Source organism: Podarcis vaucheri (assembly GCF_965113315.1).
Source record: "Podarcis vaucheri genome assembly, chromosome: 7".
In the NCBI taxonomy this organism is placed as follows: Eukaryota; Metazoa; Chordata; class Lepidosauria; order Squamata; family Lacertidae; genus Podarcis; species Podarcis vaucheri.
The window spans coordinates 71,524,690-71,595,852 of NC_138765.1; the positions used below are offsets into that span (position 1 = coordinate 71,524,690).

Here is a 71,163-nt window from a genome sequence, read left to right on the forward strand (position 1 = left end):
GCTAGTCGAGCAACTGCTAATAGCCTAAGACCTCAAAATCACCTCTGCTCTTCACTGGCAGTCTATTCCAAGTCTTCCCTTGGAAATAGTAGTCTGCTACATCTCAGCTATCGAACATGGATTTCTTAGGGGTCAGTATGTAAAAGGCACTGGACTTTGACCAGACAGCTAAGGGGGAAATGTGGGTGTGTGGATCACATGTGTGGATTCTTTCCTTAGCTCCAAAGCGAAATTAACAGGAATAAGTTGTCTAGGTCAATTAATTTCAATGGATCTACTCCAAAAAGGACTGCTGTTGGATACAACCCACTGCCTCCTAATCTCACCTACTCTACAGGGTTGTTGTGAGGGTGAAATGTGAGGACTCCACATAAACCATAACTGCTGGCTCGTTGGAGGAAGAAGAAGATTTTTTTAAGCCCAGGTGATGATAATAATAATAACAACAATAACAATAATATTGCTGATTGGGAGGGGTGCCCACCTGCCCATGTTTGGCCTTCCAGGGAGGAGGGGAGCAGCAAAAGCCACTACAAAAGCAGCAGCATAAGAAGTCACACACACATACCAAGGAAAACAGGGTTGGTAGGGTGGAAGACAGGGAGCCTGACAGTAGGTGGCGCCAGAGCCAATGGCTGTTTTAGCAGCCGGGCTCTTTTTATTGATGAGAGAGAGAGAGAGAGACTTATGCTTTTGCTGCCTAATAACAACAGCATCAGGAAAAATATACAACATGCCCACATCACACCATCATTTCAAGGAAACCACCTGCGCATTTCGGCCCATAACATTGTTTCTAAGAAAGAGCTACTTGAGATGATAATGGGCTCCCTAGGAAGGTGGTGGCCTCTTCTTCACTGGGAAGTTTTGAAGCAGAGTTTGGGGAGGGGGGGCATGTATTCTTTAGCTGTGATTCCTGCATTGAAGGGGGTTGGACTTGATGGCTCTTAGGGTCCCTTCCAGCTCTACCATTCTATGCTTCTAAGTGCCCTGTGGACCTTTTAAGAAGAAGAAAAAAAGAAAAAGGAGGAGGAGGAGTAGGAGAAGCAGCTCAGCATCTGGGGGACCTGCCCAGGGAGACCAATGAAAGTCTTTATGGGTGGCATTGTGCCCACGGGCACCACATTGATGATTCCTGGTGCAGACGATGCTGAGCTAGATAGACGAATGTTCTCACTCAGCACAAAGCAGCTTATATGGTACATCTTTTCCAATGACCCTTCTTCTACCAAAATAACACCGCGGGGGGGGGGGGAGCCTGTGTCCCTGCAGGTGTTGCCGGACTACAGCTCCCATCAGCCCCAGCCAGCATGGCCAAGGATCAGGCAAGATGGTAGCTGGAGTCCGTGGACATCCAGCGGTTTCCCATCCTATTACTAGTGCAAGCCCATGCTAAAGCATTTGGGGAAAGCCAACGGGCTTTAAAACAAGTATTGGAAGCTTCTCTCTCTCTCTCTCTTACACTCTCTCTCTCTCTCTCTCTCTCTCTCTCTTACTGATCTACTGCAGCTACTCTCTCTGGGCAAGGAGACAATGGAAGGAATGCAGGCCTTCTCTGCATGGATTTTTAAAAGTCTGAAAAGCAGAAAGAACCACCACTGTAGGACAGGTCAAGGCCTGCCCGTCGTTTCAGCCCATGCCAGTTTTCCTTGTTCTACCTTCGGCTATATACCCAGTTTAGCGGAATTCTGCTTGTTTTGTATAAATTGCTGGTTCTGCTAATCCAGGGGAAGGGGAGAGCTGCAGCTGTCCCTGAACTCTCACCTGCTCAGCCCCACCCCTGTGCAGCTGAGGTTTCCCCTGGCAATAGGGCCTGCAGACTTTCAACCTCTCTCTCTGTGGCCTTGAGGGCTGGAAACTTGACCTTTAAAAGGAAGGAGGGGGTTGTGTGGGCGGAGCTCTACACCAAACACATTTCACAGCTGAGAAGGTAGTACAGTACAGTTTATGTCCCAATCCCTTAAGAAACAGTTAGGTAAAGGTAAAGGGACCCCGACCATTAGGTCCAGTCGTGACCGACTCTGGAGTTGCAGCGCTCATCTCGCTTTATTGGCCAAGGGAGCCGGTGTACAGCTTCCGGGTCACATGGCCAGCATGACTAAGCCGCTTCTGGTGAACCAGAGTAGCGCATGGAAACGCCATTTACCTTCCCGCCGGAGCAGTACCTATTTATCTACTTGCACTTTTGGGCGTGCTTTCGAACTGCTAGGTTGGCAGGAGCAGGGAGCTCACCCCGTCATGGGGATTCGAACCGCCGACCTTCTGATCGGCAAGTCCTAGGCTCTGTGGTTTAACCCACAGCATTTCATAAATGAGCTCACATAGCAAGCAGACCATTGCTCTTTAGCCATCCCCCTAGCTCATCCTTTAAAGCTGTGTTCCCTGCCAGAGCTGTCAGCTCTATAACCGTAGGAAGCAAACAAAAGCAAGAACACCCAGGCACCTCTGATCATGCACAGAGTGCCCTATTCCCCAGGCTAAGAAGTCCCTGCATCCACATCCAGGAAGTTTGGACTTCCAAGGCAGATTGATGGGAGAGGCTTCAGGCAAGCACTTCCCCTTTGAGAAAACACACGCGGTGAAATAAAAGGAAGAGGGCTTCTCCGAGCTAGTGCAGAATGCTTAGTGCATTTCCAGAATAACCCAGAAGAGCTCCGGTTGCAGGGAAAGAGAACGAGAAAGAAGAGAAATGTGCTTTGGAAAAAGACATAATTCAGACTTGCTCGGGGAAGATCGCCTCCCCGGACGCCCGCTCTCTTACTCGGGAGTAGCCCGCGCGTGGGCTCCGCGCCGCTTTACTCCCGAGTAAGCCCCCTCGGGCCGCGCTGGGCCGGCCCGGGACGCGGACGGCAGCAGGCGAGGCGGCTCCCGGGCGCCGCGCGCTCCGCCTCAGGGGTGTCCCGGTCCCGCCCCGAGAGCCGCCTCCTGGGGCCGCGCCCCGCCCGCCCGCCGCTCCATCCCGGGAGCTCCCGACCGAGCTGACAGTCCGGCTCCGCAGCTGCCGCCGGCGCATCAGCCCCGGCTGCGCCCTGCTGCTCGAGCCGTCGGGTCGGAGCGCCGGGCGGCCGCGGCAGCAGCAGCACCTGAGCCCGGGCGGCCGCGGGTCCGGCTGCGCTGCGGCCCGACGCCGCCGGCCCCACGCCGGCCCTGCCTCCCGCTGCCCCGCCGTCCGCGCTCGCTCGCCCGCCCGGCCGCGCCGTCCAGGATGAGCCCGCGCTACTTCCTGCGCTCGCTGCTGCTGCTGATCCTCGCCGCCTTCTCGGCCAACGCCAGCAACTGGCTGTGAGTGCGGGCGCCGCGACGGGGTGGGAGGGAAGGCGGAGGAGAAGCCGAGCCCGACTCGCCGGCCGAGGAGAGCTAGGGGCCGCCGGGAGCTGCCGACGCCGCCCTCGCTTGCAGCAGGTGCCGGCAGCCGGAGCAAGCGCCAGCCTCGCTGAGCCAGCCAGTCTGCGGGCAGCGGCGGAGACGGAGCTGTCGGGGTTCCCTCTTCCTCCCTGGTCGTGTTGCCTGGCTTCGTCCTGCTCGGGAAGGGGGATTGGGACCCCGAGCAGGTCCCATTTGCCTACCTCATCAGACCCTGCTGCCTGGACGGGGTCTCTTTCTGGGAATTATCTGGTGCGCGCTCCGTCCCTTCGAGGAGCCAGGGTTGGCGAGCGAGGCGAGCGAGGCGCGCTGCTCTTAGTTGCAAACGCACGTTTAGTTTAAAAAGTCGTCCTTTTGTAGGCAATAGTATTTCGGGACTCGAAGCAGCCTAGAGATCCAATCCTAGACCTCCACCGGGAGGCTGCGTGGGCGCCTTCTGCACACGCTCAAGGGCAGTCTTGCTGTGGTTGTTTCCCCCCCCCCTCTCTGTGACGTTCCCTATCCCAACATCGGGGTTCTTGCCCGTCAGAACCCCTTCACTGAAGCTCCAAGGCGTGTCAAGGCTGTAGGTCTCCCAGGCTAGAATCCTCTGGTCACTTTCCTGGGAGTAAGCCCCATTGAATTCAGTGCGACAGAAGAATTCCCACTGAATTCTATAGGGCTTACGGTGCTGTGAGCACATTAGCCCCAGAAGCTGATTTGTGTTATTTTATTTAATTGATGGTCTTTGACTCCTGGAACATGGGCAGCAGACAGAGGGCCTGACTTGAAATGCTGGTGTGATTTTTTTCAGGTTGGCCTACCTTGAGGGATCATTGTGGCATGAAATAACCTGATGTATGTTAGCCAGAGTGCAACAAAATGAGAACTTATTGTAGAGCAGTTTTCGGAACAGAGGGTGTGGTTTCATGGGAAAATCTGACACACACACACACCCTTTAAAATTAAGTTAATATTATTAGCCTTGATAAAACAGTGATTGCTCTGCAATCTCTCTGAGTGAACTTTATAATCTCTAAATGCAATAAAATCCATTGTAACTTTTATTTTTTAAGTAAAAATGAGCAAGGACTAGAAGTGAAGACCTCTGCTTTTAAAGCCAATTCAGTTAAAAACTTTTGCAAAATAAGGTTTTATTTTGTTTTCAGTTGGTTTAATAGCTGGGCACCAGGGCTGATAAGATTGTGAATTTGATGGCCACCTGTTGTACTTCCAATTTTTGCTTAACCCAAACGTGAATTCTGCTACCCATTCTGTCCTCTGAGTCTTTCTAAATGTTGTTCAGAGTGTGTTAACTCTTGTTCACTTTATTGTGGACAATACCACTTCTTGTGGAAGGGGGAAGGACCTTGATGTGGTTCCAGGCTTGCAGAAAATTGGGTGCCGGGGAGAGGAATAGCAGACAGTTCCTGGGGCTTGTGTATACTGCAAGGGTTGTGCTGTTTGTTCGCACAAATGTACATCTCTCAAGCTTTCGGAGTCTGTGCAGTTAACTCCTCACTTAGCCTGTTAGTATTTTGCCGCCGAACACCCACGATGCTCAAGTTTTGCTAAAGTCGCTCCCTGTCGATAGAAGCAAATCCCACTTGGAAGCCAGTGCTGATGCAACACTGAAGAATTCGGAGGTTCTGCGCAGCTTGATTCATACGTCTGGGTTCCAGAAGGGTGCCTTGTTGTGCTTGCTCATCCGGCAAAATGTAATCTAAGAAAAATATTCTGTTGCCACTGCCAGAAGCAGTGTTGCCTAGGAGTCGCAGGTGAGGAGAGTGCTGTTGTGGTTGGGTCGTGCTCGCTGGCTTCCCATGGGCTTCTGATTGGCTTCTGTGATAGCACATTGAGGGACTAGATGAGCCACCAGCTTGTTCTTTTTATGTGCTGACACACTCTGTAGCGTTCAAGAGAAGCCAAGCAAGAAGCTAGGGTGTCTGGTAGTTTGCAAGGGCCATGTCTAAGGGCCCTGTTGTATGTCCTTTGAGGGAGACCCCTTTTTGGCCCTTTGAGTCAACTTGGCTCAGTTCATTGGATTGAGCTTTTCTGTTCTTGGGCTGCTTGCAACAGCATCTGCTACCCCATCCAAAAGTAGCTGGACTCGTAGTGTGTGTCTTTGCAACAGATCTAAAGAGAGGGAGCTGTGAAATTCTCCTATCTCCCAATGCCACTCTTTGCTAACCTCCTTGTGGCATTGCAGTAGATAACTGAAGAATGGGATTGTCGCCTGTCACTACCAATCTCTGGTGTTCTCCAGATGGAAGGGTTTTCCTACCTAGTTAAAAACTCTTGGCTACCTGCGACATTCAAAGCTGCTTTAGCAATGGTCCGATTTAAAGCTGTGAACAAGTCTGATTTCTTTGGGGGTTGGTGCCTGTTTTGAGGCAAGCAATTGCGGGACTTTAAACTGCACCGTAGGCCTATCTGTTTTGTAGAGCTGTAGGAATGTGATGGTTCTGCACCCCATTCACCGTGTGCACATGGCTCAAATATTACATTTCGTTTAAAATGCATCAGTCAAGTTTCTAGACCTCATGCTTTAAGAGTGGGTGGGCACAGAAGAAGGGTGAAATCCCAGAAGCCACAGAAATGGACAAAAGACATTTATCAGGATGGGGGTTCTATTTGGGGAGGGGCACCTGTTAAGGCTTCTGGTTTTCTCCCTGATCTGGGCAGAGGCAGGGTGAATCTATTTGCAGTGAGAGAAATAGCATCAAAAATGTTTGGCTTGCATGCTTTATCCAGCTTGTGGTTTACCATGCATAATTAACCATAGATTGCTGATTTGGGTTGATGATTAACTTGAAGAATCCAAGATGGCAAATAACTTGGGTGGCTTTCAAAGACAAATGTGCGGAGGATAAAGCTATTGATGGCTCCTAGCCACAATGGGTAGGCTGTACCTCCACAGCCAGAGGCAGTATTCTTCTGAATACCATTTTTTGGGAATTGCAAGTGGGGTGAGTTGCTGTCCTGCTCAGGTGGGCCACTGGGAGAACAGAATGCTGGACTTAGATAGCCATTGGCCTGATCCAGCAGCCATGCTTGTTCTAAACTTGGTTGTGACCTACACAAGTGGAAGCAGTGGCGTAGCGTGGGGGGTGCCAGGGGTGCCGGCCGCACCGGGCGCAACATTTTGGGGGGGGCGCGTTTGGCCGGCCCTCCTCGAGGAAGCAGGAACCCCACTGTCCTCGGACCTCCTCCGAAGCCTGGCGGTGGGGTGGAGAGACCTTCTCCTCACGCCAGCCTTCGGATGGCTGTCCTGAAGACTTGTGGTGGGAGCAGTGGCGTAGCGTGGGGGGTGGAGGGGGGGCCTGCCGCACCTGGCGCAACATCTGGGGGGGCGCGGAAGAGACTCGAGTGCTAAAATCCACGGGTTAGGGGGCGCAAATTACTTGCCTTGCCCCGGGTGCTGAGAACCCACGCTACGCCACTGAGTGGAAGAAATAATCTTTTCCTCTTTCTAAAGTTGTAAGTGGGATCTTGTTATTTTTGCTTATTTGATTCTGAGGCATAATATACAGGACATAGAATGGTAGAGTTGGAAGGGACCATTAGGGTCATATGTAGTCCAACCCCATGCAATGCCCAATCTTTTGCCCAATGTGGGGCTCAAACCCACAACCCTGAGGTTAAGAGTCTAATGCTCTACCAGGTGAGCTATCTCAGCTATGCAGTACACAGCAGAAGAGCCCTTCGCCAACCCAGGAGAGGTATGTCTCACCAAATGCTTGTTAAAGCTTTACATTCTTTTAATTTGAGCCTTAGTGATGACATTTTTAGGCTGCTGTGGGGTTGGGGGGTGGAGAAATGCTGTGTATTTTGTCTTACTGTATTTTGTCTTACAGTGGTACCTCGGGTTAAGTACTTAATTCGTTCCGGAGGTCCGTTCTTAACCTGAAACTGTTCTTAACCTGAAGCACCACTTTAGCTAATGGGGCCTCCCACTGCCACTGCGCTGCCAGTGTGTGATTTCTGTTCTCATCCTGAAGCAAAGTTCTTAACCCGAGGTACTATTTCTGGGTTAGTGGAGTCTGTAACCTGAAGCGCCTGTAACCTGAAGCGTCTGTAACCCGAGGTACCACTGTTTTTATTTTCAAGACGCCTTATGTTTGATTTTCAGTGCAGGGAAAAGGTGGAGTAGAGATGTCAAATCTCCTTCATAATGGAAACGTAGGGAGCTGTTTTAGGCAGAGTCAGACTGTTGGTCCATCTAGCCAATGTTGTTGACACTGACTGGCAGCAGCTCTCCGGAGTTTCAGGCAGGGGACATCCCCAGCCCTACTTGAAGATGCCGGGAATTGAACTGGGATCTTCTGTATGCAAGGCAGGTGCTCTACCACCCTTCCCTTCCAACATAGAAACCTTGGGATCTGCCTTATCTTGAGTCAGATCCATTGGTCCATCTAGCCAGTGTTGTCCACACTGACTGGCAGCAGCTCTCCAGGGTTTCAGGCAGGGGACAGCCCCAGCCCTACCTGGAGATATTAGGGAGTGGACTGTGCATGCCAAGCAGATGCACTGTCTTCCACTGAGGCATGGTCCTTCTCCAAATAGTGATGATAATGCATGGCTTCTTTGACTTGTAGATTTGTGACCAGCTTAGGGTGGAGCTACACTTGTAAGAGATGCCTGGAGGCTGCTTTTTCTAAGAAAAAAACGGGTGTGTGAATTTAGAATGCAAAGGCAGCCTATGTGTGTGCAGTTAACCCTTTTCCTCACTTGCTGCCTGCTTCATGTCTTTTCCAAACTGCCTCCCCGGTGCTCTTGCCTCCCTACAGAGCCCCCCCCCCAAAAAAAAACATGCCTTTGCCATCTTCGTAGAGGACTGTGTGTGAGCAATTCAGAGCAAATGAAGAAGCGGGTGAGAAAGGGTTAAAGCACCCCTCTCCCCACCACAGCTTCTCAACAAGCCATTTCCTTGCAATACATTTTGCACAAGGGGCCTTGGCTGAATTTCCCTGTGGTGCTAAATAAGGCACCTGCAGGAAGGTGGCTCTTTGTGCAACTGCTGCAAGTTCGCAAGTGCCATTTTTGCATTTGTTGCAGGAGTTTTTTTGGTGTTACAACTAGTCCTAGATACCTCCTCCTTCCTCCCCAAGCCCTAACCCCCTGCAGCTGTTTTTTCTTACCAGCACCAACCCATGGCTTTTAAAGCAAACAATCCAATCTGCATTTGTTGTTGTGCGCATGCCTGCTGCAAGGCTGCATGGGGATGGGGTTGGCCCTGAGAGTTGAAGCGCTGTGATTTCACACGACTCTGCCTGCCTGCCATCTGACCTACAAGCAGTCCAAGAGGTGGACCTGACTGTCAGCTTCCCTCTCCTCCTTAATCTCAGTGTTGCCCTTGCAGAACTCAGCAGGGGGAAAGGATGGGGACAAAACTAGAATGAATTCATTTTGCCTGCTGTTGGCTCTGGCGCCACCTACTGTTGGGCTCCCTCCTTTCCATCCTATCAGTCCCAACATGCGCCAGCCAGGTGTGTTAACTGTGAATGTTTAACATGTGCATTCTGTGTGACATGTGTGCTTTCTGAGTGTACTTCCCTCATGCTAGCCCCTTAGAGTCTCAAATAGCAGTGATTACACCTCTATGTTTGAGAGCAAGGCATGAGAAGTCAAGTTCAAGGACTCTTCAGTATCCTTTGAAGCAGAGCTACAAACAGTTTGAGTGGATATGTGTTTAGGACAGTGGTGTTCTGAAATTTTCTGAGCAGGGATTAACCAAGGCCCCCTATTTCTCCCCATCACCCTTCCACAGCAGTGGCGTAGCGTGGGGGTGAAGGGGGGCCGGGTGCACCAGGCGCAACATCTGGGGGGGGCGCTCGCACTCGCAACTCTCTGCCCCCTGCTAAAATCCACAGATTAGGGGGCACAAATTACTTGCCTTGCCCCGGGTGCTGACAACCCACGCTACGCCACTGTTCCACAGTCACAATTGGTGTGATCCATACAAGCACAGGGCTGTAGCTCAGCGATTAGAGCATCTGTTTGCATGCAGAAGGTCCCAGGTTTGATCCCCAGCATCTCCTGCTAGGACTGGAACTCTCCTTCATCTGAAACTCTGGAAAACTGCTGGTGACCAATGGAGAGAATATTGGACCAGGGTCCAACTGGGTATAAGGCAGCTTCCTGTTCCCATGTATGGGCAAAGTTGGCTTTCTCCATGGTAGCACTCGTGGCAGGGATTTGACCTCACTTTGGATGAACTAAATGCAATTTGACTGGTGTATCGAAGCTGCTAGGAGGTGGAGGAATGAACAGAGCATCTCCTATTCAGTAAAAAAAGATAAGAAGAACCAGAACCATCCCGCTGTATGAGACCAAAGGCCTGTCTGTGCCAGTTTCTCAGAACATAAAGTTGCTCCCACAAAAGGTAACTATCCTCCTTAAAAGAGGATTTGACAAGTTCACAGAGGAGACGGCTATCACTAGCTACTAGCTATGAAGTCTACGGTCTTCCTCCACTGTCAGAGGCAGAACACATCTGTACCTGAATTCTGTTGCAGTAGGATCTGCTTGTGGGGGGGGTTTCCCATAGGTATATGGCTGGCTCCTGTGAGAACTCTGGGCTATGGCAGGCCTCTGGCCTGATCCAGCTTGGCTCATCTTCTCTTCCCACAGTTGCCAACCAGGTGATTCTGGGCAGGACATGATGGCCCTTGTTCTCTTCTGCTGTTGCTCCCCCGCAAATGGTATTCAGAAACAGCTGAAGCCGCTGATGGTCTTGAATTTGTCTGATCCACTCTTAAAGCTGAGCTGGTGGCCGTATAGTCACTTTGACATGAATCTACTATTTCTAGAGGGGCACCTGTGGTAGTCTGTTGCAGGCAAAAGATCAAGGAGCCCTGTGTCACTTTAAAAAGGTAAAGGACCCCTGACAGTTAAGTCCAGTTGCGAACAACTCTGGGGTTGCGGCACTCATCTCGCTTTATTGGCTGAGGGAGCCGACGTTTGTCCGCAGACAGACTTTCCGGGTCATGTGGCCAGCATGAGTAAGCCGCTTGTTGGGAAACCAGAGCAGCGCACAGAAATGCCGTTTACCTTCCCACTGGAGCAGTACCTATTTATCTACTTGCACTTTAACGTGCTTTTGAACTGCTAGGTTGGCAGGAGCAGGGACTGAGCAACGGGAGCTCACCCCATCACAGGGATTCGAACCACCTACCTTCTGATTGGCAAGCCCTAGGCTCAGTGGTTTAGACCACAGCACCACTTTACAGACTAAGAAATTTACAGGGGTGCCGACTTGAATAAAATATTGGAAGAGGCAGGTAAGCACATAATCGATCACAAGACATGGTGCACACTCACCATTTGAATGGCAACGCCCATCACCTTTGGGGGAGCCCAGCCCTCTCAAATATTTTTTTGGGGGGGTTGGAGGGACCTCAGTCCCTAGGAGTTTGCGCCTATGCAATGTATGTATTGTGGCAGAAGCTTTTGTGGACTTTAAGAAGTCCATGCTGTCAGGTGGATGAAGTGAAATCTCAGCTGGCAGCTGGAGGTAGGGCAGGCCACAAAGAAAGGAGTGGAATGTAAGGTGGGAGATGATTGGCAATGAGATCCAGACAAGTACAGTTGGTGATAATTGAATTAGGTGATAGCTGAAAGGCAATGAGATGCAAAACCAACAAACAAAAAAGTGCAGTTGGTGATAATTGAGCTGGTGCTTAAATGTATGTGAAATATGCGCAGTTACCCCTTGCAGCAGCAAACCAGTGATGATTCACTCAGCACGGCTAAGATAATTGCGTTAAGATCTTCAGTGATACAGGGAAACATTATCTTTATTCAGACCCAAATGAATAGTGCTGAGCTTCTTGGTGAGTTATAATTCAGCAGTTTCATGCGAGAATCTACCTTTCAAATTCTGCTGTCCAAATATGGCTCCTTTGGATCCTGAATTACATTGGAATTTTCTACCAGATTCTGAATACTGCCACTTTTATTTATATCAGATTGTGTGATTTCTTCCCGCCTCCCCCCCCCCCACTCCCGCATCCACAAAGGGTTTTGCCTATTGGTGAATTCACTAGTGTTGGGGGAAGCTTCTAAGGAAAGCCACCCTCTCAGTCTCATTCTTTTGTCTATAATATAGGTATAAAAATATCAACCTTTCCAAACAGGCTTGTTGTTCAGGGATTTCTAAGAAAATGTGTGTGATTCACTTCTAATCTTATCTATAGGTACTGCCTTTATCAATGGGGCTGCCTTCTAATGAAAGGCAGCCTAAGCTGTAGGACCCACTCCAAGCTTACTTGGGAGTAAGTCCTATCGAGCACAGTGTTTATTTCTGAGGAAGCACATACAGTGGTACCTCAGGTTACAGATGTTTCAGGTTACAGACTCTTCTAATCCAAAAACAGTACCTTGGGTTAAGAACTTTGCTTCAGGATGAGAACAGAAATCACACGGCAGCAACAGTTTCAGGTTAAGAACGGACCTCCAGAACAAATTAAGTTCTTAGCCCGAGGTACCACTGTATAGGCTTGAGCAATTAGTCAAGCAGAAAGACAGCTGATAAGTACTGGGTTGGACCCAGCCTTGGTCAGTAGATGTTCCCTTCGCCAACCTGGTGCCCATCATCCCCAGCCAGTGTGCTGAGTATGCCCCACAGAACTGTGTGGGGCTTGCTTTGTACAGGCCTGCACCATAAACTATACAGATCTCCTTGTGGTCATTTTATCTGCCCTGGGACTGTGGAATCAAAGAGTCAGGGTGCCCCAGAGGCCATCTAGCCTGACCCCCTGCCAGTGCAGGAAATCCGCAGCTACAGCATCAGCTGGGTGGTCAGCCACTGTCGGCTCTGAAACCTTGCTCACCTGCTTCAGGTCATATTCCAGGTTCCCTCTATGCGAGGGGATGAGTGGGTGCCTGTCTGTGGCCTCTCTGCCACCTTCCAGATGTCTAAGGGAGAGGAATTTTAATTATTTGTTTTTCACTTCAAGGGCTGCAGTCCCTTTGGGGCAACCTTCCTGGGGGGGGGGCAGATGCAAACGTGGGCAGAGCGATCAATGCAAACGTGACCTTTGTGCAAAAGGCTAGTTTCTCCACACGCTGACACACCCCTCTCTATGCACCATCCAGGCCAGTGAGAGATGTTATCAGAGCTCAGGGACACATTCCAGCCAGGCAAAAACACTCTGGGAGGAGATGAAGAATGACTAGTGAGGGGTGTGGCCTGGAGAGAGCCCCCAGGCAGTGGCGTAGCGTGAGTTGTCAGCACCCGGGGCAAGGCAAGTAATTTGCGCCCCCTAACCTGTGGATTTTAGCACTGATTTTAGCACTGCGAGTGCGAGCGCCCCCCCCCCCGATGTTGTGGCCGGTGCGGCCGACCCCCCTGCACCCCCCACGCTACGCCACTGCCCCCAGGGCCAGATAGAGAGGCCTGGAGGGCCTCATTTAACTTCTGGACTGAGGTTCTCCACTCCTGTTCTAATGTACAAGTCTTTGAGATCTTGTACATGAGGTTAAACATTAATTCTGTGCAACTTCTATACAGGACAACCACAGCTTGGGTCCAGCAGGATGTAAAGACCATTTTACTGGTCACCACTGTATTCTGGGATCCCGACGATTTCTCTTTCCCTCCCTTATTTTTATTTTATTGTTTTAAATGGTCTGCTTTGGGGGGGGGACAGCTTTTGGGGCCCTCCAGACATCCTTTTCATCATGCAGTCACGAGAATTTGTAATGATGGTGTCAGGGCTGTTTTACACGATCCTGCTGTCAATACTGTTTTTGCACCTGCAAGAGGTTTGCGGGGCAGATGTGTTGCTTCATTTTCCAGCATGTGTGTGCCCTGCTGAGATCCTGTCCTTTTTCATGCCATAAAACTTTCCAGTTCATTTGATTTTTGTTTTTGGCCCGCTTTTGTTGTGTTGTGCTCCAGACAGCACGGGGGCAGAGGGAGTAACACAGAGCAGTTAACAAAGGGAAAGGGTGTGTGGACAGTCCATCGTGAATCCCTTAGTAATGCACTATTGTTGCATCAATGGCGTGCTCCAGAATGTACCTGCAGCTCCTGCCCCACCAGTCTGGAAGAGCCTTTCATCTGTGGGGGAAAGTGGGGTATAAAATATAATATAATATAATCATAGAACTGTAGTGTTGGAAAGGGACCCCAAGAGCCTTCTGGCGGTTCCCTCACTGCGAGAATCAAAGCTACAGGGAACCAGGCAGAGGGCCTTCTCAGTAGTGGCACCCGCCCTGTGGAACGCCCTCCCACCAGATGTCAACCTGACATTTAGAAGACATCTGAAGGCAGCCCTGTTCAGGGAAGTTTTTAATGTGTGACATTTTAATGTATTTTTAATCTTTGTTAGAAGCCACCCAGAGTGGCTGGGGAAACCCAGCCAGATGGGTGAGGTACAAATAAATTGTTGTTGTTGCTGCTGTTGTTATTATTATGGTCTAGCCAGGAATTGCAAAGTCGAAGCAATGATTTAAATGGCTCAGGACCGAAGGACCACCTCTCCGCATATAAACCATCCTGGACTCTGTGTTCATCCTCTGAGGCCCTTCTTTGTGCGCCTTCTCTACGTGAGGTCCAGAGGGTGGCAACACGAGAACGAGCCTTTTCTGTAGTGGCTCCCCATTTGTGGCATGGTCTTCCTGGGGAGGTTCACCGGCAGCCTTCATTTTATATTTTTAGGTGCCAGGGAAAAACATTTCCTCTTCAGCAAGGCCTTTAGCAGGCAATTGATAGATAGATAGATAGATAGATAGATAGATAGATAGATAGATAGATAGATAGATGATAGAGAGATAGATACAGTGCTTTTTCTGGAGAGACGCAGGGGTACGCATACCCCTAAACATTTTGTGAATCTTTGTACTTTTATCCATTTACTGTATTTATTTTTCCCGATTTGAACTGTAAAATGGTGGTTTTTCTTGAGTCAAAATGGGAGTACCCCTAAACATTTTTTGGAAAAAAACGGAGCTGGATAGATAGATAGATTTTATTATATGTACCCTGCCTATCTGACCGGCTTGCCCCAGCCACTCTGGGCAGCTTCTAACACATATAAAAACATAATAAAACAGTACACATTAAAAGGCTTCCCTAGCCAGGCCTGTTGGAAGGGGAGGTTTTGCTTTTGTGCCTTTAGTTATTTACTTGTTTTTATCCTGTGTTATTTTATTCCGTGAGCTGCCCTGAGATCTTATGATGGGGAGGGGGGCAGTACCTAAAGCTAATAAATAAGTAAATAAAATGAAATGAATAAAGCAGGACAAACTATCCTACGAGCCCTCATTGAAAGGTGTCTCCGGGGCCGGTTTTTGGAGGCAAGGACGGCCTCTCTTAAGTCTGGGCATCCCAGCACAGCTGTCCTTTTGATGTCCTTCTGACGGTGACCCTCAACTGGGAGTCCCCAAAGTGTGTGTGTGTGTGTGTGTGTGTGTGTGAGAGAGAGAGAGAGAGAGAGAGAGAGAGAGAGAGAGAGAGAGAGAGAGAGACTCACCAGGCGCAGTTCTTTGAGCTTGTCCTTCAGAAGGGGTGGGAATGGACGGGGGGGGAACCTTGCTTATTTATCAGCATCCAGAGTTCCTGCCGAGCCTGTTCCTTTTAAATCCAGCTGGCCGCGTGGGGGCTACAGCTGTGCGTGGAGGGAGCTGAGCAGTGCTGCCTGCCAGGAAGAGGCAAGATAGGAGCTCGCTCCATGGAGATGGCACATCTGCTGCGACACCTCCAGCACCCCTTCCCGAAATCCCGGGGAACCCCTGCCAGGAAGTACAGACAGTACCGAGCTTAGAACTGACGCAGTGGAAGACAGCCTCTGAGATCCCTGAGATTATTATTATTATAATAATAATTACAATATAATAATAATTTATTATTTGTACCCCGCCCATCTGGCTGGGTTTCCCCAGCCACTCTGGGCGGCTTGATTAAAAATACATCAAAAGTCACACATTAAAAACTTCCCTGAACAGGGCTGCCTTCAGATGTCTTCTAAATGTCAGGTATTTGTTTATCTCTTTGACATCTAATGGAAGGGTGTTCCATAGGAAGGGTGCCACTACCAAGAAGGCCCTCTGCCTGGTTCCGTGTAGCTTTGCTTCTCGCAGTGAGGGAGCCGCCAGAAGTCCCTCGGCACTGGACCTCAGTGTCCAGGCAGAATGATGGGGGTGGAGATGCTCCTTCAGGTATACTGGGCCGAGACTGTTTAGGGATTGGCATCCCTACATATTTACAGCAGGCTGTGGATGAGATGCCAGGGCTGTGGCAAGCAGGAGGTTTGTGTAACTTTTGGAGAAGGGCCATAGCTCCATGGTAGAGCATCTTCCTTGGAATGCAGAACTGTAGAGCTGGAAGAGGGACTACAAGGCTCATCTAGTCCAATGCAAGAATCTTTTGCCCAAACTGGGACTCAAACCCACAGCCCTGAGATTAAGAGTCTCGTGCTTTACTGACTGAGCTACAAGGAAGGTCCCAGGTTTGGTGGCTGACATCTCCAGGCGGGGCTGGCAGGGTCCCCTGTCTGAGACTCTGGAGAAGCACTGCCGGTCACAGCAGACAATACTGAACTAGGCAGCCCAATAATCTGACTCTGTATGAGAAAGCTTCCTGTCCTCACATGAATACTAGTGGCTGGGAATCGCAAGTGGAGAGGGTGTGCTGTTGCTTGTGAGCTTCCCATAGACCTCTGGTTGGCCAATGAAATCTTTCTTCTTTGGCGATCACTCGTAGCCGAGTAAGATTGTCTTCCATAAACACGGTTTTAACAATGAGTCCGTAAGTGGCTGTGGAGGCCAATTCTGGATCCACACATCCTTCCACAGTGGGGACATTGGTTTCCAGGTGGGAGCTGATCACGGTGTGGATTTGCCAAGCGTTCCTTCCTCCTAGCACGTTTCTCCCTTGCATTCTGAGTTTGAGTGTCTTTAAAGCCCATGACACCTTTGGTAAAGGCTGTTCTCCAACTGGAGTGCTCGCAGGCCAGTGCTTCCCAGTTGTCAGTGTTTATACTACACCAATGAAATAGGAGGAAGTTGGAATAGAATCCAGATCTAGCAGGGCTCTTCTTGTTCTCTTACTGCACTCCTATAAGATGATGGTGATGAATTTACTTTTACCACACACAACTGCTGTGTTGCCCCAGTAGTAGTGATGGTGGCAAAATTGGATGGGCTTAAAAGGAGATCACGCAAAGTCACAGAGGATAGGGCTAACGGTGGCTACCAGCCAGTCATTTTCAAAAACCAAATTCCACTTGCTGGGAGTTGCAAGTGGTGAGAGTTCAGTTGTCCTTGGGACCTCCTTGCAGGGAGTTCCATAGTTGCATTACATGAAGGACATTATTTTACCTGTCTGGAATTGTCCACCATTCAGTTTCGTTGGAGGGCCACAAGTTCTAACGTTGCCTGTGTGGAAGAAGGACCTTTTCTCTATCCACTTTCTCCATGCCACATGTATAATTTTATAAACTTCTATCCGTCACCTCTTTGAATCATAGAATTGTAAAGCTAGAAGGGACTCTGCAGATTATCCTAGTCCAGGGTTTCCCAAACTTGGGTCTCCAGCTGTTTTTGGACTACAATTCCCATCATCCCTGACCGCTGCTGCTGTTACCTTAGGACGGTAGGAGTTATAGTCCAAAAACAGCTGGAGACCTAAGTTTGGGAAACCCAGATCTAGTCCAAGGAATCTGCAGCTGTCCCATAAGGGGACTGAACCTTCAGCCTTGGCATTATCAGCACCATACTCTTACTCCCCCTTTCTCCAACCTAAAAAGTCACAAAAGCTGCAACCTTTCTTCTTGATGGGGGTGTCACTCCCCACACCCTTGGTCATCTTGCTTGCCCTTTTCCAAACGTCTTCCAACTCTACAATATCCTTTTCGATAGGATTCCCAGAGGCGCCTGATTGGTCTTTCTGAGAACAGAGTGTTGGAATAGATGGGCCATTGGTCTGATCCAACAGCCTAGGTCTTCTTACCTTTTTATCCTTGGAATATAAGCAGAGAGAGAGTTTAGCCAACTGGGTGGGATGCGATTAAATGGACTGCCTTCTCCTTGCCATTAGACTTCCACTGCCTAACCTGGAGATAAACTCTAGCCTCAGGGCAAAGGGAGATGGGGGGGGGACCACATACCATATGCATTACTGGAGACAAGCGTGAAACTGTTGCGACTCGTTCTGGGTGCGAGCTGGAGGAAAATGCGCCAGAGGGCTTCTGTCTCTTGCTCCTGAGTGTGGCAGATCTGTGTCGGCAGGTAGTGACGGAGGGTGTTAAGCCTGCGTTGGGTTTTTCTTCTCGTGGCCTGCCGTCTGCACTCCAGGGATGGGCATTTCTGTCTGTTTAATTTTCTCATTTCTTCCCCACCCCCAACCCCCATCTTAAGCAGAGTTTTCCACATCGGTTTGGAACTGACAAACAAGGCCTCGTGAAAATTTGTCAGCATTAGAGTACGAATTTTTCCTAACGTGCATTTTGGGGTGAGCAATTTTGCCTAATATACAGTGGAACCTTGGTTCTTGAACTTAATCCATTCTGGAAGTCTATTCGACTCCTGAAACCGTTTGAAAACCAAGGTGCAGCTTCCGATTGGCTGCAGGAGCTTCCTGCACTCAAGCGGACGCTGCGTCGGACGTTCAGCTTCTGAAAAACGTTCAAAAACTGGAACACTTACTTTTTTGGCATTTGGGAGCCAATTTGTTTGCAAACTAAGCCATCTGAGAACCAAGGTTGCACTGTACTCATGTTTACAAAGAAATCCCGCCCTAATAGGGAATGCATTTTTGGTATGTCCTTTTCAGAAAGATATTCTTGCATTGCAGGGGGTTAGACTAGATGATCCTAGGGGTCCCTTCCAACCCTACAGTTCTAATATTCTATTATGTGTGCCTTTGTGCACACGTTACACTGTTACATGCTTTTTTTTGGTACTCATTGATGGGCTGGAGAATTGCCTTGCAAAATTCGAAGAAGCGGGAATTTCAAAGGATGGCTATGTTTCCGAACACGCAAATAGGTTTGTCTTGAAATTGAAGGGAATGAGATTTCCTCTGAATGGCCTCCTTGGAAAGGAGGCACCTCTCTCCATAGCTGTCAACTTTTCCCTTTTCTTGCGAGGAATCCTATTCGGAATAAAGTAATTTCCCTTTAAAAAAGGGAAACGTTAACAGTTATGCTTCTGTCTGAAACTAAATGGCACACCCTTTAATACTAAAAAGGAACCCTCTCTCATTTCAGCTGGGAGCCTCTTGCTCTGTTCTTCCACATGGTATTAAGGTGCTAGTCCCTGTGAGGCACTCCTGACAGGCCTCCCTTCAACTTTGCTAGGAATGGTTCATCTAAAAATGAGCTGAAATTCAGACCTGTCTCCTCCAAGCTGGAAGGCATCTTGACCGCTCAATGGCAGCTGGTGCCCATTGGGGCTGGTGCGGCAGAGGGCAAGGAGGCCAACAGTAGGTGGCGCCAGAGTCAGGGACAGACAACTAATTCCGGTTTTCTCCCCACCCTCTTCTCTGATTGACACAGAGACTCTCCAATCCAGTCCCTGGAACTTGTCCCCCAATGTCCGTCCTACCTATAGTCCTTTCACCTCGAGAGGCAAGGGATGGAAACATCAGACCTTTCTGGTCAAGTAGAGGTCTTGAAGGCTACAAGATGAGAAGACCACAGGTGGCAGCTTTTATTACATTTTTGGCTTATGAGATGGAGAGCTTTCCCCCAACCCACCCTTCTAATCCATATCTAGGAGGACTTGAGAGACTGCCAGAGGGGCAGCGAACATAGAGTTAGACGACTTTCAGGAGATATCAAATGCTTGGATGGCTTCCGTGCTGGAATGAATCTGGTCTTGCAGCATTTTTCCCCTCTCTCTTCCCCCACTTTTGCTTCGCTGCTGTCCCATTCTGAGCTGCGATAGGCCTGTGTGGGTCACCTGGGGTCCCCTCAACGGTGGGGTGGGGCCTTCGCTTGGCCCAGATCCTGCCTGCTGCATGCCCAGGTGTGTGTGGCATTCTCTGTTGCTTTAGCATGGCGGGGGAGGTGTTTGCTGTCTCCCCAGGCAGCTTGGTGGAGTCTCCCTTTTTCAGAAAACCTGCCGGATTAGTGGTTAAGCTCGGAAAGCGTTTCATAAGACAAGAGGGTGTTTCTTTGGTTTTTCTTTCTTTACCTCCCCCCTCCCACCTTCCTGCTCCCCATGTCCCACAAGCCCTTAAAAAAAAGTAAAGTAAAAATAAAGCCTGTAGGAACTCGCACTCCGTGGCATTTTGGAGAAATCAAATATAGAAGGGAACGTTCTGTCAGATTCTCGGTGCCAATGGCACGTTATGCGCAGCCATGCGTTTCGCTTTTCCTCAGTGCTAGAGACATAAGAAGGGACACAGGTGGCACTGTGGGTTAAACTGCAGAGCCTAGGACTTCCCCGATCAGAAGATCAGCGGTTCGAATCCCCGCAACGGCATGAGCTCCTGTTGTTCGGTCCTACCTCCTGCCAACCTAGCAGTTTGAAAGCACGTCAAAGTGCAAGTAGATAAATAGGTACCACTCCGGCGGGAAGGTAAACGGCATTTCTGTGCGCTGCTCTGGTTCGCCAGAAGTGGCTTAGTCATGCTGGCCACATGACCCGGATGCTGTACGCCGGCTCCCTCGGCCAATAAAGCGGGATGAGCGCTGCAACCCCAGAGTCATCCGTGACTGGACCTAATGGTCAGGGGTCGCTTTACCTTTACCCTAGAGACATAAGAAGAGGCCCACTGGATCAGGCCAGTGGATCCCATTCTTCCAGGTGGGCCCTAAGTCCAGCAGGACTCTGCCCACTTCTGATTGCCAGCAACTGGTCACCAGAGGAATAATACCTCTGAAAGCGGAGGTAGAACTTGGCCATCATGGCTAATAGCCACTGCAAGCCTTTGTCTCCATGAATTCCATAGTAATCATAGAATTGTAGGGTTGGAGGTGACTCCAGGGGTCATCTAGACCAACCCCTACAACACGATCTCGGCTAAAACGTCCATGACTACCGAACCTTTGCTTAAAAAGGAGTCCATTCCACTGTCAAGCAGGTCTTTGTGTCATAAGGTTGTTCCTGATGATTAGTAGGAATAATGATAACAACAACAACAATAGTAATACATTATTATTATTATTATTATTATTATTATTATTATTATTATTATTTGTACTTGACCCATCTGACTGTGTTGCCCCAGCCACTCTGGGTGGCTTCCAGCACATACAAAAACATAATAAAGCATTAAACCTTAAGAAGCTTGCCTAAAAAATAATAATTTCCTTTCCTGTAACTGGAAGCCATTGATTTGCGCCCGACCCTCCAAAGCAGGACAAAACAAGCTTCCTCCATCCCCCATGTGACAGCCCATCTTGTGGCAGTGAGTTCCATAGTTCAGCTTATGGGAGAATGGGAAGAGCCTTGAGGCCGCTTATCCATAGTTAGTGCCTGGAGAGCAGACCCAATAAACACACAAGACGCAACCAGCTGTACTTTTGAATAAATAAGGTATACTATTCATTGTATCAAATTGTAGATTTCAATGGAAGTCTCATAGAGTTCAATGAAAAAAGCAGAAAACCCAGTGGATCAGTTCATTCTCTAGTCAGTTCATGCATAAGGTCCATGCATGTAAAAGTATCTATTCCATCTGTCCAATAATCCACATGAAGCGTTGTTATAGTTCTACAGAATCCTTTCACAGAGACTAAGACAAGGATTTCCGGAATATTAGCCTTGTTTTGCCATCCTAGGCTTCATCAGTAGAACAGGCTCATATGTAATATTACAGGATAGTGGATCTTATAGCATAGTAGCGGTTGCAGTCAGACATGCCAGACACACCGTCCCAGTCTTCCTCAGTGTGGGAAGGTGTGTTGCATTTCTATTTTAATGGTAGCAATTGTTTCTAAATTGCACACCTAACATCAGCACATGCACATTTTGTGCAAATCTCTTTCCTTGGGAGGGAGAGAGCAATGCATAAGCGGCTGCCTTGATTACTATCAACCAGAGTCATTTTGGACTCACAGCTGTCCATGGAGACGCAGGTCAATTTTGTGTCCAGCGCAGCTGTCTATCAGCTCCATCTGGTACACAGGCTGAGACCCTACCTGCCTGCAGACTGTCTCACCAGAGTGGTGCATGCTCTGGTTATCGCTCACTTGGACTACTGCAATGCACTCAACGTGGGCCAACCTTTGAAGGTGACCCGGAAACTACAACTAATCCAGAATGCGGCAGCTAGACTGGTGACTGGGAGTGGCCGCCGAGACCACATAACACCGGTCCTGAAAGACCTACATTGGCTCCCAGTACGTTTCCAGGCACAATTCAGAGTGCTGGTGCTGACCTTTAAAGCCCTAAACGACCTCGGTCCAGTATAGCTGAAGGAGTGCCTCCACCCCCATCATCCAGCCCGGACACTGAGGTCCAGCGCCGAGGGCCTTCTGGCGGTTCCCTCACTGTGAGAAGTGAAGTTACAGGGAACCAGGAAGAGGGCCTTCTTGGTGGTGGCACCCACCCTCTGGAACTCCCTCCCATCAGATGTCAAGGAAATAAACAACTCTCAGACTTTTAGAAGGCATCTGAAGGCAGCCCTGTTTAGGGAAGCTTTTAATATTTGATGAATTATTGTATTTTAGTATTTTGTTGGCAGCTGCCCAGAGTGGCTGGGGAAACCCAGCTAGATGGGTGGGGGTATAAATAAAATTTTTATTATTATTATTACTTGGAAACTGCTTTCAGCAAGTCTAGGAACTCAATGATAGCCAAGGATAGGCTCTCTACCTGATCAATACTTACTTTTTTTAAAAAAGCAAATATATATATATATGTGTGTGTGTGTGTGTGTGTGTGTGTGTGTGTGTGTGTGCATGTTATATGTAACATCCTGGAAATATTAAGAGTACAAGAAAAGAAGTGCAAAAAAGGTAATTCTACCAGTATTACAAAAGCGGATACAGTTATGAAAAATTCACAAAGCTATTCATACAATGGTCTGGATTAATATCCAATGTGCTGTTGAAAAAAATAAATAGTTCCAGGTGACAATCGTATATCAATATGGTATTTCAATATATGTCATTGTATTATCCAAGCACCCCAATTAATTTTAATACATCATGCATATCCTGAACTGATCTAATTGAACATTGCAAACCCATGTTGTACGTTTGGCAGTAACTGTTATGTACTGAAGTTCTCACCCTGGGCCAGCAGGGGGATACTGTAGATAGTTCAGGTCCACATATGCAAATAAGGGATCAAAAGTAACGTTCAGTGATTGGATAGTTACAGAAAGTTGTTACAATTACGTTGTTCTGGAGCTCTATATAAGCAGGCTGGCTGAACCCTTCAGTTCAGTTCTGTTCTAGCCTGTGAATAAACAAGAGCTGTTTGAAGAATCGCTGTGTCGTCTGATAAGTTCACCCACAACTTAACAGTAACCAACATTTATTGTGATATTTAAGAAATATAATTCATTTAGCCATGAAATTATCCTGGTTTTGGGCTGTGTCTGACTGAGTCCTGCTCAGAAACAAACCATTGGAATGAATGGACCTAAGTTAGTCATGCCCCTTAATTATTAGTATTAGAAGTATTAGTAGTAGTAATAGTATTTAGGGTGTGGGGCAGGCAGATGTGGTTGGAGCTTCACAGGCCATATTTGAACCCCTATCAGATCACATTCCCTGTTTGTTTGTTTGTTTGTTTGTTTGTTTGTTTGTTTGTTTGCTGTCCATCTGACTGGGTTGCCCCAGCCACTCTGGGCAGCTCCTAACAATAAGTACTGGGAGTAAGTATAGCACTGCATTTAGGGCTATTTCTCATCTTAAAATTTTTAGGGTTGTATCCCACTATAGTCCTGCTTGGAGGAGAGCCGCTGAAAATGACAACTTTAGTCATGTTCATGTACTTTAATGGATCTACTCTGAGTAGGACTAGGGTGGGACACAACGCAGCAATTGATATGGGTCTACTCTGAGTACAGCTTAGTTGGCCACAATCTGCAAATATATTATTTTTCTCCTTTTAAAAAAAAAAAAACCCTCATACTCCAACCACACATAGAAAAATACATATATCCCCCCCTTTCCTATTTTTGTGGGGGGAGTAATTCTTAATGATTTTATGCATTGTTATTGTTGTTTAGTCGTTTAGTCGTGTCCGACTCTTCGTGCCCCCATGGACCAGAGCACGCCAGGCACTCCTGTCTTCCACTGCCTCCCGCAGTTTGGTCAAACTCATGCTGGTAGCTTCGAGAACACTGTCCAACCATCTCTTTCTCTGTCGTTCCCTTCTCCTTATGCCTTCCGCACACACACCCCCCCAAAAAAAACCTTAGTGGGAACCCTAAGCCCAGTTCACCCTATATTTCCTAATTCGTTCTGGCTCTGTATCATGTTTGACAAGCAGCCGATAACGTCTTTGCAAATCCATGTTTGTTGTTTTTCATTATTAACTTCTCAAATTCTCTTGCTTCTCTTAATTGCTCATGTATGCTGAGATATTCCTGAACACAATAGAGAACATAGATGTGTTCACACCAAAGAGATGGAATCCCTTTCAATTTCTGAGTAAGAGATTATATTCCTCTGAAATATTACATGCTGAAACATACATATATATATATATCCATATTTTAAAGTTTTTACTTGTATCCATCCTTTCTATTGGTAAATCCTGACTCAGGTGTAGAGGGGCTTGTACTCAGCACCTGTTTATATCAAACTCATTTTCTAAACAGATCTGACTTTAAGAAATTCTCCTCAACAATCATTATCCCCCACCTAATATCTTCTGAAAGAGTGCCTTCATTATATGCTGCTCAAACCTTGAAATAAGAGAATTTGGTTCTGTTACCAAATTTACACAGTCTGCAATGTACACTAAACTCTAATTTGGGATGAAGCTAAAGCAGAATAATTAGGCAAACTGAATACTCTGAAACCGCATCCTCTGCTAGTTCATAAATGCAACACAGGGACTTGGCGATACCTTAAACCCAACAAATCTATGATGCTCAGAAGCTTTTGTGAGCTACAGTCCAATAATGAGAAAGATGTCATGCTTGCCTCAGTTTTCAGGTGTAGAGAATGGGCACATAAGGAGGAAATGGTAAGCTGTGGAACCGGATGGAAATGAGGTGCATACCACCTTCTTCTTCGTAGAATAATAATAATAATAATAATAATAATAATAATAATAATAATAATAAAGAAGAAGAAGAATGCTTTCAGCTCAATTTTTATCTCTTTACCTGTATGCATATATGCATGCCAGCTGGGGATAGCATTGCATATGAGGACATATGCTCCAGATAGCTGCCATCATAAATCTTAGTTTTTAATGTAGGTACAGCCCTCTCTTGTGTCCTCACCAAATGTGCCTTTGAGGGTGGTGGGAATGAGAGAAAAGGCCTCCCCAGACAAGTTCAGCGTTAGCGAAACCTTTACAGAATTAATATTCACCCTTCTCTAATTATAACCAAATTCTTTACTATGGTCTTTGGTAGTTAAGTTACTGTTACGAGACTCGGCTGCTTCCATTTTGGCTAATTCTATACTATGCTGCTGTTGCATGGAATTGTTGTTAAAACATTTTTCTGTAATTGTATATAAGCTGTGTTTTGCTCTTTCAGAAAATGTTTTTAATTGTACGATTGTGTTGCTGAAACCCACCCCTGGGACCTTACGGTGAAGGGGGCTGCAGAGAAATCTGACAACTGAATACATAAATGGACCCCACCTTTTTGTTTGCTTGCTTGCTTGCTTGTTTTGCAAAATTGCTTTGAGGCAGCTTTGCCGCTGGAATTGCAAAAATACAATAAGCCATGGAAAATGAAAGCAAGGGGTACGTGCGCACACGTGCACACACACACACACACACACATCCATATGCACACACAACATCAGATAAAATCGCCAGTAAATATGAAGACGGTAGGAGCCAAGCAAAGTTAAAGAGAAACCCTGATAAGAGCAGCAGAGAGGTCAAGCATCATTAAAAACCAGTGAGGTTGAACTGAATATTTCTTCTGTGCCTTTATTAATCCTTTGCACCAGAATGTCCTTGGAGGTATATATATGTATGAATGTAATAGCACACCCACACACCCCTTCCCACCTCCTGGGTTATTGCTAATAATTTTTTAATGCATAGCATTCTGAAGAGCAGTTTCGAAAGCTTACAGCACTTTGTGTCTGTTTTCTTGCTCCAGTTCCAACGACGACTTTGTAAGGTGGACCAGTTTTGTCCTTGCCCTGTTACAAATAGGCAGCAGAGGGTGGGCAGAGAGACTGGCTTGCTTTAAGACAGGAGTAGCCAACGTGGCACCCTCCAGATGTTGCTCCCGTCAGCCCCAACCGGCACAGGCAGAGGTGAGAGGTGATGAGGTTTGTGTCTCAGCAAAATCTGGAGGAACTGCCGTGACGGCTCCTGCTTTGAGGCCACCTGATGATGTCATAGCTGAGGCAAAATTTGAACTCAAGCTCAGTTCTACAGTGATTTCAAGGAATGGCTTTTGGGGGACAGAGGTGGAAAAGCCAAAGACGTCTTGAGCCTTCCCCCACCAATATAGAGGGTTTTGTTGTTGTTTTTTCGGGGGGAGAGCAGCCTTGTAAGTTAAACAGACTGCTTGATGGCAGAAATCCAGAGCTACAGCAGGAACCCTGTGCACTAGAGTTTGACCAGGTTGGGGCAGGACATGTCAATAAGGACATATGATTGACAGGTGGGTTGTCCCATCTGTCGCAGTTGGCTTGCTCGGCGGAGCAAAAAGGATTCCCCGCCCCCTTGTTCTGGGCAATTGATTTGTACAGTCGAGAAGATGCACAGCCAAAAATCTCGGCTCCCACAAGTGGCAGGGATGGCCACCAAATTGGATCCTGAAGGGTAAGATTATCAATGGCTACTACCCACAAGGCAGGGTACTACCCAGAGACAGGGTAGGGTGCTTCTGAATATGAGCTTCTGGGAATTGCAGGTGGAGAGAGTTGCTGCTGCTGCCCTTGGGTCTGGCTTGAGGTATCTGGTTGGCCACTGTGAGAGAAGTATGCTGGACTTAGATGGGCCACTGGCTCAATCCTGCAGGGCCGTTACTGTCTTATTCCGGAGAGGTGCTTGCCACCCATTCTGGTTCCTCCCTGGCCTTGGAAAGGGCACCGCAGGACAGGGGTTTGTGGCACCTCGGGCTGGGTCGAGGGTGTGGTGCCACCACCTCGCCTCTTATTTTTTACGAGAGTGCGTGTGTGGCGAAGCAACCCTGGGGGCAAAGACTTGACTTTAGAGAAGAGCCCAGGCAGCAGCTCTTCGGTTGCTAAGCGGATTGGATGTTTTTGTGTAAATGTTTTTCTTACACAGATGGCCCGAGGACTGTCTGTATGGGAGATACAGTGTCTGCAGAGGAGGGACAGCAGGTTTGTGCAATGTTTTTCTGGCCTGGGCATGCTCGGAAAACATTGTTACCTGGGCAGCCAGCTCCCCTCGTTGTACTGCAAGGGGAATAGAATGGGCTTCTGGCTCCCCGTCGTGGCACCTGATAGGCTGCAGTGAGATAGGTCAATGGGATGATCCAGAACCCAGGCTGTTCTTATGGTTCCATTTCTGTTTTAATTTTCATCCATCTATTGTCCAGATCAAGGGAAGCAACAGTCCCACTCTGTTCTGCCTTGGTCAGACCACACCTGGAATACTATGTCCAGTTCTGGGTGCCAAAATTTAAGAAGGGTATTGAGAAGCTGGAACTTGTACAGAGGAGAGCGATCAAGGTGACTCAGTTGAGGGAGTTGGGTATGTTTAGCCTGGAAAAGAGGGAGATGTGATAGCCATCTTCAAATATCTGAAGGGCTGTCTCATAGAAGATGGAGCAAGCTTGTTTTCTCCTGCTCTGGAGGGTAGGCTTGAACCAATGGCTTCAAGTAACAAAAAAAGGAAATTTTGACTAAACATCAGGAAGAACTTTCTGAAAGTAAGAGCTGTTCAACAGTGGGATGTTCTCCCCCAGGTGGTTGTGGACTCTCCTTCCTCAGAGGTTTTTAAGCAGAGGTTGGATGGCCATCTCTCATGTGTGATCTAGTTGAGATTCCTGCATTGCAGGGGGCTGGACTTGATGCCCATCGGTGGCCCATCCAACTCTACGATTTATGAATCGCTTCCTATGAAATGCAAGAATTGCATATATAAAAACAGTCCTAAAAATGCATATACATTGGGATATATTTTTAAAACCTCCCCTTCAGAAGGCTTGTTGAAAGAACAAGCCTGTCTTCAACAGGTGCCCAAGAGACTACAGAGGCAGTGCCTGTCTGAAACAACAGAGAGCTTGCTTCCCAGCTGAGTAGGGGTTTGGACCCAGTTTGAAGCATATAGTTGGAAGGGACCACAAGTGTCATATAGTCCAGCCCCCAGCAATCTTTGGCCCAATGTGGGGCTCGAACCCACAACCCTGAGATTAAGAGTCTCATGCTCTACCAACTTTAAGAAGAGTGTCGCAATTCAGCTTCTCTTGGTGTGGGATTGCAATTTTATTTAAGCGTAGAGCCATGCGGTTCTGCTTAGAACTGGGGTTAAGACATAAGAACAAAGTAAGCTGCCTTGGACTGCATCAAACAAACATCCAGCTAGTTTAGCACTGTCTACACTGACTCTAGGGACACGGGTGGCACTGTGGGTTAAACCACAGAGCCTAGGGCTTGCCAATCAGAAGGTCAGCGGTTCAAATCTCCGCAATGGGGTGAGCTCCCGTTGCTTGGTCCCTGCTCTTGCCAACCTAGCAGTTTGAAAACACGTCAAAGTGCAAGTAGATACATAGGTACCACTCCAGCGGGAAGGTAAACGGCATTTCCGTGCGCTGCTCTGGTTCACCAGAAGCGGCTTCGTCATGCTGGCCACGACCCGGAAGCTGTACGCCGGCTCCCTCGGCCAATAAAGCGAGATGAGTGCTGCAACCCTAGAGTCGTCCGAGACTGAACCTAATGGTCAGGGGCCCCTTTACCTTTACCATTTACACTGACTCTATCTCAGCTCTCAGGCATGGGGCAATCCTTACCTGTAGATGCTAGGAATTGAATGTAGGACCTTCGGCATGCAAAGCAGATGCCCTAACACTGAACTGTGGGCTGTTGTTGTTTGAATAGCACGGGCTTGCAACATATTTGTAGCTGTTCTCTGATGCACTGTCTTTTCAGCACCCATAGGTGACGAAGAGGCTTTTTTTGAAAAAAATGATTCCCCCTCCCCTATGTAGACAATAGTCTGGTTATACTGGTAGGGCAAATGACCTGGGAAGCAGGGAGCAGGGGGAGGCAGGCTCCAGCAGGGTAAAGCCGGAGAAAAGCTACCACTTAACTCTACAGGAATTTTCCCCCTCTGTTGAGTCCTGCAAGCAGCTAATTTTAGTGTTGCAAGAAAAACAAGAGTGGGTTTAAGGGATCCTTTTCTCCTCCCAGCAGAAGCTCTTGGGCTTAGCTGGGAGTAGGCAGGGCTCCTCTTCGGAGTTGGCAGCAACTTCTCTGCAGCCCTGGCTTGGCGGGAACTCCAAGCGGAGAAGAGGTCTCGCTCGATGATCAGAGGTTAGCTGGCAGGCAGCACCCCCCGCCGCCGACTCACCTAGCAAACCAGCAACCTGGATTTTGGCGGCGTTCCAGGAACACACAGCTTGGCGGGTGCAATTGAGTCAAAGGAAACACCCCTGATATTTTTTGTTTTTTCCCTTGATATTTTGAGGTTTACAGATTGCCTCTCTGCGCTAAGGGCTGCTAGGCAATCATTTTTAAAAGTGCAGTTCCGAAAGCTGCATTTGATGCCATTTAATTCTAATGGGTTTAGTGCTCTCTCTGTCAAGCCCCAGATCTATATGTAAGCACCTCAGGGCTTAGACCTGTCTCGTGACCGAGTCAGTCCTTTAAGCAGAGGTGGGTAGATTTCAGAGTTGTGGGAAATGGTTTGGTTTGAATTTTTTTATTTTACCAGAACCACCTGGAGCCACGTGCAAAAGACATGTAGTTAGAATTAAAGAGCTGAGTGCTTCGTTGGAGCACATTTTGAGCCTCAGAAGTTGTTTCAGTACCTGAACTGACCTGAACTCCCAGCCCTTTTACACCCATTTCATTTCAAGAGACCAATTTCATATTTGTCATTCTTTTTATCACCTTGAGCAAATAGTTGGAATTCAAAAGGGGTTTTTATGTCCTTTATAAATTTTTAGACTTTTGTCATCCCTGCATTTCACGAAACCTGTACTGAAAGGCTGCACTTTCTTTCTTGTTTGCAAAATAACGCAGTCCTGTGCATTATGACGCAAACCTCCACTGATGACATGTTTACGTAATGTTTGTCTGATATGAAGGTTTAGGAAGAAGAAATCACCATTCTGTGGCAAGTCACGAAGCAGTAGCTCCCAATCTGTCTTCTGCCCCAGAGTATATTTCATTTAGGTTTGTCCCACTCCTCGATTGATTCCCACAACGACCCTGTAAGGTGGGTTAGGTTGAGAGGCCAGCGACTGACCCAACACCACCCAGTGAGATTCATGGCTGAGTGGGGAGTCTAACCCAGGTCCTAGTCCACACTTGCATGTGGAAGCTCCTACTGAAGCAGCTTAATAGCAACTGCTTGCCAATATTTTGGATTTATAATTATGATTATGAACTGCCTGTGGTCACCCAACCACCCTTGATTTTGAGAGCGCTTTAGAGTTTGTTTGCTTCTTCATTAAATTTATATCTCTCCCTTCCTCCCAAAGGAGCCCAGGGTGGCATACACATCACTAATAAAACAATACAATCAAACAACTAAAAGAAAGAAAGAAAGAAAGAGAAAGAAAGAAAGAGTCCCACATAAAAATACAATTAAAAACAGTTCCAGTACAGATGTGGATTAGGATCAAAATATCTTCTTGAAAGTCTTCTTGAATGAGGAAGGTCTTTAGCAGGTGCCGAAAAGAGAATAGAGACATCATCCATCTAATATTTAACAGGTGTCCCAAGAGATGGGGGCCACCACACTGAAGGCCCCGTTCCTATATCGTATGGAACGGTCTTCCTGATAAAAATGTATCTGCAGAAGTTGTCTCCTAGAATGCAGTGACTAATATATATGGGACTGAGATTACCTTTTAGGTATTAAATTACGATGGTTGCAAAGAGAAGCTCGGAGTTGTGAATGTAAATGGGACTCTGGGTTTCTGTTTAAACTGATGAGATGTTTCTGTCTGTGGGGGAGCCTCTTGGCGTTTTTCTGGTCTGATAATGAGTAACCCAAGCATGTCGGAGTCGCTCTTTGGAATAGCAGTGGCTGAGCAGTGTCTTAAGATGCTTTGGGCAGAGTAAATCTTTCGTGGTGGATGAGGGCCTCATTCACCATCCAAGCTTCTTGATTCAAAAGCATGCCCATGGAGTCTTGTGCCACATAATAATATTTTTAAAATTTATATCCCACTCTTCTGGCTGGGTTTCCCCAACCACTCCAGGTGGCTCCCAAGAGAATATGAAAAACACGATAGAACATCAAACATTAAAAACTTCCCTAAACAGGGCTGCCTTCAGATGTCTTCTAAAAGTCAGATAGTTGTTTATTTCCTTGACATCTGATGGGAGGGCGTTCCACAGGGCGGGCGCCACTACTGAGACGGCCCTCTGCCTGGTTCCCTGTAACAAGCACAAGCAACAAGCAAACCAATAAATCAATAGATTTATTGTGCCACGTGACCAGATCCTGTGTTGAGGATTCGTACAGCTGTGCCCCCCACTGTGCTGTGCAAAGTTGCAAATGGTGGTGGCAGAATCAGGTCACGTCCACGAACCACATACTCCATATCCAGTGTGCTCAATTTGCTAGCTTTTGAAGCCTCGTCCACACCATGTTAGCCACAATCCATATCGATCCCATAGTTTCTTGACCAGGCATAGGCAGATGTTTTGGGACTACAACTCCCATCATCCCTAGCCAGTGGTCAGGGACGATGGGAGTTGTAGTCTCAAAACATCTGGAGGGCCGAGTTTGCCTATGCCTGTTCTTGACAAACAGAATCGTGGAATTGTTGGGTTGGAAGGGAACCCAAGGGCCATCTTAGTCCAACCCTCTGCAATGCAGGAATCACGGCTAAAGAGTCCCTGGCAGATGGTCAACCAACCTCTGCTTTAAAAACTCCATGGAAGGAGAGTCTACCACCTTCCGAGAAAGTCTATTCCACTGTCAAGCAGCTCTTATGGTCAGAAGGTTCTTCCTAATGTTTAGCCAGAATCTCCTTTCTTGTCATTTGAATCCATTGGTTTCTGGGTCCTGCCCTCTGATGATCTCATAGACCTTACAATAACCCTGAACAAGGCATTACCACATAGTGCAACTTTCTCTGGCTTGATGTCCTTCAGATGTTTTGAGCTGCAACTTCCATCAGCCAGTATGGCCCACGGTCAGAGATGCTGGGAGCTGCAGTCCAAAGCATCTGAAGGAGGGCACCAGACTGGGTGGAAAGATTGGCAGAGTGGTTAAGAGTGTGGGGCTATAACTGGAGAGAACTGGGTTCAAATCCCCACTCCTCCACATAGCTCATTGGCAGAACGTGAGCCAGTTGCTTGGGCTTGGGGGTTGATGCGAGGATCAAAGCAGGGAGAGCCATGCACACCATTTCCTTGAAGGAAAGTTGGGATAGAAGGAATGAGTGAGATAACCAGCTTCGAGTCAAGAGAGGGTGACTCAGGAGATTAGTGTTAAAGGCAGTGGAATCTAGAGGAGACTTGGGCATTTGCTAGGGCTGGCCCCAGGTTTGAGGGAGCCCTTGGCCCCTGAAGGCCACCATTTAAATTTCCCACAATGCCCTGGTGTGCCTGATCCATTGTTGTTGCTCTAGGTCATGTGGGGAAATTAAATAGCTGCTAGGGCTTGCCCCAGGTTTGAGGGAGCCCTTGGCCCCCGAGGGCCGCCATTTTAATTTCCCACAATGCCCTGGTGTGCCTGATGCATTGTTGTTGCTCTAGGCCATTGTGGGGAAATTAAATGGCTGGCTGCCGCCGTTACCACTGCCAAGCAAGATGCCTAGAATAGGCGTCGGTGCTGGCGATTCCTGCTGAGGGACTGGCTTGGGGTCCCCTCAAGTGCTGCTGGGTGCTGGTGCCAGGCCTGCCCTGCACAGATGGAAACCTGCGCGAGACGGAAACCTGAGTGAGAACGCTCCCGTTCAGTTCTGTGCCAAGACACGTGCCCCAGCAGTTGGCTTCCAACGGCGAAAGGGATGCTTTCTCTCTCTCCCTCCCTCTCTCTGTTTGGACTCTCCTAAACCTGAGAAGCCGCAGAACATTTATTTTGTTTGTTGTCCGTAAAGAAAGGGAGGAGAACCTGTCAAGCTGTCAGACAGCGAAAAGCTCACAGGACGTGTCGCTGCTCGCATTCTTTCCCCCCCCCCCCATTGGCGTGAGCGAATTCGGCCTAGAGGGAACTAACCGACTTTGCTCTCAAAACAATGTTCCCCTGAAAATCTCTCTTCTTTTCTCTGCAATTTATTTCTCCTCTCTTCTCCCTCCCCACCACACAATCCTACTTTAACTGCTCCTACCTGCATAAGCACCAGATCTTAACTGACCTGCAAAAGCTATTCTCCACCCCCTTACATTACTTTTGCCACATGGCTGAAAGCTCACTGCAGGTTACGCTTGTTTCTAGAACATGCAAGGAACTCAGAGTTGCATCTGGTGCTAGGGTTACCCAGAGTAAAGGTAAAGGGACCCCTGACCGTTAGGTCCAGTCGCAGACAACTCTGGGGTTGCAGCGCTCATCTTGCTTTATTGGTCGAGGGAGCCGGCGTACAGCTTCCGGGTCATGTGGCCAGCATGACTAAGCCACTTCTGGTGAACCAGAGCAGCGCATGGAAACACTGTTTACCTTCCTGCCAGAGTGGTACCTATTTAGCTACTTGCACTTTGACGTGCTTTCAAACTGCTAAGTTGGCAGGAGCTGGGGCTGAGCAACGGGAGCTCACCCCATCACGGGGATTCAAACCGCTGACCTTCTGATGGGCAAGTCCTAGGCCCGGTGGTTTAGATCACAGCGCCACCCACGCCCCTCTTTCTTTTTTTTTAACTCAGAGTAGACCCACTGAAATCAGTGGTCATAACTAACCTGCATTGCATGGACCCAACTTTACAGTTCTGTGGTTCTAACTTAGGTTCACCAATTGCAATGGGTCTACCCTAAGACTTAAGTCCGCTGTAATTCTCGCTGCACTGCTTGTTTTTCATTCAAAGGGGAAATACTTCAGGGGGGATTGATTTGTGAGTCTCTTCATACTGGGCTTTGTTTTTGCGGGTGCATTCTGCAACATGTCATCAAAACAGTAAAAATTATACTGGACCATTCACACAACAGTTGCTTTATATTTATACGGGAATAGCTGCAAAAAACAATGGCACTCATTTAAATTATATAAATAAGTACTTGCAGTGTGAAGTCTTGTGTTGTAAGAACTGTAACTTTAAGAACTTGGGCCAACGCTTCCTTGCTTCCTCCTCCCTTCCATTCCTTTTTCCTTGTGTGCTGTGTCTTTTTAAATTGTCAGCCTGAGAGAACTGATTTCTGCAAGCTGCTCTGAGAGCCCTTTTGGCTAAGATGAGGGCATATAAATGTCATAAAACTCGTAGATCATGTCAACAGCATGGATATTTATATTTAAAAGTTTGTGCAATGGGTTTTAAGGGTTGCGGGAAATGCTAGTCTTACTCAGAGTAGTCCCGCTGAAGCTAATGAATATGGCTTAGATGTCCAGCTCTTCTAAGCCTATACAGAACCTTCTCTAACTACATAGAAACTTTATTCTCAATAATAATGGATAATACTTTTATTTTTTATATTTGTAAAGGGAAGTTTTGTATGAGTTTATTCTCCCATAGGAGCTGTGCTGGATCTTTGTACTTTCATCCTTCCAGGCGATGGCGCTTTGTAGTTTAAATTTTGGGTTCTTTGTTATTTTTGCACTTGTTAATAAATCAATAAAAGGGGTGGGTGGGTTATGGGCTAGTAACTTTTGCAGGTTAAATTTACAAGGCTGGTTTCCATGCTCAATATACACTATGCCTTCAGAGAATCCTTGGTCATCTATGGTGACCAGATGAGTTAAACGTAAGGCTATTTAGGTCCGCGACTGGGATATCATTAGAGTCTCTGGGGCACCTATTTAAGACATTTTTGCGGAGTCCAGGAGAGGCCCTGGGACTGGTGTGAGAGCTGCAAGGAGCAACATCTGGCAGCAGTATTTCTAGAGCCGATGCCATGACGCTCCACTCTATCGCTGAAACCACACGCCTTATCTTCATTTTCATCCTCTGGAGCCGCAATAAGTGTTTGTTTGGGAAGGTTCTTATCGGGAGAATCTGTTTTGGAAACGTTTGAAAGGGCTCCTCCTCCGCTTGAGTTTCGGATGCTCCCATCATCTGGAAAGATCTGGGAAATATCTTGAGCCTTTGAACGGGCGCTCTCGTCCTTTGCCAACTGGAATTCTCTCATGCTTCCCTGGCAGCTCTTACTGCTGCCACTGGGAATATCTTATGCTGCTTGCAACATGGTCTTGGGAAAGGGACTGCAGAGGGTGTAGGACATCTAGTGGGGGGTGGGGATCCATGGCACACTAGGTGTCATTTGGCCTACAATTTCCAGCATCTTTGGTCATACATTGGCCATGCTGGCTAGTCCAACTATGTCTAGAAGGCTGCAGTTCCCCATCTGGGCAATAGGGGGCATCTGGGATTTCCAACAGGTTGGTCATGGGCAGAAAAGGACTGCCGAAAGAGCCGTGAGCCAGGTTTTGGCATTCCAAAGGTCCAGTCTTGTGACTGCTTGCTGATGGTGCATATATAGTATGGATGGGCAAAACTGTCCACTTTGACTTCTTTCTCTTTCTCATTTCCCCCACTCTTAAGGTCAGTTTTCCACATTTCCATCTCTGTTTGCATTTTTTTAAAACTGTGAGAAAACACCGGCATTACAGTGCGAATTTCTGCTGAGAGACGCAATTTTTTTGTGCGCAATTTTGCCTAATTGCAAAGCAATTTCTCCTAATGCAATGTGTTTCCCCCCATGAATATAGGCCTCTATAGGCACACATTACCATAGTAGGTGTTTTTGTGTACACACTGCTTGGGACTGGGGAGCTGCCTTGCAAAATCCCGAGAAGTGTGGGTTTCAAGGGACACTTTGCGTGTTATTTCAGAAAGTGCAAATTAGAGATGTTTGCCTTTAAATGCAAACTGAATTCCCTCCCTATGTCATCTAGAGAAATACAGTTGTCATGATTTTAGATGGGGTGTTATTATTTGATACGTTTTTGTTTCCCATGCCTGCCTTTAGTTGGGCATATTATTGAATTTTTGCTATTGCTTATTAATCTATGTGGATCCATAATGCAGTCGTACCTTGGTTTTTGAACAGCTTGGCTCCCGAAACCTGGAAGTGACTGTTCCAGTTTGCGAACTATTTTTGGAAGCCGAATGTCCGACAGGGCTTTCCTCGGCTTCCGATTGGCTGCAGGAGCTTCTTGCAGCCAATCAGAAGCCGCACTTTGGTTTTCGAATGTTTTGGAAGTCAAACAGACTTCCGTAATAGATTCTGTTCGACTTCCAAGGTATGACTGTAATTCAAAAGTATATATATATCAAACTGAATTGAATTTCTCCTTCATCCCTAATATCCAGCAAAAAAAGAAAGAAACCCCTTTGCAAGAAAAAAATGAGTTATATCACTGAAAAGCATGCCTGCCCCCATCAAAGCTGCTCCATCTGGAGACGCTGTAACTTGGAGAAGGAAGGTCTTTCAGGCTCAGTTTTTTAAAAGGACCAAGCAGCAGGTGACCTGAGACCATGGAGAACTGTTGCCAGTTGGAGTAAGTAATGATGAACTCGAGAGTGCGCAACGGGCTCAGCATGGCTGGTCCGTATGTTCACCTTAAAAGAGGCCACCAGATTCTTATGTGAAATTGACAAATTTCTGATGCCTCCGACAGCCAGGAAGATTGATATGGACCCTATGGAAAGGGAAGTCAGAAGTGCATGGAATGCTGCTGCCCCTTCAGCTTCTGGTGGGCATTACGGCTACGGAACAGTCAACAAAGCTGTCACCAAGAGCGAGGAATGGAGATATTTCTAGGGTGGGCCATGCACAGTTCAGAGTATAGTTGGAGCCAGCAGAGAACAGCTACTGTTTGGTGGTGGGCTTTGGAATGGGGAGAATCCATAGCATGTTTGAGGAAGAGCTGTGGATGCAGCATCTGAATGGCTCGGCTGGTTAGAGTGTGGTGCTGATAATGCCAAGGTTGCAGGTTCGATCCCCGTAAGGGACACCTGCATTGCAGGGGATTGGACCTCAGGATCCCTTCCAACTCTACGAGTCTAGAAGGTCCCAACTTCAACCCCCAACATCTGCAGGTAGGACTGGGAGAAATCCCAGTCTGGAATTCTGGAGAGACACCAACCAGTGAGTGATACTGAGAGCTAGATGGACCAGTGGTCTGGGCTCAATATAAGGCAGATTCCTCTGTTCCATGTTTGGCTGCAAGAGGAAGAGCAACGGTTCCCAAGAGTTACTTTTATTTTTATTTTTAAAGCAAACAGGTCAGGCAGACAGAAGGCGCAGGAGGTGTCGATGGGTGGATGGACTGAGCTCTCTGCCAATTGAAGGCTTCTTCTGGCTTAGTCCCATTCCATCCCAAGTTGCTTCTTCTCACAACCAAACATGGAAGAGGCCTTTCCTTAGGCTGCTTCCCCCACCACCCAGCTTGGCTTGGAAGAGAGGAGAGAGAGATTTGTAGGTGGTTGGGGCCTCAGGGACCCCACAGGATGTGCCCAGTCCCCAGTGGGTTAGTCTGCAAAAGGCTTCAATTGGGGCTGGGACCCTGTGGTAAAGGGCATCTGCTTTGCAGGAATAAGGAGCTTGGGTCAATCCCCAATGGCCATCTCTAGGCAGGGCTGGGAATGTCCTTTGCTTGAAATACCAGAGGACCACTGCCAGTCTGTGCCAACCTCACGGTGCCAGATGGACGCAAGCATTGTTGACAATCAGCTTTCTTCTCATTAATAAACTAGCTTAAGGAGTCTTCTACATGAGGCTCAAAGCAACTTCCACACAAACACCATGAAATCATCTACAAATCCTTAAGGAAACATTGCCCCCCCCCCAAAAAAAAAACCAAATTGAAAGGCTGGTTAAAAAATCAGCACAAACCACAGAAAATACCTTTCCACCCACCTGGAAAAGCCTGCTGAAAAGAACAAACAAATATGTCTTGAAATGCTTCTGCATGTCGTATCTCATCAGAGATACGGGGGCAACCACAATGAAAGCCCTGCTTTGGGCGGGCTTCCAGTCTTGGGTGGGGGGGTGGCAGAGGGGACGAAGGAGGGACTCTCCCCTGTCACCTCCTGGGTCTGTAAGGAGCAAGGCAGCCTCTCGAGTAACTTGGGCCTCACACTATATGGGGCCTTCTATTTTTCTGCCCAAATCTTGAGCTGCTCCTGGCTTGCCCAGTGGTTGAAAGGCCTGACTCTGTGAAGAGAACAGGGAGCCAGGAAAAGCTCAGCCTGGCCTTCAGGAGGGAAGTGGTTTTGAGGGAGCCTCTGGTGATCAGAACGCTGCCCGTGCTGAGGGAGGGTTGTGGCAGCCAGCGCTGGCAGCCAGTGTCCTTTGCTCTGCTGACTTTGGCCGGCTCTCCACCACTTTGGCTTCTCCTAATAGCCCTTGGATACACTGTGACTCCTCAGCCCTGACAGGGCAAGTCCTATCCCTCTCCATTCTGGAGAGACAAAGGACAGCTGTTGAGCTCGGGAGCAGCAGGCTCCCAGGCTGAGGGGGTGGGGGGTGGGAGGCAGGGAGAGGAGGGAATACCTCCAAGCCCATGTGTACATCTTGTGTACAGTAGCAGCTAGGGAATAAGTGAAATCTCTCTGTTTCAGGTCCCATTCTCCGCTGCTAAGTTCCATTCTTTATGTTTCCACGCTGGATTGCGATTAAAAGACCGGGGGGGGGGGGAGGTCCTCACAAAAAAATTGTCAACAGCTCAGTTCGGATTCCTCCTAACGGACACATGTTTGCATGCAAGCTTGAGTAATTATACACGTGTTTTGCAAAGCAATTTCCCCTAATGTAATGGGAGGAATTGAGTGTCATAGTCCTCTGGTTGTTCCATTAGCACAAGTATTTGTGCTTGCCAGGCAGAACAATCCCTTGTGTGCGGTTCTGGGGCTTCTCCTAACTCTCCAGAGCAGATCTGGGGGGATATGTGGGGGGAGGAGAGGGGAGGGGGGAAGTCCCCACCGCACTAGCAAGAACCCTTGCTGTGGCTTCTACTAGTGCACCAGTTTAGCTGAATGCGGCCCAATGCATTTTCCAATGCCGTTTTCACTAACATATGCATTTTTACGCACACTTAACTGTTGCCTATATATATTTTGCATTCATTACCTGGCTGGAGAACTGCACTGCAAAGTCTGGAGGTGTGTGCATTTATAAGTGTGCATTTCTTTGTGTGTTGTTTCAGAAAGTGTAAATTCAGTAGCTTCGCTTTTAAATGTGGAAGGAATTGAATTTCTTCCTAACCAGCAGAGTGCTGAAAGCGGCACAGTTTGGAATAGTGTGCGATGCTAAGGAATGGCATTCTAGGACAGGAGTGTGTCGTGCAGATACAATTTCTTTTGCATGCTTTGGGGTAGAACATAAACGCTACACCTCTTGACTTCTGGGGCCTGCAGGATGTCGGGGAAGGGATCCTTGCGCCCTCTAGCACCCAAAGAGGTGAAGTACAAGGGGAGCTGGCAAGACCAGCAAAAGAAGCTCTTGAATAGTGATGGGCCAGTGCTCAAAGCTGGGTGATGTGTTTGCAAAAGCATCCAGCTCTTGCAACAGCTTTTTGAACTCGAGTTGAGTCAGGCCACTATCCCGTGGCAAGAGGAAGTAGGAAGCTTGGGTCTATTTCTGCTTTGTAAAACGAAGCCCGTGAACTGGGTTGACTAGCCAACGGCTGAGGTGCCTTTCTCAGCCCGGGGGCCACAACCCTTTCTGCACAACCTTTCAAGGGCCACAAGTCAGTGGTGGGCAGGAGCAGAGGCCCAAAGTGGGTGGAGCCATGGATGCAAATATTATTCTGTACACTAAGCTAGTTTCTAAGGGACGCGGTGGCGCTGTGGGTTAAACCTCAGAGCCTAGGACTTGCTGATCAGAAGGTTCAAATCCCTGCAACGGGGTGAGCTCCCGTTGTTCGGTCCCAGCTCCTGCCAACCTAGCAGTTCAAAAGCACGTCAAAGTGCAAGTAGATAAATAGCTACCACTCCTGCAGGAAGGTAAACGGCATTTCTGTGCACTGCTCTGGTTCGCCAGAAGCAGCTTAGCCATGCTGGCCACATGACCCGGAAGCTGTACGCTAGCTCCCTCAGCCTATAGAGCGAGATGAGCGCCACAACCCCAGAGTCGTCCGTGACTGGACCTAATGGTCCCTTTACCTTTACCTAAGCTAGTTTCTACACACACTCCTCCTCTCGATCCAGGGAAGCAATAAGCATTATTTTTTTATTAAAGATTTGTGGTACCAAACAAACAAATAAACAAGAGAAAGTACATACAGTGGTACCTCGGGTTACATACGCTTCAGGTTACAGACTCTGCTAACCCAGAAATATTACCTCGGGTTAAGAACTTTGCTTCAGGATAAGAACAGAAATCGTGCTCCGGCGGCACGACGGCAGCGGGAGGCCCCATTAGCTAAAGGGGCGCTTCAGGTTAAAAACAGTTTCAGATTAAGAACGGACCTCCGGAACGAATTAAGTACTTAACCCGAGGTACCACTGTATTGCGTCTCCACTTTCAAACCATAGTGTCTTTCTTTCAGTTTGTATACATTCAGTATGAGACACTATTGTCATAGACATTGGGAGCAAAGAGAGGGGGGAGAAAGAGGGACGGAGAAGATTGGTGGGGGGGGATGATATTTTCATTATGAGAGTTGAAGGACACTTTCCAACTAGGCAGAAAACACTCCAAAAGAGTGTAATGCAAGGTTGCAAGAGGGTGTGGCCTGCGGAGACTCTCAAGGGCCAGACAGAGGTTTGTAGGGCCACATTTGGATCCTAGATGTGAGGTTCCCCATCCCTAGATTAAAAGAACGCCATGGTGTTGGTGCCAGTCTTCCTTTTTTATTTCATGACAGAGTCATTTATTAGGAAGCAGAGCAGCGAGGGCAATTTGCTGGGGAGATTCCTGACATCCACAAAGTGCATCACTTCCTGGCTCATGGTGCAATCCTGTTCACAGCTCTTCAGAAGTAAGTCCCATTGAGTTCAGTGGGGTTTACTTCCACGCAAGCAGGGTGCAGGATTGTGGCAGGCCTCTCCAGGCAGTACCGCGAAACAGTTACCCAGGGGGGAGAGGCAAGGGTGACCTAATCAGCAAAAGGTCATCCTAGCATCAGGGAGATCCGGGTTCAAGTGCTTGCCCAGCCAAGGTGACGCTGGGCCAGTCATACATTCAGGGCTTCGCCTACCTCTCAGAATTGTTGTGAGGACGAAATGGGAGGAACTGTGTATTTCAGCTTGAGCTTTTTCAGTGGCATGCGGAGGAATGGCAGAATGAAAATGCAATAAAACAATTTGCAACTTTTTATTTGTCAAAAAGAAATTGTCATGGTTTCACAGGGATCTGCTTCCTTGGTGGGTAGTTATCGTAATCTTTGCTTTTAGAACTTCTCTTTCGTTCTTGTGACAGTAATGGTTTAAGTGGGGAGCTGATGAAATCCTTTTGGGGTGACTGGTCAGGTGCCCATCCCCATGGAGAGCCGGCCCTGCTGTTAGGCAAATGCAAGCACTGGGTGTTGGCAGGGAGTGGACAGGCAATAGCATCTTGGTGTCTGAAGTCAGAGGTGTGTGGCCTTTATTCCCTGTTAGCCTGCTGGCCTGGGTGCAGTGGAGCAGGCTACCTCACTGCAAGTCCTGGGGGCAGCATTTAGCTGCCGGTTGAGTCAACTTCTATACAGTGGTAATCTGTTCCAGACTTTTAAAAACAACCCTGAAAACAGCAATTTGACATCAGTTTTACTATCTAACGAGACCATTGATCCATAAAATGAAAGCAATCAATGTACTGTACTATAAAATAGATAAGACAGTATTGCAGATGAAAAAATGAAAATTAAAAAAATTTCTTACCTGTACTGATGATAGTCATTGTTTGAATGGGGGGGGGGGGCTTTTATCCATTTCCGCAGTCACACAATCAATCAATCAGTAGCTAAACTGGGTTCCACACAGTCACAAAAACAAATTAACCGAAAAAGCCTCAAAAACAAAAATGCAAAATAAATAGCAAAAGCAAAAGAGCAAAACTTAATCGGTTCTGGAAGTCTATTTGACTTTTGAAATATTCGAAAACCGAGGCGCAGCTTCTGATTGGTGCAGGCGCTCCAGAAACAATAGCCGACAGCCGCATCGGACGTTTGGCTTCTGAAAAACATTTGAAAATTGGAACACTTACTTCCGGGTTTTCAGCATTTGGGAGCCAAGGCGTTTGAGAACCAAGGTACCACCGTGCATGTATTTGCAGTGTGGAAAGTCTGTTTCTCAGTGGCACGGCCCTGCTTTGCAGGCCAAAGAAGCCCAGGTTCAATCCCCGGCATCTCTAGCTGAGCTGGGTGAGGCCCCTGCCCAAAACCTTGGCATGCCACTGCCAGTCAGTGTAGGCATTACTGGGCTAGATGGACTAACAGGATGACTCCGTCTAAGGCAGCTTCCTATGTTCTTTCACACTAAGCAGCAAAAAGTGAGCCGGCTGCATGGCTGCACACACCCCATATATTTCAAGCACACTTAGAGCACCTCATTTGCCCCAAAGAATTCTGGGAACTGTAGTCTGATCAGAGTGCTGGGGGTTGTAGCTCTGTGTGGGGTAAACTACAGTTCCTAGGATTCTTTAGGCAACGTGATGTATGTGACTCACTTTTATTTTAACCTTTTCAAAGCTGGTGGAGGCAGTTTCTTTTCACTAAGCGTTTGGAGACAGGACCAGAGATGGAGTAGCCACGGCGGCTGTTTCGTTTTCCTGCTGCTGTTTTGTGGATTTTTCTTTTTTCTTTTCATGGGTATTTCCAATGTATTTTACTAGAGTGTTGAATGATCTTATGTGGCTAGCCACCATGGGGAGCTCTTTGAGCAAAATATGGGTGGTATATTAAAGAGAATGAAGTTGTTTGGACAAGAGTTGGGGGCCAAAGCAGACGTGACGTTATGGGTGCCTTTGCATTTAACGTGCAAGTTTTTTTGGGGGGGGATGCAAAAGAGCATCAGATGAGGCAGAGGATATAATGATAATTATCAGAATCACAACAGATATGGAAGGGAGAAATGGGGGGTTCTCCCCACAAAGAAAGTAAAATAAGGGATTTTCATCAGGATTGCAGCAATGGTTATGTACCCCTCCTGTCTGTTGCGATTCTGATCATTATTGCTAGAACTCCCTTTGGCAGGATGGGTACCTCCATCCCATGGGCCCATCTTGGAAAGCCTGAGGCCATTTGTCAGAAACCACAAACCTCGCCTGCCCATCAGCTGACTTGGTTTGTGATGCCATCTGATGGGCAGGAGGGGGAGGTTAAACCCTGCATTGGATGTGTGCACCTTTTCCCCTTAGGGAACAGATGGGGCATGCAGTCAACACATCAGGATTTAACCCCTTTTTTGCTCAACACCTGATGGGCCGGGGTTTGAATCCTGCTCAGTTTCGCAAGATTCCATGCAAAAAAAAACAAAAAAAAACACCTTGAGGACTTCAGAGCACCTTGCACCTGATGTCATTTGGGGCATCAGTTGATTGACAGCTGAGCAGCCCTACCCACTTGTCAAATTTGGCCTCAGGAGGCCGATCCTGATATGCTCCTAGCCCGTGGAGCTGAAAAGGTTCTCTGCCCCCGCTTCAGAGTATATATATCCCACTCCTCCATGAAGATTACTGGGGGTTCTGCTAGATGGCCCCTGGGGTGCCCTTCCAGTTCTGTGATTCTGTGATTCCAGGGATCAGACCTGAGACCTTCTGCAGGCAAAGCCGTTGGGCCACAGCAGTGGAGGAAAGGGTTAAATGATCTTTACACCCCTGCTGCTATTTGCATTTCTTAAAACCTGCATGCTCAGTGCAAAAAAAATAATAATTGCAATGGTCCTTGGCTACTGGGTTGGCTGTTAGGTGACCGGGATCCACGGCTCACTTCATTGTTGTCCTTGTTCCTCCTCCCTTCTCTCCCCATCCCCATATCGTCCTAGCAGATATTTGGCAAAGCTGTCCTCTGTGGGAAGTATCTCTGAGGAAGAGACCTGCGAGAAGCTGAAGGGTCTGATCCAGCGGCAGGTGCAGATGTGCAAGAGGAACTTGGAGGTCATGGACTCGGTGCGCCGGGGGGCACAGCTGGCCATTGAGGAGTGCCAGTTCCAGTTCCGCAACCGCCGTTGGAACTGCTCCATGCTGGACAGCCTGCCAGTCTTTGGGAAAGTGGTGACACAAGGTGAGGTTTCCCCCCTTTTGGTGAGGTGGCCTGTCCCCCCTTTTGGTGCGTTGGGCCACATGCAGAAGGTTCCCTGGGTAGTGGGAGGGCCATAGCTCAGTGACAGAGCCTCCCCTTTGCATGCAGAAAGTTCTGGGTTCAGTCCCCAGGCTGGGAGATACCCCTGTTTGACAACCCTGGAGAGCCGTCGCAAATCGGTGAGCTAGATGGGCCTGGTGGTCTGCCTTGGGGTGAGGTGTCTCCCTATTTAAGCAAGCTTTTCTCAGAATCACGAGGACCGGTGTCTTGGCTTATTATTAATAGAAGGGCCATGGCACAGTTGTAAAAGCACCTGATTTGCTTGCAATGGCTCCGAGGCCAATCCCTGTTGTTTCCAGGTAGGGCTGGAAATGTCCCCTGCCAGAAACCTTGGAGAGCGGCAGACAGTCAGTGTGGAAAATATGAAATAGCTGGACCAATGGTAGGCCTGGGCGATACATCAATATATCGTCCAGGACCAGTATGAGGAGTAGACCATGATGTTGGTTTCACTCAGCAGTACAGTGGTACCTCGGGTTAAGTACTTAATTCGTTCCGGAGGCCCGTTCTTAACCTGAAACTGTTCTTAACCTGAAGCACCACTTTAGCTAATGGGGCCTCCCGCTGCTGCCACGCTGCTGGAGCACGATTTCTGTTCTTATCCTGAAGCAAAGTTCTTAACCCGAGGTAATATTTCTGGGTTAGCAGAGTCTGTAACCTGAAGCATATGTAACCCGAGGTACCACTGTATATTGCTGGGGAAATCACCACCTCTCCCAATTCCCTGTGCTAACAGTGTCTGCGAGAGTTCCTTCCTCCAGCAGCGCTGCTAGCAGAGGGACTCAGAAGTGGCGGCAGTTTCAGCAGTGATATATCACTGAGTGAAACCGCCATCACACTCTGCCCTCATACGACGGAGAGGGAGAAACAAGCTGTATCGGTGAGGCGCTGATACAGCTTGTTCCTCCCTCTGTATCTTTAAACTGCTCAGCTGAGGAGTGTGCAGCTGCCCTTGGCTCAGTTGAGCAGTTAAAGGAGCCCCCAGCCCTGCGCTGGTTCCCACAAACTGCAGGGTGGGGGCTCTGTGAAACTGCTAAATGGGGGGGAATGCGGTTGCTGCTCCTCACAGTGAGCAGTTAAAGGAGCCCTGATGCTCTTGCAGCTCACACATAAGCAGAGAGAGCACTGGGGCTATCTCAGCTGGGGTGGGGACCTTCCCTCCCTCCAGCTGAGCAGTGCAAACAAACTGCATTTGTCCCAGGCTACAAGCCTGGGTAAAACTGGCTTGAGGTGAGAACTAGGGCAGTTTCATCTGCTGTGTCTGGGGCAGAGGCCCATGCATCTTGTTTTTCAACATTGTGGAGATCGCCAAACTGGTGATGCACTGCAGTGTTGAAAAGCTGATACCCCCCAGCCCTAAGCAATGGTCTAACTCAAGCAGCAGCTATCCTATTTTAAAGAAGCAGGTTGATTAGGAAAGATGCAGACATCTGGGACATAGCAAGATTGGGGGGAAAGTTTATACGTATTGCAGGGAGGCATACTTCTATAAAGGCTTTCAGGGCCAAAGCGTGGCGCCACGCCCCCCCCCCCTGGCCTTCAAGGTGGTGATTCACAGTTAAAATCATTTTTTGAAAATAAATAAATAAATAATGCAATTCAATGCGTAGGATATGTAACCAACCGGCCAGCCCAGCATTATGCATTACAAAGGTTTTTTAAAAAATTTATTTAATCATTTTTTCAGTACAAACAGCAGCCACAAAAACCACATACAACAAAAACCACAATAACACTAATAACACAATTTAACAATTCAGATTTGAGTACTGATATACCTATAACTACACCTTTCTGACAATATTTCCCCACCTCCTCCCCCTACTTCCCACCACTTTCCACCTTATCGCTTAAGTATTCCTTCCAGATTTCTTCATATTGATCCATTGATCCATGCAATTCGTTCATATGTAACTAGTCTGTCCATATTGTCAATCCATGTGCTCAATAGGATCTTTTTGCGGCTCTTCCAATTCATCAAAACAAGTTTCTTTGCTTCTAACATGGCACGGTACATCCATTTTTTTTTACCCCTTTTAATCTCCCACATTTTCGGTATATAATTTAGAATTAAATTCAAATCCCCCAAATAATTTCTTTTTATTACTCTTGCTATATATATCCTCACCTCGCACCAAGATGATCTTATCATCGGACAGTTAATCATGATATGTACTAAGTTTGCATTTTTACTTCCACATCTCCAGCAGCTGTCTGCATTTGTTCTTTCCTTCTGGCAAAGTTTTGCTGGAGTCCTATGCATTACAAAGATGAAGATAGGCAGGATTAATATCCAAGCATCTCCGGCCATTGTCCCTGCTGAATGAGGCCAGTGGGAATTGGAGTCCAGCAACACATTGCAGGGCCACAAGGTAGCGCTCCTCCCACCCCCGCTCAGGAGTCTCATAGCTCAGGTGCGCTAGATATAGCAGCCAAGCAGGGTCCTCTGGGAAAGGGGCTCACAAGCAGGGCACAAAGGCGGCAGACACCTCCTGTCGCTTGTTTGCAGCACTCTGGATTCCAAGGTAGATTGCACCTGGATGTGGAGGTTCTGTTTCACCGGCACAGCTGATAGGTACCAAATCAGACCGTTCATCCTCCCATGAATTTGTACAAGGGTTCAAATGTCCAGGATTAAGGTCTGGGATTGGTTTGGGGGCATCCTTCAGGTGCTCAGTTATATACACACACCACAAACACAAAAAACAACCCAGAGGCCTCTGCCCTTCTCTGTGAACTGCCCCCCACCTTACAGCTACCCACCCACACTCAGGTTGCCATCCTCGCCACCGCTGCGCCTCCTTATTTAACTTTCCTCCGGCCGTCTTCAGAGCAGGGCTGCAGATTTTGCTTGCAAAGGTTTCGCCCTGGAAATGCCAGAAATACCATCGAGTGAAGTCGTCTCCCTCTCGGGCGGCCACAGAGCGAAACCCACGGACTCTAGGCCTGCTATTAACCTCGATTAACTCGGAGGTCGCTCGGTTGCTTTGAGTCTCTGGTTCCTGAGCCGTCCTGACCGCTGGGACGTTTTATTTCTCTGCACCCACCCCCCTTCCCAGACACCCCGCTCTCCTGTTGAGGCTCTGGGATTTTGTGTGTGTGTGTGTGTGTGTGTGTGTGTGTGTGTGTTCAAGGGCATTTGTGTCCTTCCCTGCTGGCTGTTTGGGGCTGTGAGAATGGAGCAAAGGCCTCTCGGTGGGGCCTGTGCCAGGATCTTCCAAGACAGAAGGGTCTGTTCCAGTCTAACCACCCCTTGGCAGGGACGGAGTGTTGCAAGACATAATTGAGAACTGCTAAACCAATATTCCTCTTTCGTTAGCTCCACCCGCATGCACCTACCCACATGAGGGTGGCTGGGGCGAGGGGGGGAGGTAGCGAGAAGAACACACACAGCCACCAACATAGCTTCACCTCTTCTTCGTCTCTTCCTCCACCCCCTGCTTTTGCAGAGTTTCAGAGAGAAAGCAATAAGAGGAGTTCTCAGCCTGGCTTGGTAGATGTTCCCAGCCTGGGAGCAGAGCAGAAAGAGTATTAGAGAGGAGTTTGGACTCTACTGAGAGGAGTTTCGGACGGGGGTGTGTGTGTTTAATTTTCCTTGCTAGACTTTAATTGGAACCGCACGGGTTCAAATACTGACTCAGCAAGTAAGCATACAGGCTGGGTCTGGAACCATGGTAGAGAAGGAAAGGTTTAAGACACGGGTAGGCAAACTAAGGCCCGGGGGCTGAATGCGGCCCATTCGCCTTCTCAATACGGCCCGTGGACGGTCCAGGAATCAGTGTGTTTTTACAGTGGTACCTCGGGTTAAGTACTTAATTCGTTCCGGAGGTCCGTTCTTAACCTGAAACTGTTCTTAACCTGAAGCTCCACTTTAGCTAATGGGGCCTCCTGCTGCTGCCGCGCCACCGGAGCACGATTTCTGTTCTCATCCTGAAGCAAAGTTCTTAACCCGAGGTACTATTTCTGGGTTAGCGGAGTATGTAACCTGAAGCGTATGTAACCCGAGGTACCACTGTACATGAGTAGAATGTGTCCTTTTACTTAAAATGCATCTCTGGGTTATTTGTGGGGCACAGGAATTTGTTCATTCCCCCCCAAAAAAATAAAATATAGTCCAGCCCACCACAAGGTCTGAGGGACAGTGGACCAGAACCAGGCTGAAAAAGTTTGTTGGCCCCTGGTTTAAGAGTTAGCAAGGAACAGAGTTAGGAACTGTCAGAACACTTGTTTCCCAAAGCATTGCCCCACCCCTACCCCGGGTCGATGGGAGTGAAAGCAGACCTAGGGTTCGAAAAGGGGCTAGCATGAAAAAGCAGCTCACAAGGTATTGTTGTTGACATCCGTCTGTCTTGAAGAAGAAGAAGAGTTTGGATTTGATATCCCGCTTTATCACTACCCGAAGGAGTCTCAAAGCGGCTAACATTCTCCTTTCCCTTCCTCCCCCACAACAAACACTCTGTGAGGTGAGTGGGGCTGAGAGACTTCAGAGAAGTGTGACTGGCCCAAGGTCACCCAGCAGCTGCATGTGGAGGAGCGGAGACGCGAACCCAGTTCCCCAGATTACGAGACTACCACTCTTAACCACTACACCACACTGGCTTGTGGTGTAGAGACGATGGAGTGCGCCTCTTTGGGTGAAGTCAAACTGCTGTGTTAGCAACATCGAAGTGACCTCCCCAGGGTGCAAGCGTGGAAGTCCTGGGCTGCCCAGACAACAAGACCCTCCCCCCTCGGTCTCACTAATGTGGTCCCAAGGAAAGCAGTTCAATATGTTTGGCACCAGCTTGGCTGCAGGAGTTGCCGGAAGGAGGCGTACAAGGTGCCATCCAACCATCTTAGGGAGTCCACTCCCGATTTGTGTCGGGTTTATTCCGTAGCTTTTTCTTCTCCCGAAGATATCCCACAAGGCAGCGTGGGTTCAGATCAGAGTTGCCCTTCTCCCAGGTGAGCTACCTTCCCAGGTTGGTGAGCCCCAGCTGCCCCTCATTCACAAGGGATGCTGCAATACTAATGAATGAACTATGAGCCTCAGAAATAAAGAGTTCACTTCCTTTGCCAATGAGGAACCTCTGTATACGAATATTCCACAATACAACTGCATTTTGAGGCTGCTGCTTCGTTGCTAAATAATTTGTGTGCAGGTGCAGAGTTTCACTTTTTTTATAGTGTTGGAATAAAAAATTCTACCACCATCATTTCTCTCCTTCGAAGATATAAAAGCAAAGTGATTGGATGATTAATAGAAGCTGGCCATATACTGATATTTGTTGACTTTGTTTTATTTGCCTTCCTAAGAATTTGGGGCCCATGGCAAGCCCTGTTTATGGAAGTTTTTAATGTTTGATGTTTTATTGTGTTTTTAATATTCTGTTAGGAGCCACCCAGAGTGTGCAGGGTAAAAATTTGTTGTTGTTGTTTGTTTGTTCATTAAGGGGCCAATTGCTTTTAGGAGCGATTCACCTGAAGATGGTCTTCCTTGCACAGAGATGCAGTCCGTGGGTAAAACTGAGGTTAAGTAAATAAATAAACCTCAGTTTTACCCACGGACTGCATCTCTGTGCATCTCCATTGCTCGCCATGCTTTGTTTTGTTTTCAGAAGGGGGCTGTGGATCTTTCTCCCAACAACAGCAATGCAAAGATGAACAGCAAGCAGAGAGATAAGCAGATAAACAAGCAGGTTTTGTGCAGAACAAACAGCTTTCACCAGCTTGCTGTCCTCCAGATGTTCTGGTCTACAGCTCCTATCAGTACGACACATCTGGAGGGCAGCAGGTTGGTGAAGGGCTTGTGCAGAGCAATGAGCCATTTGGCCAGATCCGTGCAACATGTAGGTTTGTCCCCTAAAACACTGCTGAGTTCCACTCACCCAAGCACAGGTTATGCACTAACTCATGCCTCTTTTGGGGGTTGAACTAGATCAGGCTTCCTCAAACTCAGCCCTCCAGATGTTTTTGGCCTACAGCTCCCATGATCCCTAGCTAGCAGGACCGGTGGTCAGGGATGTTGGGAATTGCAGTCTCAAAACATCTGGAGGGATGAGTCTGAGGAAGCCTGGACTAGACGATACCTTGGGTCCCTTTCCAATGCCACAATGCTATTCTTCTTCTCTGCTTTCTCCACCAGGGACGCGGGAGGCCGCCTTTGTGTATGCAATTTCCTCCGCTGGTGTTGCCTTTGCCGTGACGAGGGCATGCAGCAGCGGGGAACTCGACAAATGCGGGTGCGACCGCACGGTCCATGGGGTCAGCCCTCAGGGTAAGTACATGAGTGGGAGTTCAGGGGGTGGAGGCAGGACCACTGAAGGGCTGGGCGGCCGACAGCCCTCCAGAGCAGGGACGTCAGGACGTTTTCTGCTCTGCGCCAAGTTTGTCACATGCAGAGCTGTTTCCATTCCACCCAAAGTTGCGTTGTCTGCTGTGCCCAAATTGCGTATATTATGTAACTGCTTATGTAAATGGTGTTGCTGTTGTGCTACTCCACCCCAATCCCTGTATGTGCAAAGGAACGGCAATTACGCGCCGTTTTGCAGACTGAAAGCAACAGCAGCAGGAGATCCTGGCCATTGTTCACTCAACTTATTTCCTTTCTGGATATGGGACAAAATAAGCAAACATTGGCAATTTCTGCCCCCGTTGCCACCTCCATTGTAATTCTCCAACTTCCCTGCTCCAGATGTCACTGGACTACAACTCCCATCTGCCCTCACCACTGACTATGCTGGCTAGACCTGGTGGGAGTTGGAATTCCAGGATATCTGCAATGCGCTCTACCTTTGAAGGTGACTCGGAAACTACAAGTAATCCAGAATACGGCAGCTAGGACCCTATAACACTGGTCCTAAAAGACCTGTGTTGGCTCTCAATACATTTCCAAGCACAATTGAAAGTGTTGGTGCTGACCTTTAAAGCCCTAAATGGCCTCAGCCCAGTATACCTGAAGGAGGGTCTCCACCCCAATCGTTCAGCCCAGACATGGAGGTCCATCTCCAAGGGCCTTCTGGCTGTTCCCTCACTGTGAGGTTACAGCGAACCAAGTAGAGGCCCTTCTCGGTAGTGGTGCCCGCCATGTGGGGAACGCCTTCCCGTCAGATGTCAAGGAGATAAACAACTATATGACTTTTAGAAGACATCTGAAGGCAACCCTGAATAGGGAAGTTTTTAATGTTTGATTTTTTTTGTATTTTTGTATTTTGCTGGAAGCCACACATAGTGGCTGGGGCAACACAGTCAGATGGGCAGCATATACTGTATTTTTCGCCCCATAAGGCGCACCTAGTTTTTTGGGGAGGAAATAAAGGGAAAAAAATATTCCCCCCCCCCAGGCGCAGGGCTAGGGCGGGGGAAACCCGAGCTTCCCCCACCCCAGCCCCCAGAACAGGCTGCTATCCACAAGCCTAGGGAACCAGCGGGAAGTTGCGCCGGGCTCCGCAGGCTTGCGGAGAACTGCCCGAAGCCCGGGGTGTGCAACACAGCACTCCCCGAGCTTCGGGCTGCAGGCAACTGTCCGCAAACCTGCGGAGTCCAGAGGAAGTTTTCGTCGGGCTCCGCAGGCTTGCGGAGAGCTTCCTGAAGCCTGGAGAGCGAGAGGGGTCAGTGCGCACCGACCCCTCTCGCTCTCCAGGCTTCAGCGGAAGCCTGCATTCGCCCCATAGGACGCACACACATTTCCCCTTCATTTTTGGAGGGGGAAAAGTGCGTCCTATGGGGCGAAAAATACGGTAAATGATAAAATTATCATCGTCATCTGGAAGGCCATTGTTGGCATAGATGAGCTTTTCTCAAACCTGGTTCACCAGCTGTTGGTGGACTGCAACTTCCATCACCCCTTGGCATGCAAGGGGCAGTGTCACAATTCAAGGACACATTCAAGACAGGCAAAAGCATCAAGGTGTGCACAGAGCAAGGCCTCTATGGGGCATCTCCTGACGACAGGAGATGTTGCCTGGGGGAGTCCTGAGGGCCAGATAGAGGCCTGGGGGGGCACATTTGAGTTCCCCCACCCCTGCCCCGTAGCCTCCCAGAGGAGAAAGAGGGAGGGAGTCCCTCTCTTGCCATTGGGCTGCAGCACTGTGGAATGAGTCATGCTGTCCTCCCCACGTAAGTGCTGCCCTTTGTTTTCCTTCGCCTCCTTGCTCTAGGCTTCCAGTGGTCCGGTTGTTCCGACAACATTGCCTACGGAGTGGCCTTCTCTCAGTCCTTCGTTGACGTCAGGGAGAGGAGCAAAGGGGCTTCCTCCAGCAGGGCGCTCATGAACCTTCATAACAATGAAGCCGGGAGGAAGGTAAGAGCAGAAGGCTTGTGCATCTTGCTTCCCGGGGTGTGGGGCAGCCACACACTGCTTCCTGTGCTTGCTGGCTTTTGAAAGAGAACAAGTTTCTAGCCCTTAAACCTGCAGAGAGAAACTTGAATGTGTGGGAAAGAGCTGGTCAAGACTTTCGGATGACAGAGGAGGAATGAGCACTCTGCGTTGCCCTCCTCTGTGTCTGCATCATCTCTTCTCTTTCCAGCCAGCAATGGCTGATGGGAATTGCAGTCCAACACATCGGCAGGGCATCAGGTCAGTTAAGACTGCGTTGCCCTACCATGTCTCTCATGGCCAAGTGAACAATCCAACATTTTAAAAAGCTTGCAAAACTGGCAAGAAACGAAAATAGCTGCCATGTTTTTTTGGGGGGGCATGTCTTCTGTCTTTCCGTGAACAAGCATAAGCAGATGTGGACTAACTTTTACTCTCAGTACATTTGGTATATTTCATTTCTCCACCATTAAGGGTTGGGTTTTGTAAGAAGGATCTTGGGGTGTCTGGGGGACTGGAACGGATATACACCCAATGCCTGAGCCAAAAATCCACCGATATCTGTAATCAATAAAGTTGTGGCCCTTTCTAATCCAGAACATTGTCTGCTTGAATTCATTAATCAGACACTACCGGTGTGTTGGGTATGCCACTGCAATTGGGCCTCAAACGAACAAACAAGCTTCATGTTGAGTTTCCCCACTCCCCCCCCCCCCGAACAAAAGTACTTCCCCCATCCCACTCCCACTGACATATGGGTAGTGGATGTCACCTGCCTCAAAATCCTAAAGTGTTTGCTGTTTGTGTAATTCCATTTACAAATCTCTTTCCATGAAACGTCTTGAAGCCATTTCACACAAACACAAAAAAACCCATTAGCAATAAAAACAGTTTCAAAATTTTTTTAAAACAACAACAATTAAAGACAGTTGAGAACATAAGAAGAGCCTGTTGGATCAAGCCAAAGGCCCAGCTAGTCAGGCATCCTATTCTTAAAGTGGCCAACCAGGTGTCCTTGATAGGAATCCCGCAAGCAGGATCTGAGCACAACAGGATTCTACCTAACTGCGACTCCCGGCAACTGGTATTCAGCGGAGGTTGATGATAGTCAATTTAATAATAGTAATAATTTCAATATATATAACCCGCCTAACTGGCTGGGTTTCCCTAGCCACTCTGGGCGGCTTGCAGCACATTGTGGCTAGCAGCCATTGCTAGCCTTGCCCTCCATGAATTTGTCTAATCCTCTCTTGATCCAAACTGGTGGTCATCACTGCCACCTGCAGGAGCAGGTTCTGCCATTGAAGCATTCGCTGAATGAACCTGCCCTGAATCTCCCAGCATGCAGCTTCCCTGGCTAGCCATGCCGCCTTGGAATAAGATGTCACAAATGTCAGGCACGTCCTCATTGTCATAGTTTGCCGCTTTGTTGTTCGTGTCTTGTTCTATTGGGGGGGGGATTAAAGAACGAAAGGAAGAAAGGAACGTGTTTGTAAGTAAATGAATTTCTGCTCCTTCCCCACCCAGGCCATCCTGAACCACATGCGGGTGGAGTGCAAGTGCCACGGCGTGTCCGGCTCGTGCGAGGTGAAGACCTGCTGGAAGGCGATGCCCCCCTTCCGCAAGGTGGGCAACGTGCTGAAGGAGAAGTTTGACGGGGCCACAGAGGTCGAGCAGCGGAAGGTGGGCTCCACCAAGGTGCTAGTCCCCAAGAACTCCCAGTTCAAGCCCCACACGGACGAGGACCTGGTCTACCTGGACTCCAGCCCCGACTTCTGCGAGCACGACTTGAGGAACGGCGTCCTGGGCACCAGCGGCAGGCACTGCAACAAGACTTCCAAGGCCATCGACGGCTGCGAGCTGATGTGCTGCGGCCGAGGCTTCCACACGGACGAGGTGGAGGTGGTGGAGCGTTGCAGCTGCAAGTTCCACTGGTGTTGCTTTGTCAAGTGTAAACAGTGCCACCGCGTGGCAGAGATGCACACCTGCCGGTGACGTGGGCAGAGCAGACTCCGTGGCCAGAGCAGGGCCCAGAGACCGCTTCGGGGTTGCCCTGCTTGGGGGACGCTTCAAAGGGAAACAGATTTTTTTTTAAGGAAAAATATTTAAAAGTTTCAATAGGGATTGTCTTTTTTATTTTTCAACATCGTCATTGTCCTCTTTGGCCTGCTGTATTTATTGCCCAGAACCAGAAACCTTTCCTCCGGGCTTTGGGGAGCGGGGGTGAAGGACAGGGGTTTGCTCTGCTCCATGGTGCTGAGGGGAAAAGTGTGCCCCCCCACCTGCATTACCCGGAGACCCTCCTGCCTCCACCTACAGACCTAAAACGGAAAGGAAAGGTCACGCCTGGAACAAATCTCCCTTTGCAATGATGCATGTTTGAGACTAGTGGCTGATACTGGAAAGAGAGGGGGGCAATTAAAAAAGAAAGAAAATGTGGTATAATGGAACGATTTTGGATGCAACTGCTTTTCCACCAGGAAGACGTTGGGGTTGGGTTGGGCGGCGTCTGAGGCAGATCACCTAAAGGGCAACGTCCCCCTTCCTTCCTGCATCTCCCCACATAATAAACTGCCAAGACATCTTCCAGGACACGTCTCGTCAAAATGAACTCTTGCATCACTGTGGGTCACTTCTGTGAGGTTTGTGCAGAATGAGGTTCACGACCTGTGTGTGTCTCTCTCTCTCTCTGCCAAAGTAATTTCCAAAAAAATCACAAGCCCTTGTAGCACTGTTCAAAACTCCCATTGTTCTAGGCGCACTTTGCGACAGGGAATTTCATTAGCGCAAGCAATTTCTGAGCGCTGGGCGCTGTACTGTGCCTAAGATTTCAGATTAAAACTGCAAAGTAGAAGGAAAGGAGGATCTTTTCCTGCCTCCTGCCTCCCCACTTCCAGCTACTCTCTGAAGACTGGAGAAGAGACCCTCTTAAGAATATTAGGGGGGGTGGGCAGGGGAAGGACCAGACCATGTGAAAAATGAACCTAATATTTTGGCTGCAGTTCATTCATTTTCAGCTTTGTATTCTTGCTATAAAAAAGTGCACCTAGACATTGTTGCGCCCATAACCTAGGTGTAAGGTGCCATTAAGCTCCTAGCTTTGATATCTCAGTTTCTAACACTGCCTTGTAGATAAGCTTCCTTATCTCCCCCACACCACCCCGACCCCCAAGGCTGGGGGAGTGGGGGTTAATCTAAGCCAGGACTCTGTATTCAGACCACATGAAGGGATCCTTTGGCTATGCAGATTTTGCTGAACTACAACTCCCATCAGCCCAAGCAAGCATGGGCTATGGCCAGGGGTGATGGGAGTTGTAGTTCATCCAAAACACCTGTGCGGCCAAAGGTTTCCCTTTACCTGTTGTAGATCCTAGACCAGGGGCGAGGAACCATTTTCAGTCTGGGGCTATATTCTCCTTGTGGACAGCCTTCCAGGGTCTTGTGCTAGTGGTGAGAGTGGCAAAAGCAAGTGTGATTGTATGCCCTCTCTGCCCTCTACAAGAGAGAGGTTTTATCACAGTTCAAGGACACACTGCCTTTAATGAGGTTATAGAACAGAGCCAGTGTGGGGTGGGGCCTGGGCAGAGTGTGGGGAGGGTACTTTGCACATGCACAGAGGCACCACCTGACCCCACTATTACAGTCAGGGGTGCCAACTTGAATAAAATATGGGGGGGGCAGGTAAGCCCTGCCCCACACAATCAATCAAAAGTGTTCTTTCCACAGCAGAACTATGGAACTAGGCTCATTGCTTTCTTTCCCTGGTACATATTAAAGGCAAACAAAGATGCCTCAGACAGACCAGGTAGTGATCAGCACAAGGTATTTGCTACCCACATGGGACAAATGAATAGGTAGGAGTGAGATTCTGGTGGGACAGGGAGAGAGGAACCGGTAAGGACCAATCTTACCAGATTGAAGATCTGGTTGTAGATGAAGAAATCAGGGTCCACCTTGAAAATGCATCCATGTGGAAGCAGAAAATCTAAAGCAGGGCTGGGGGAATCTGTGGCCCCTCCAGATGTTTTTGGACTCCCAACTCCCATCGGCACCAGCCAATATGGCCAAAAGTCAAGGGTGATGGGAGTTGGAGTCTAGCAACATCTTAAGGGCCACTGCTTTCCCATCTTTGCTGAGCAGCCTAAACCCTAGTCAGGTCATTCACTTCAATGGCTCCACTCCGAACAGGGCTAGCATTGGATACAACCGTAACTCTCCGCAAGCCACCTGATGTCAGTACATGACAGAGGGCAAGCTGAGACAGCTCAGTTGGTAGAGCACAAGACTCTTAACCTGACGGTCATGGGTTCGAGCCCCACGGTGGGCAAAAGATTTCTGCATTGCAGGGGGTTGAGGTAGATGACCCTCATTGTCCCTTCCAACTCTGCAATTCTTTGGGTCTATATGTACATAGTAGTCAATCCCACTGGAGTGGATGGGCCTTGTTTCTGAGATGAGACATACAGTAAGTCTCCTACCTGCCACTGCTATACAATAGGGGACCTCTGTGCCCATTTGTCTCAGGGACATTTGCTTAATAAGGCAGCCAAAGTCCCATGAAAAGCACCACCACCCAACCTCCTGCTGCTTGATTCTGGGACAGTTTGTAGGATTGGTGGATGAGCAGAGCACTTTTTTCTTTTGCTCTATGGGCCTCGCGTTTTTCTTCTTCCTAACAGAGTGAGGGGAAAGGTTAGGGAGGGGGGGATGCAGGCACACATTCAAGGCTGTCTCTGCTGTGGCAGTGATGTGGTGGGGGAGTGCTGTGGTCACTGGAACAAGCTCCAGATGAAGTCCGGCTGGAATATTTTGGCCGCTGAACGACACAGCAGCAAATTCAGTTGTTGGTAAGCGAGCCGATTGCCCAGAATGGGCCCCTTTGCTCGCTCTCTGCCAGGAGGGAGAAGGAGGCAGAAGCTTGCTTTGGACCCAACGTCCTGCCCCATCCACAGTCTTCCCTGTAGACTCTCTTGCCTTGTGGCAGAAGCCAATTCTGCTTATTTTCTGCGGGTGTGCAAAGAAGGGGGCTGAAAATCATCCCTGCCCTATTATCGCCAGCCTTTTAGAAAATGATGCTTTCTTAGTGCACTTTTTAAAAAAGTCTGGATACCCGTTGAATACATCCGGCGTTCGGCCTCCGGCAGACTTGCCACTAGGTGAGTGATAGATGTTGTGGAATTTGCCCTGTGTGATTCATGGCACGGAAGGAGAAAGTAAAGGTAAAGGGACCCTTGACCGTTAGGTCCAGTTGCGGACGACTCTGGGGTTGCGGCGCTCATCTCGCTTTATTGGCCAAGGGAGCTGGAATACAGCTTCTGGGTCATGTGGCCAGCATGACTAAGCCGCTTCTGGCAACCAGAGAAGCGAATGGAAACACCATTTACCTTCCCGCCAGAGCAGTACCTATTTATCTACTTGCACTTTGATATGCTTTCGAACTGCTAGGTGGGCAGGAGCTGGAACCGAGCAATGGGAGCTCAGCCTGTCGCGGGGATTCGAACTGCCGAAGGATCGGCAAGTCCTAGGCTCTGTGGTTTAACCCACAGCGCCACCCGCGTCCCTAAGGAGAAGCTAGCCCTCCTTTAAAAAAAATCCACATTCTGAACATCTCCGGTTTAAGCGCCAATCCAAATGTATGGCTGAATGCTCTTATGAGGACAACGCATCCTTAATGCTCTTGAAGTCAGGGACAGCCACAAGGTTTATGTCCCTTCATTCACCCTAGCAGTAGGGAAGCCGCTGACGGATCAGGTCAAAGGCTTATCATACTCCAGCATCCTGTTCTCACAGTGGCCAACCAGGTGGCCCAGTGGGAAGGTCCCAAGGAGGACCTGAATTCCACAGCAACTCTCCCGACTTGCAGTTTTCGGCAACTGGCATTCAGAGGCATATTGCCTCTGGCAGTGGAGGTAGAACACCACTGATAACCTTATTCTCCTCCATCAATTTGTCTAATCCTCCTTTAAAGCCATCCAAGTTGGTGGCCATCACTGCCTCATGCAAAGCATGTGCTCGGCATATACAACATCCCAGGTTCAATCCCTGGCCTCTCCAGTTAAGAGCTAGGAAAGACTCCTGGAAACTGTGGAGAGCCACTGCCGGTCAACACAGGCCAGCTTTTCCAAAGCCTGATGTTCTCCAGATGTTTTTGGACACCCAGTTGCCATCAGCATGGGGCTTGTGGGAGTTGGAGTCAGAACAAAATCCGGAGAACACCAGGTTGGGGAAGGCTGGCTTAGATATTGAGCTAGGTCACAGTGTTTCCCGAACCTGGGTCTCCAGCTGGACTACAACTCCCAACATCCCTAGCTAGCAAGAGCAGTGGTCAGGGACGATGGGAATTGTAGTCCAAAAACAGCTGGAGACCCAAGTTTGGGAAACATTGGCCTGGGTAGAAGTCAGCTTCTAACTTTAGGAAGAGTGGTGTTTCAACGGGATGCCACCCCTTTCCCCATTCAACGGAATGGCATTTTTTTGGGACAGTCCTGCCCTCCGTTTCCTGCTCACAAAACCTTGCTGCCAGGCTGGGTATGAGAATGTAACTCCTCAAGTTGAGGCGCTCTCTCCCGCTTTACGGGATGAGTCCGGCGATGTGGCTGCCAGCAGGACACTTGTCAGGCTTCCCGCACGGATCCAGCTAGGACAACAGCCAAGAAAGGCAACCGAGATCAGCATGTATGATTAGCGTTCCTGGACACATCGCTTGAAGAGTGACCCTTGTAAATGTCAGCCTGCTCCAGGATTTGCTTTTTCTTTTATTTATGTTGACTGTTAAAAAAAAGAGTTCCAAGTGAAATTAGCTGAGGGATTTGTTTTTCTTGACATGAAACAGCGTTGACACTGGCCCTCCTGCTCCTCATGTTTTCGGCTCTGCAGCATCATCCTGACTCAGACCAGCAGCCCCACTCCCTCAGTCATGAGCGGAAGAGGCTCCCCTCAGTCTTGACAGAGCCTGCATCAAAGATCCCTTATTCCCTCTTCCTTCATCCTCTTAAAAACCTAACAGGCTTTACAGCACTCACTGAAAAAGATGCCACAGTGGCCTCTACTACAAATGACTTCCTTAAAAACAACAACAACAGGATTAAATACCTGTACAATGGGTCTGAAGGCTGCTAAAGCTCCCCCTAGTCAAAAACGTAACTTGCTTTTTTCAACAATCTGAAAGGCAAATTTGGGGAAGGGTTGTAGCTTACCTGTAGAGCATCTGCTTTTCAGTCTCTGGGAATGGCCGGGAGGGGTTCCTGCCTCAAACCCCAGAGTGTGTCTGCCAGTCAGTGCAGACTATACTGAACTAGATGGGCCAATACTCTCACGCAAGATAGTGAAAGAATGGGATAAATTTGTGCCTGAAACCTAGGAGGGCTGCTGTCAGACAGTGTCAACAATACTGAGCTAGATGTACTAATGGTCTGACTAAAGTAGCTTCTGACGTTCATTCATGCCAAGGTGGATTGTAATTCATCACAACAGACCTCTCTGCTTTCTTACAACCAATTTAGGGGGTGGCCCTGGCTGTTAGCTTCCCCCTCCTCGCTGCCTTTGTGTAGCTTAATGAGAAGGATGGGGACAAAATTGCAATCAGTCAGCTCCACCTGTCACTGGCGCTAGCTCCCTCTACTGTTGGTCTCCTTGTCTCTCGTCCTATCAACTTTGAGGCCGGTTTGGTTCGGTGCCATCCCTCCAAATGCTATTTTGTGGGTGCCTTTGCACACCATGTTGTTGTTGTTTATTCGTTTAGTCATGTCCGACTCTTCGTGACCCCATGGACCAGAGCACGCCAGGCAGTCCTGTCTTCCACTGGCTCCCGCAGTTTGGTCAAACTCATGTTGGTAGCTTCGAGAACACTGTCCAACCATCTCGTCCTCTGTCGTCCCCTTCTCCTTGTGCCCTCAATCTTTCGCAGCATCAGGGTCTTTTCCAGGGGGTCTTCTCTTCTCATGAGGTGGCCAAAGTATTGCACACATAGCCACTTAAAAAGAAGATGGCTACAAGGCTGAGGCTTGAGCCACCCGTGGTCTTCGTTGGAGAATTTTTCATGGTGATGGGTGGTAGCAGAAAGCAGGGCAATGGAGCGGTTTCCTGGGAATGCACTACCAGAGATGACATTGTGGGATGGGCTCCCCCGTCAGCTGTTGGCATTGTTCTGCAATGGAAGAGGTAGCAACCACACAGAATGGAGCTGAGGCACCAGCCTCACAACATAAGGGGGCAGCTGGGAAGCTCTGGGTGGCCCTGGCTGCTCTCCTGATGCTCCAGCTGGCTGGCGATAATTGGAAGAGTCTGTGGAGTGCTGTAGCCTGCCTGGAACAGGGAGTGATGAGCTGGGTTTCAGTTTCCCAATCTACTGCTCTAGACCAAGGCTGGCCTGCTTATGAATAAACGAAGCCATCCATCACTAGCAGCCTCCTTAACCCTAGTAGGAGGTTAACTCCGGCCTTGGAGTTCCAGCAGCTCTCAAGGCAGCTGCAGAACAGCAGACCTGTCTTCCTTTGCGTGCGAAGCAAAGTGTGCCATAGCTCGGAGGCAGAACATAGGCTTCGTATGCAGAAGGTCCCAAATTCAATCCCTGGCATTAACAACGCTGAGCTAGGCCTGAGTCAATGGTCTGAGTCAGTATAAGGAAGCTTCCTATGTTCCCAAAACAAAAAGAACCATCCCAATTCCCTGGAGCTATAGGGATCACTGAGGGACAGGCTGTTGGTTCAGAATCAAGTGTAGTTCCTTTCCTCCTACTCCAGATTCCAGTTCAGATACAAACACAGTGGTCAGAGTCCAGCTGACAAAAAGCCATTCCAGCCAAAGGTTCACAAAGGACCCAGATGCAGGCTGAGCCTTGAGCAATTCAGGAAGTTTAGCTTGATAATAATAAAGATTTTATTATTTGTACCCCGCTCATCTGCTTGGGTTGCCCCAGCCACCCTGAGCGGCTTCCAACAAAGATAAAAGTGTAATAAAGCATCAAACATTCAGAACTTCCCAATACAGGGCTGCCTTCAGGTGTCTTCTAAAAGTTGTACTTATCTCCTTGACATCTGGTGGGAGGAATAATAATAATAACAACATAATAATAATATTATTTATACCCCGCCCATCTGCCTGGGTTTCCCCAGCCACTCTGGGCGGCTTCCAACAGAATATTAAAATAGTCTATTAAACATGAAAAGCTTCCCTAAACAGGGCTGCCTTCAGATGTCTTCTAAAAGTCTGGTAGTTGTTGTTCTCTTTGACATCTGGTGGGAGGGTGTTCCACAGGGCGGGTGCAACTACCGAGAAGGCCCTCTGCCTGGTTCCCTGTAACTTGGCTTTTCACAGGGAGGGAACCGCCAGAAAGGATGTTCCACAGGGTGGGTGCCACTACCAAGAAGTCCCTCATTACCAAGAAGATTCCTCCTCCAGGAACTCAGACAGGAAGAGCATAATGGCAGGGCTATTCTCCACTGCTGTGGGTTTGCTGAGTGCAGGATTGGGCACGTGGACATTACCAGATTGATTTGTCAAGCAACGGTCCCCCCAGCTGGGGAAGGGTCATGGTTTAGCAGCAGAATACATGCCCCAGGTTCAATCCCCCACTGCTCCGGTAATAAATGATCATGTAGGTAGTGGGAGAGACCATGGACAGCTGCCGCCAATCAGAGTAGGCCAAGGCTAGGGAACCTGGGGAACCTTCAGGTATTGCTGGACTCCAACTCCCATCAGCCCTCAGCAACTATGGCCAATGGAGAAGGGTGACAGATGCTGTAGTTCATCAACATCTGGAGATGGGCCACATAGAATCATAGATGACTCCCTGATGCAGGGCAGAGACAATGAAGGGACAGAAAAATAGGTCGCAGCTTCCTATGCAACTCTGTCAATCCTCTCTGGAAGGAAACCAAAAAGCAGGGGGTGGGAAGAAGCATCTTTGAAAACGTGACACTCAGAAGCAACCTAAGCGATGCAAAGTAAATTAAATGCTTCAAATTCATTTTCTTGCTCCCAGTAATAGAACTTGCAGGCATCCCACTCACCCCCCCCAAAAAAAACACCCCCATTCTTAATAACTGTTTATGATTTTCATGTTCAATCCTCCAGCTAGGGACATCTTCCAAAAGGAACTTCTGTTCTTCATTTGGTCCAGGTGGCCTTTGCAACAGCAAACATTTGATACCCACAGAGGCCAAACTTTACTTTTCATGGAGGTTGCAGTTTTGTCAAGGTTCACTTCCAGCCATAACTACACAGCAGAGCAGGGGGGTGGGGGCTTTTCTGCTGGGCGGACGCATTCTCTTCTGGGCAACCTTCTTGGGGCACATAGCTATGGTGGGGATAGTCCAAGGGCAAAAATGAAGGTGACTTTTACCTTTGTACAGTAGGCTAGTTTCTACACATACATATCTCTACACTCCCATCAAGGTAAGGAAGAAGGAGGGGCATGCAGGCGGGGGGGAGACAACATTTGGCCCCCCAGGCCTGGGGTTCCTCATCACTGCAGTAATGGCAACTCCAGTAGGCCAATCATCCCCTAATCCAGGGTGGAGAACCATTTTGGTTCTACATAAAAAGGTAAAGGGACCCCTGACCATTAGGTCCAGTCGTGACCAACTCTGGGGTTGCGGCACTCATCTTGCTTTATTGGCTGAGGGAGCCGGCGTACAGCTTCCAGGTCATGTGGCCAACATGACTAAGCCGCTTCTGGCAAACCAGAGCAGTGCACGGAAACACCGTTTACCTTCCCGCCGGAGCAGTACCTATTTATCTACTTGGACTTTGACGTGCTTTCGAACTGCTAGGTTGGCAGGAGCAGGGAACGAGCAACGGGAGCTCACCCCGTCGCGGGGATTCAAACCGCCGACCTTCTGATCGGCAAGTCCTAGGCTCTGTGGTTTAACCCACAGCACCACCCGCGTCCCGATTCTACGCACTCGATCCTTATTGGTTCTACGTACCCGATCCTTATTGGAATAGGTATTGCAGGTCACACTGGGCAAGTGGGTGGGGCCGTCTGTCGGTCAATCACCTGATATGAGGGCTTCAAAGAACCTCGCTGGCAGGAAGGAGGAAATAAACCTTCCTTTTAGCAGGGGTTTCAACGCAAACCCCTTTGGGACTGTCCTTGATGGCGTTCTCCCCCCCCCCCTCCAAATGGGAAACAACGTCAAATTGCCGCAGACAATTTTGGGTCTGCCCTTCTCTGAATCATTTTGGCTGTCACAGCGCTCTGCTCTCCACTGGCAGCTCAGAAGAGGCGAAGGCCAAGGCTGACCACTTCCCTCGTACATTTCCCCCGTGGCACAAAATTTTTGCTTGGAAGCTGGGCTGGTGCGAGACTATGGATGCTACTATTCCAAACCACATGGTGCTTTTGACTCTTGTTTTTTGAACCTTGGTCTCCCTTGTTTTTATACTGTATGATTGGCTGCAATATTTCCATCATGTAGCCTGACTCACATTTTTTAGTGGTTCTTTCCCATTAGAGAGAGAGAGAGAGAGATTTCTGTAATTCTGGCAATTATGTGTTCCGCTCATTTGAGCTTATATTCCTTGCTAAATGTAGAACTCTTTTGCTTCTCTTGTGCCAGGAAGAGAAAGGACAGGGAGATGTTCAGCATTTAGAAAGGCTCAGTAAAGGCTGGAATATCCGTTTGCCAAATCTGAGATTTTCACTAGAAGCATGGGGCTAGTCCCTGTGGTTGTAGCCTAGGGGCGGGCAACTTTTTGCAACCAGAGGCCATGTTCCCTCATGGGCAATCTGTGGGGACTGAAGAACCATGGTGGGTTGGGTCAAATGCAAAAGTGGGTGAGGGATCAGGCATGACTTTTGCCTTTGCATAGTGAAAGTCAGAGGTTACTAAATACACACACACACACACACACACACACACACACACATACACACACACACACATCTCTCCATCCTGGAAAACAAGAGGGATTATCACAGTTCATGAAAACAATCCAGCCAAAAGCACTCAAGGAGGGAACAGGGTCATTGAGAGGCGCAGCCTGAGAACAGAGGTGTGGACTGAGAAGAGTCCCGACAGCCTGGTAGAGAGGACTAAGGGCCTGGTCTGAGGTTCCCCTATTCCACCAGTGGGAGAAGCAACACCTCTGTTCCAGGTAGAGGTGGAAGCTGTGGCCTTCCAGATTATGCTGGACTATAGCTCCCATGAGTCTCAGCCAGAATAACCAAATCAGGGATGATGGGAGTTGTAGTTCAGCAATATCTGGAACCCCACTGGTCTCCCAGTCTCCCATCCCTGGGCTACCCTCTAGAGTACAAGGCTGACCGTTGTTTGAGACGGCAATGTCAATGCTGCGTTTTTCACCTAGGTGTGGTCCAGTAGGGATCCCAAATCAGCTTATGTCAGGGGCAGCCGATGCAGCACACTTTTGATGTTTGTTACACTATAACTCCCATCATCCCTGACCACTGGCTACGCTGATGGGCACTGAAGTCCAACCTCATTTGGAATCCCGAAAAATCCCTCGTCCCTCAATGGTAGCAGATCCAAGGGCTGCATGGCTGCCTCGAGAAAGCAGGGAGCGCATCCCTGCCCAAATGCCGTCATTTCCTGATGATTGAGCTTGGCTGCTTTTCCCAGCAGCTGGGAAGGAGAGAGGGCAGAGGGAAACAGCCAAGCCAGAGAGAGAAAAAGCGAGCAAACTCCAAAAAGATTTCTCTAAACTGGGTGAACGGGCAGGGAAGTGGCAAGTGCATTTCAATGTACCATATTTTTCGCTCCATAAGACGCACCTGACCATTAGACACACCTAGTTTTTAGAGGAGGAAAACGAGAAAAAAAATATTCTGAACAAAACAGTGGATGTATGATTTTTTTGTGGTTTATGTTGTGGCCACAGACATGATATGTGATTTGACGGTGAGTTTAGGGTAGCCCAATGCAAAAATCCTGAGGATCCATGTGGATCCATGCTTTGTAACCAAGTTTTTGCGCCACTGCGGCCCCACGAAACAGTGGATGCGTGTGTTTTTTGGTGCAGGCTGTAGCCACGGACATATTATGTGATCTGATGGTGAATTTGGGGTGACCCAATGCAAAAATCCTGAGGATCCATGTGCTTTTACCTCCTCCCTCCCAGGCAGCCTCCTTTATCGCTAGTGTCCCTCATCTCCCTTCCGATCGCTTGCCAATCAGCTGCTCAGTGGCTTTGTTTCAACACCCCCTTCCCTCTTTCTAAAAAAGCATGATCTGCTTTTCGCCCCTGGGCAATTCAGCTCCAGGGGCCACACATTCGCTCCATAAGACGCACAGACATTTCCCCTTACTTTTTAGGAGGAAGAAAGTGTGTCTTATGGAGCGAAAAATACGCTATGTAAGGGTAAACGAACAAGCAGCTGACTTATACTAAAATCAGACCTCTGATCCTACCATACAGTGGTTAGCGACCATGAGAAACTAGATGCTGGACTTGCCTCTGGCAGTGTAGGAACTTTACAACATAGACTTTGTGGCTAGTAGCCTTATCCTCCATGAATCTGTCCAACCCTCTTTCAAAGCCCGCCAGTGCCCATGGGAAGAGACAGGGTTACTGCCGGCACCAGGAGGGTCTCTACACACATGGTGCCTCGTCAAAAGTGTCAGCGATCACAGCAAGAATGAGACGAGCTCTCCTGAAAAGAAAGGGAGAGAGCCTGGCAGGAAGCCCCGCGGGACTGACAAGAAGGATGTTCTCAATGCACGATAAGTTAAGTTGCTGGCGGAGCAATAAAACAAAACAGAAACAGAAACACACTTCTCTTTTACCCCTCCGCAGAGTTGTCCTCAGCCGAGGAATAAACAAAAGGGGAAAGGAAAAGGAACAAAGACGCATGGGGCACCCAGCATGTTCTAAGTGCGCAAGGAAAACAACCAGCAGAAAGCAGAGCAAAACCTGGGGCAACAGGAAGAAAAGATTCCTTTCCAGCATGGACCAATCAAGGGAAAGGGCAGGGCACAGCCACAAGGACACTCCACTGTTTATCCCGAACAGACATGTACTTGAGAACAGTCGGGAAGATGCTTGCCCCGTCCTGGCAGTTGTTCGTGTGACCCTAGGTAGACCCCCCCCTTGCACTGTGCAAACATCTGCTCTTTAAGTGTCCAGTGACAGGCCTCTAGTCTGATCCAGTTACGCTGTTTCTCGACTTAGAATAATGCCACCTGGTGGCCTAGCAGGGAGTATATTCAACAAGTCGCCTTCTGCGCCTTGCCAGTGCTTGTAGGGTCTATTTGCATTTTTAACTGTTACCACCAGGGTTAAAAGGAAGGGCAGCTGTTCAGGGGAAGAGCACCTGCTCGGTTTATCCGGTGCTAGTCCTACTCGAGAGTAAACAAAACGGAATTAATGGGCATCTCTAATGTAGGTCCATCTATTTTGACGAGTCTGCTCTGACTAGATCTTTGTTGAGCACAATCCTTAGCTCTTTAAGGGATGCATTTGACCAAAACTGAAATGCTGAGCTCAATTTTAGAAGCTTACTGTTGGTTTGGCCTTCCCACAACTCTTGCCCCTGAGCCTTCAGCTTGGATTTAAAAGTCCGAGTCGCTTTATAGAACCTTCCACCTGTTTAAAAGCAGTGTGCTCAGAGAATCACATAACTGGCTGGGACCTTAAGAGGTCATCCAGCACAACCATGGGCTCAAGGCAGGAAGCAAGTACAACATGCCTGACAAATAGCCATCAAGTCTCTGCTTAAACATCTCCAGTGAAGGAGAAACCTTCCAACCTTCCTCCTGATGCAGCCTGTCTCATTGTCAGACAGAACTTGCCACTAGGACGTTTCTCCTAACATTTAACTGAGATATAACTCCCTGTAGTTCCCATCAGTGGTTCTAATCCTGTTTTCTGGAGCCACAGAGAACAAGCCTGCTCCATCCCCTTCAGATAACTGAGAAATACCATGTCTCTCGCTTCATCTCTTTCCTTTTCCAGATTTCCTCGTCAGCCAGTTCTTTGCCCCCAGTGCTGCCATCCCCAAGCAGTCAACCTTAAGAGATTTGTGGGATGCGAAGGCAAGTGCTTATCCACCTGCCACAGGAACAGATGTGCATGTTGTGATTTGCAACACAGACAGGCCTTCCAGCTTAAGTATAACAGGCACTGCCAGCAATGCCATTCTGCAAGGAGGACAATTCCTTTCTAAATAGGAATTAGATGTTGCTGGAGGGCTATGTAAAGATATTTACTGTCCACAGTTTGAATTACGCCAGAGACAGATTAATTATAAGCTCAGGGGTATAAGATGAGGACATCTGTAAAAGGGTCGTTATCTAAAACTAGCAGAAATTCCGCAAGGATTTCAGGAAAGTGCTTCCCACTTGAATATCCATGTGCAACAAGGGCAGCTAAAAAGGTATTTTGTTCCAAAGGAACATGTGGTCAATTCAAAGTTACCCAAATATCTTACGTACGTTCTGACAGCTGTTCAAGGTCTTCTTGCTCATTGCTCAATTTCCCCATCTATCTTGGCCCACAGACAAATTATCATCATCGTCTTTGGGGTGGGGGTAGGGAGAGAGGACGGTATGTTGCAAGCTTTGCGGACAACTTTGTTGTCGCAACAGAGGGTTTAAAATGTGCTGCCAGCTCATTGTCTCCAACCTTTTCAATGAATTACAAACTCATATTGAAGCATTATGAATTTCTGCAGGAGTGAGGGTGTGTGTGTGTGTGTGTGTGTGTGTGTGTGTGTGTGTGTTCTATTCTCCCAATAGCATACTACCTGGGACTTGCAAAGCATTTTGGCCCCAGGAAAGCCTGTGTGTTACAAAAGGAAAACGCTTCTGCAGGAAGTAAAAGCTGCTAGGACTTTTGCCTCCGAGCTGTGGTTGAAAAACTGTGCTGCCTTGCAGAAACTGCTTGCTTCCTGTATCTGTGGTTGAGAAAGATGCAACCAGTAGTCACCTCTACAAACATCAAGGAAGTCCCCATCTCTTTCACAGGAACGTAAGCTGCTGCTTTAAACCAAGTCAGACTATTGGTCCCTCTAAGCCCAGCATCGTCTACACTGGCTGGCAGCAGCTCACCAGAGCTTCAGGCAGGGTTCTATCTCAGCCCTACCTGGAAATGGTGGGGATTGAACTGGAGACCTTCTGCATACAAAGCAGAGGCTCAACCACTAAGCTATGACCCTTCCTCAGGCTAACCCAGCAAAGGTTTCCCTATGAATCTTGATTGCCTCCATATAAATTAAAAGCAGTCACTGAAAGCTACTTATTCCCTCTATTCCATTCATCTAACACCAACCATTTCTCTCTCTCTAATATTACCTTCCAAATTACATCTCTGATCTTTCAGTAATTCCAACATATTGCGTTGCTCCAAGAATTATGTCATTTTTATCCCTTTCACCTGCCTCTCGGTTTTCAGATAAAACACTTTTATCTGGCATTTCAACTCTGCTTTTCACCACGGCGAAGCACGGAAAGCCTATTCTCTCTTTCTCTTTCTCCTTTCTTGGTGGCAAAGGCCTCAGATCATTTTACTCGAGTGCTGCCTTAATAAATTTCTCCACCTCAAAGAGCATTATAATCACCCAGCTCTGACAGACTTAACGCGTGTAAAGCTATCTTAATCAGCAATGCCCTGACAAGTGTGTATTGTTTCTCTAAGTCTACCTGATTTCCTGCTCCAACTCTCCCTCTCTGCTGAGATTATCCTCCTGTCCAGCCTTGCAACATAGCTTTTGCCTGGTTATGTCAATGCAAGGCACAGACATCTACAGCGCATGCATGCACAGAGCACACAAGCTCGGGTTGCCATCTGCTAGAAAGGAGTATAGACAGACACCCGAGAAGGGAAAGAGAGAGAGAGAGAGAGAGAGAAAGAGAGAGAGAGAGAGAGAGAGAAAGCAAGAAAAGGTCTGTTCAAACTACCCCTCCATGGCTTAGGAGGTGCTAATAAAGACCAAAAACAAGCGTTTTGTCAGTTACGCTCCTGATTTCGAGACCAAGATCATGTCAAGGCTGCTTTCTCCCTGTTCCTTTTTCCAAACGGCAATCAGTTATAGCTTGATTTCCAAGGCCCCGACAGAAGAGGAGGAGCACAGGCTGTGCTTGTTTACACATGCATCATTCTTCTGTAGCTCAGGGCCATAGCTCAGAGGGAGAGCATCTGCTTTGTGAGCAGAAGGTCCTAAGTTCAGTCCTCAGCGTGGATGGAAATGTCCCCTGCTCAAAACCCTAGAGGTGCCACTGCCAGTCACAGTTTGCTTATACAGACCCCTGGGCCCACCTCTAATCCAAACCTGTGTTTAGGGGCCCATTTACTTCTCTCTTAAAAATTGGATTGGGCGGACAGCTCAGTTAGCAGAGCATGAGACTCTTAATCTCAGGGTTGTGGGTCCGAGCCCTATGTTGGGCAGAAGATTCCTGCATTGCAGGAGGTTGGACTAGATGCCCCACGTGATCCCTTTCAACTCTACAATTCTATGGATCTTTTTTTAATCATACATTTATATTAAGGGTGGGGAACTTCAGGGCCAGAAACCATCTCTCTCTCTCTCTCTCTCTCTCTCTCTCTCTCTCTCTCTCTCTCTCTCTCTGGCCCCTGGGGCTCTCTCCAGGCTGAAATCTCACCAGCCATGCTTCACACACTCGAGTGCTTTCGCTTGCTGGAACATGACCTCAAACTCTGACAGTATCTCTCTCTTGCCTAGATGGAGGGTTGAGAGGTGTGTGAGTAGGAACTAGCTTACAGTACAAAGGCAAGACTTCAGTTATCTGCTTCACCAACATTTGCCTCCGGCCCCATCCACCATGGGCATGTTGCCCCTGGAAAGTGGCCCACAAGGAATGTGCGCTTTAAAAGCTCCCACCCACCCCATTTGATATGGTGGTAGTGCTGCTGCTGTGATATACCTTAGATCAGGCCATGACTCGGTTGAAAGTCCTGGTCCACCAGTCGAAGACTAATGGTATAGCAGGGCTGCCATATGTCCAGATTTTCCCAGACATTACTGGTATTTCAGAGGCGGAATTGTCATCTGGAGGGAGTTTCCGAAAGGCTCAACAACTTGGGGCTGTGTATGTGATGGTATTTACTTTTTGAAATATGGCAAACCTATGTATAGACCAGTGTTTCTCAACTTTGCGCCTGCAGTGGTCATGGATGATGGGAGTTGTAGTCCAAAAACAGGTGGAGGCCCAAGGTTGAGAAACATTTGTACAGACAATACTGATCTACATGCCAAGCCTGGAAGGATAAATATCCACCGTCAATAATGCAATGGCTTGGTGACCTCAACACCCTTGCTAAATTTGACTGCACTTCATATAAATACCAGCTTCATATATTTGGATGCCATCTTTATTGATCTGTATGTGTAAACTGAGACCGATGTACTGACGTTGAAATGTATTGTGAATGTGAGCTGACCAGGAAGGGTATGCGTGTCATTCTCTTTGTATTGTTTTCCTCTTTCTTTTACGATTTGCAAAAAGGATTTTTTTTTTTTTAAAAAAAAAGCACATATATTTTAAGGACTCTGTAGCTGATGCCTTTGACAGCCAGGTTAAAATGGTCCCATCTTGGCACCCTTCAACCTACAAGGCACCAGCAGAAGACAAGCTAGCATGCTCACAGTGTTCAATCTAAAACACCTCCCTGTCCTGGTGATGTTCACCCAAGTCTATACCATCACTCAGAGCCACAGAGATTCAGCAAGAATGGCTTTCAAGCCTCTTGGAATAGCCAACCTAACATCTAACTGATATACACTAAAACAGGGTAGGGAACTTTTCCCCGAGCCAAGTTTGCTAGTGTGCAACCTCTCAAGGGCCACATGGCAACAGATGGTGGTGCAACGATTGTGCCTCTTATCATTGTACTACAGCTATGTAATGGTCAGAGGTTTCTTCTGCATCGAAATTTATCCATCCAGGTAAGTAAGAGTTGAAGTTCAAGGAGACAACACAGCTTCAAGGAGGGTAGGGGGAGACTGCAGGAATGGGGCATGGGGAGAGTG

General features: G+C 48.3%; 1 protein-coding gene across 2 annotated transcripts; it reads left to right on the top strand.

Moving 5' to 3' along the window:
• The first annotated feature begins 3,177 nt into the window (after positions 1-3,177).
• WNT4 (Wnt family member 4) lies at positions 3,178-54,664 on the top strand. Of its 2 annotated transcripts, none has more exons than XM_082230415.1 (5): positions 3,178-3,282; positions 43,605-43,840; positions 50,043-50,174; positions 52,057-52,199; positions 53,742-54,664. In XM_082230415.1, exons 1-5 carry the CDS (start codon positions 3,206-3,208, stop codon positions 54,207-54,209), a joined length of 1,056 nt encoding a protein of 351 aa, XP_082086541.1. In that variant the 5' UTR covers positions 3,178-3,205; the 3' UTR covers positions 54,210-54,664. The 2 variants fall into 2 exon arrangements, with proteins under 2 accessions (XP_082086541.1, XP_082086542.1); XM_082230416.1 differs by lacking the exon at positions 3,178-3,282 and adding an exon at positions 5,102-5,120.
• Positions 54,665-71,163: the final 16,499 nt, after the last annotated feature.

What these genes read in the sequence shown, in the direction of transcription:
- WNT4 (XM_082230415.1), top strand. Translation starts at nt 3,206, where the DNA reads ATGAGCCCGCGCTACTTCCTGCGCTCGCTGCTGCTGCTGATCCTCGCC. An exon ending in TGGGAAAGTGGTGACACAAG is followed by an intron (nt 43,841 to 50,042) that starts GTGAGGTTTCCC and finishes TTTCTCCACCAG; the next exon opens with GGACGCGGGAGGCCGCCTTT. An exon ending in ACAATGAAGCCGGGAGGAAG is followed by an intron (nt 52,200 to 53,741) that starts GTAAGAGCAGAA and finishes TTCCCCACCCAG; the next exon opens with GCCATCCTGAACCACATGCG.